At 47.5% G+C, this 72,089-nt stretch overlaps 1 protein-coding gene and 1 long non-coding RNA gene across 5 annotated transcripts; both read left to right on the top strand.

Moving 5' to 3' along the window:
* Positions 1-19,466: 19,466 nt before the first annotated feature.
* LOC137429579 (toll-like receptor 1) lies at positions 19,467-39,681 on the top strand. 4 transcript variants are annotated; one of them, XM_078779592.1, is made up of 3 exons: positions 19,489-19,554; positions 33,674-33,768; positions 36,923-39,681. In XM_078779592.1, the coding sequence occupies exon 3, from the start codon at positions 36,928-36,930 to the stop codon at positions 39,349-39,351; it is 2,424 nt and encodes an 807-aa protein (XP_078635718.1). In that variant the 5' UTR covers positions 19,489-19,554; positions 33,674-33,768; positions 36,923-36,927; the 3' UTR covers positions 39,352-39,681. The 4 variants fall into 4 exon arrangements, with proteins under 4 accessions (XP_067975699.1, XP_067975698.1, XP_078635718.1 ...); XM_078779591.1 differs by having other exon boundaries at positions 33,674-33,897; XM_068119598.2 differs by lacking the exon at positions 33,674-33,768 and having other exon boundaries at positions 19,467-19,554; positions 36,938-39,681.
* A 7,676-nt stretch (positions 39,682-47,357) lies between these two features.
* LOC137429131 (uncharacterized) lies at positions 47,358-68,366 on the top strand. The gene is made up of 4 exons (XR_010984805.2): positions 47,358-47,530; positions 59,248-59,353; positions 59,666-59,809; positions 67,434-68,366. It is a non-coding gene; the product is annotated as an uncharacterized LOC137429131 (long non-coding RNA).
* The last annotated feature ends 3,723 nt before the right edge of the window (positions 68,367-72,089 follow it).

The following is a 72,089-nucleotide window of genomic DNA, read 5'->3' as shown; positions in this document are numbered from 1 at the left end:
TAGTCCCTTCTTCCCATTGAGTACCTGTGGCACGATTAGGCCAACGCTCGGAATCGGGTTAGTCAATTGCTAACGGCTCGAATCGCGGATTGCTAAACTGCTCGGAAAATACCATCTTGTCCGTGGTTCGAGCGGTACTTGTCTCCCTGTTTTGCGGAGGGATTGGTAAAGGTATTCGGGAGAACACCTTGACCAATAACCCTGACCAATTTCACCCCGCAAAAGAGCGTTATAAGTACCAGGACCAGAGACGGCCAGCTTAACATGCCAAGGGGATTAACCCCCCCCCCCCTTGCTAAGGGGAGTGCCGTCTCTGAGATCCATAAGAATTGGTGTCGTGGAGTGGGATTTGAAGCCCGAACCAAATTTTAATCCATGGAGAAAATTTGGTCAAAATTTGGAGCGGGCGAAATTTTATTTAATATCCGAAATTTGAGTCGTGCCATGGATAGTCAAGGTGATCGGGTGCCGGTAGGGGAGATAGAGGAAGGGTTAGAGGCAACCCAGGACCCCAGGGAGGAAGTGGGAATAATGGAAGTGGAGAGCAATGAGGGTGCGGTAGCGGGGGTTGCAGGCGCACAAGATGGTGGCGCCTCGCACGAGGTTGCAGGAGCACAAGATGGCGCCTCGCACATGGTCGCGGTGGCCGAGCCCACGGCACCGACGGACTGGGGCTTATTCTTGGAGCAAATAAGGACCTTTATGGTCAAAATGGGTGAAGACATGAGAATAGAGGGGGACAAATCAACGGCAGAAATGAGAGAATTGGGGGACAAATCCACCCGGGAAATAAAGGGATTGGAAAGTAGAATGGGAAATCATATTGGGGGCCTAGGAAGCAAAATAGAGGGGTTAGACAACACATTTGAGGGGTTAGACAGCAAATTGGAGCGAATAGGTAAATTTGGGGACAGAATGGGTGAGAGCATACAAAGATGTGGGGAGAGCATGGATCGCATGTTGAGCGGGAAAGGCACACGGGTATGCGACGAGGTAACGCGAGCCGAGGAACGCGGGTTGAGCAAGGCGGAGCAGAGCATGGTTAAAATGACCGGGATAGAAATCGCGACCCGGGGTATGGGGAAGCCGGCGACCGCCGAGGTAGGAGAGAAATTTTTATTAGAGCCAGCGGCCGTCGAGGAAAAAGAAGATAAAAGAAAAGAATTAATTCAAATTGGCAAAGAAACCGAACAAATAGTCGAAATCGAAATTGAAAAGATGACGGAGGTAGCCCAGGAATTTAAGGGAGAGGTGGATAATGCACAAAGTCTGGATTCGCATTGTGATGCTGTGCTTATTAACCAAATGGAAAGTTTGCAGGTGGTGTTGGAGTGAGGAGGAAGAAGCACCCAGGTGAGTAAGGTGGTATATGGTGCTAAGAGGTTTTGCGGGAAGGTGTTTGCCGCGAAATTTTTTTTCGCGCGCTTGGGATCGAGGCGTAACCCGGGCGCTCATAAAAGGTCCGTGGTGCGCGTTATGGATGGCAATGGCGCGCGTGTGAGGAAAAGGTGGGTGAAGGTGAACGGCACGCGTGTACGAATGGCGTCGGAGCGCGAGTGTGATACCGGGTGCGAGGGAGAATGCACGACCGAGTATGGGTGTGAAGCTGAGTGCGAGCGAGAATGCACGTCGGAGTGTATGTGTGGTGAGAGTGACACGGAGAGTGAGATGGATGAGGAGCGGGTGCGAGGATGCACGCTTGGAATGGTTGAGAGTGTGCGAGAACGCACACCTGGGTTGGTTGTGGCACGTGTGCGGGAGGGCACATTGGAGCGCGTGAGTGGGTGTATGCAAGAGTGCACCCCCATGAGTGGTACGGAGTACGTACCGGGAGAGGGTGCGCAAGAAGGTGCGCGAGAGGAGTGGTGTGTAACAGGGAGTGCGGTGGTGAAATGGACGGAGTGTGTGGAATGCATGAGAGGCGCTGAGATGCCGGGTTTTGTGAGTATGAAAGGGGTCGCGGGTGGATGTGAGCATGTACGGGGAGCATCGACGTTAAACGGGATAGCGGTTAGACCGACGTTTAGCCGACGCGAGCTCTCGGTCCGTGCCGGGCTTTGGGTATTGCGGGAGCCGGCGGGGATCGGTGATGCGTCGCTCCTCTTCGGAGCGTCGTGCACGATCCGGGCTGCGCCCCACCCCACACGGTTGAGTCCGGGCTTTGCCGGGCCAGGCGACCGGCCCGGTTCGAGGGAAGGTAGGAGGGATCGGAGCGGCGCCCCTTGTGGTTGTGGCGTTCCGGCCGGACAAGATTGGCCCATCGCGCTTGGGAGCGCAAGGCCCCGCGCCGGGATTGTGCTTTAAACACCTTGGCCCAACCAAACCTCCTCCCCTGAACTGAATGCCGGACGGACCCATCCTGCAGGAGACCAAACCACCCGTATGCATTGCGCGGCTTTGCGAAGCCGAGCTTTGCAAATGTAATGACGCACCGAGGCTCGAAGTTTAATGGAGGATGGTAGGGATAGGGAATATGATGGGCAAATTGGATTGGCAAATTGGATTGGCAAATTTGATGGGCAATTTGATTGGCAAATTTTGATTGGCAAAAATTGGATGGGCAAAATTGATAGTGAGAGATGCCCGATGTGGAGGGATGGTAAATCCACCATCCCTCACATCCACCCGGGCACATGAGCAATAGTTATGGGGTTATGGCTGTGAAAACCAAGCCAGGGAGGGTTTGGATAATTGTTAGGGACTTAGAAAAATGACAATAGGTAACTGTAGATTTAAGTAGTGACATCATACCGGTAGTAGGGGATGTAGGTAGGTTGGAATGGTTGTTAACGACGTGGTATGTGCAATAGTGTAAGGGATGACTGGGCATGCACTAAGTTAGAGGGAAATCAGTCAGCTTAGATGATGCAGTGTATGCTTGAGTAATTGAGATTGTGAGTTGTATTGAACGAATGGTCCTGGAGGAGAGACGGGTGCAAGAGCCACCATGTGGGTGTGAGCACCAGGTGAGTGAGCAAGTGCAGGTGAAGCACAGATGTATGGAGAATGGTTGCAGGGAATAAATGGTATGGAATATATGGAGAATGGAATAAATGGAATAAATGGAATGGAGTGTGGAATGGATGGTGTGGAGTGAGTAGTGTGGAATATGTGGAGTGGAGTGGTTGGTGCGAAAGGAGTGAATCGGGGAAGATGGACCCCTTTCACGAATACCCGGGGAGGGTAGTTTAAAAGTAGGTAGAGGGAGTAGGTAAATTGTGGTTGGATATTGGCATCTGTGGTGCATGTGATAGAATGGTGTTTGGATGGGTGCATTAGTGACGTGGAAATGGCTGGGCATGTGGCCTGTTAGTGTGTGTATGGTTAAATGGGTACTCCGCCACTGTTAGGATGTCGGCCAGGTGAGGCCGCAGGTGGGCTCTGGGAGCCAGTAGAGTTGTTCAGTGGGGCCTGAGGATCCGGAGGACGGACCCGGCTAGCCCAGTGCCAGAGAGGGCACCGAGTGGGGAGAGCACCAGAGGGCCTTCCCCAGGTAGATAGGTTAGGGTAAGGAGCAGGTAATCTCGGAGGCAACTACAGTGGCGGAGGTGTGCAGGTGAGTAGACCTGCTGGTGAGCCACACGACCCAGCCCGGAAATTGTGCGAAGGCACAGGGAGTTGAATCGGGGGAGTGAGACCCCAAATTGATGAGCACCACAGTTTGGTCAATGGGAGTTCGGTTCTTCGAACCACATAGTGTAAGATGGCCAATGGTTTTGCAGGGAAAGACCCCGGGTAGAGTAAAAGTGTTAAAGTCATTTAGAAGGTAGTTAGGATTGAAATCTCCTCGCACCATCTACATCCACTCACCTGAGGTGATGACAGGACTCCACACCATGTGATTTTTGCAAATGTTTGGAATGGTGAGACGCATCATGACGTGGGGGTGACATTGTGCTTGGTTGTTCCATCTTTTCCTCCTTATGAGGAATTGATGAGAAATTGGAATTGATGGCAAATTTAGAAAGAGGGATTGTTGACGAATTTGGTGTTAGGGGAGATATGGGGAAGACGAGACGATAGTGACGAATTTGTAAATGTGTAGAGTTTTGTGTAAATACGGGGTAAGGGCAAGGGTGGAGTAGGTGACTGGGGGGGGGGGGGGGTGACGTACGATAGGGACGAGCTTTCTCCGCTCGTTCCCATGCGCACCTCGCCTTGCGTTACCTTGTTTGGATGTGTACCCTTGTGACCTTGCTCCTTGCGATGTGACCTTGTGATGCTTGCTGTGTCCTTTCCTTCCCCACTCACGGCTTGTCTTTTGGGTCCGTGGGGAGAGTGCGCAGGTAGCCGCACTTGTGTGCCCGAGCCGCCGCTGCACAGCCTGCCTGGATCGATACACCACCTTATGGACCGTACGACTTGCGGCCTAGCACCACCATATGGACCACAATCTTCTGTGGCCAAGCACCACACACTGATGGACCCCACGTGTTGGGGCCTGGCCCCTCTGCTGGGACCGGCCATGATGGCCAGAGAGAGTTCTTTGCTGGCGGACCACGGTGAGGTGGCGCCTTTTTGCCATACAGGTGGACCACCCATAGTTGGCCTCTGGTGGCCCTAAATAAAAATGGACGCGTTGTGTGCCTTTTTATTATTTTCAAATAGGCAGCAAGCAAAGACCAAGAAGAACGACAGGAAGAAACATCGGCCAGCAGAGCAGGAGCTGACAAGAAGAAAGGTCAACAGTTTGTGTGGTTTTTATGTGTGCAATGAGCACTGGATGGTGCTTTGTGCGTTTCATGGTGCTTATTGGTGCTGATTGGTGCTTTGGTGCTTTGTGATGCTCTTGTGCTCGGGGTGCACTGCAATATCAATTGTGCATCCCCGGGCACTTGAGTATGGTGTATCGGTGCAGTGCAGTGCATGTTCTTCCTCTTTTTTCAGAAACATCTTTTTGTCTCCCAAAATGACAGGTCCTGGGTTCACAGTGTAAATACAAATTAGTGTTTTGTAAATAATGCTCCCCACCGGTTAAATGTATAGTTTGAAAACCATTCCGCAATTTGGTTATTCTGTGGGCGTGAGTCTGTTAGGTAGGATGCAACGTAGAAGGCGGGACATACGTAGTTGTTTTAAAACTGTCGCACTCAAGGGTAAGGTTAATAGTAGAGGGCTACTACACCTGAGTGTCACATTAAGTAAAGTTAGTTCGGGTCGAGACGACCCTAGAGGAAAAATGGGTGCTGTGTTGCGGTTTTTAGAACCTTTACTAGTAAGTTTTAGTAAATGTTTCCCTTATAAATGTTCCCCTGTAAATATCCCCATCAATTGGTTTGTTAAAGATCGTACCCTAGTTAGTCCATGTACAACACGTAGCGAAACATAGGACCTCTCCGTAGTTATTTCATTATTATGTGTTCCAGTTAAGGATCTGTTCCCAGTAGTTGAATCTGCATTGCATTAATCAAATAAGATAGGCCCCTTTCAATTTCCCCAATCGCCTCACCCACGTCTCCGCAAAGTAACAGTCGGGCAGCGTTCGCTGCCCCTTGTCTTGGTTCATTTGATTGCCCCAAGCCGCCATTAGCCATGCGGTCAAGCCGAGGAAGAAGGGAGTGGAGCCGCCATATCACGGGCGTGGCACGCCGACGCACCACCCGAGGCGGGGCCAGCGAGCCCCCACCAGCCAACCAGGGCTGACGAAGGACCATCGCGGGTGTGGCTCTATGAAGCGCGGATTGATTCCAACATGGGTAATATAAGCACGAGCGTGAAGCCTTTTGGGAGAGAAGGCAGAGTTGAGTGAGAGGGTTCAAGAGTTGCAAGAGAGAGACGCGTGAGAAGGTACCGACGAGAAGGGAAGGACCTGGCGTGCATGACGAACTGGCATCTTGTTCAAGGGAGAGAGCGTTGACACGAGCCATTTGTTGTAGACAGAGCATCCCAGTCCCATCGCTATATAGTATATGCAATGTCCGCTCGTGGTGAACGATACACGCTCGCTGCCTGCCAGGGTTTTCCAGCCACGACGCGAATCGACTCCTGGAGCCGGACCTCGACGCCTCCCGTCTGCCTGCCTGCTATCCCCTTTCGTGTAAGTCTGTTTGTCTGTCTGGGGCGTTGATAACATAAGACTGCCTAAGGCTGCCATGTGTCTTCTTCTTCGTCTTCTTCTTCTTCTTCTTCCGTATATTACTTTCGTTTCTACTTTGGTTCTTTGGTTTTGTAAATAGTTAATAAATGTCTGGTATTCCTTACTTTGGTTTCTTCTTGCCCCCGATCGCTTTAGTCCCTTCTTCCCATTGAGTACCTGTTGCATGATTAGGCCAACACTCGGAATCGGGTTAGTCAATTGCTAACGGCTCAAATCGTGGATTGCTAAACCGCTCGGCAAATACCATCTTGTCCGTGGTTCGAGCGGTACTTGTCTCCCTGTTTTGCGGAGGGATTGGTAAAGGTATTCGGGAGAACACCTTGACCAATAACCCTGACCAATTTCACCCCGCAAAAGAGCGTTATAAGTACCAGGACCAGAGACGGCCAGCTTAACAGGCCAAGGGGATTAACCCCCCCTTGCTAAGGGGAGTGCCGTCTCTGAGATCCGTAACAATATATATGCATATGTGCTACAATTATAATATACTATCAGGGGTACCCGGCGTTGCCCGGTCTATTTTTTGCCGGGGCCTAAAATACTTCCCTACTCCCACTAAGGAATGTGGTCCCTACACACTTCCCTCCACCCACGATAAAGCGATTAAAAGAAGAAGAAAAAATCCTCAAAAGCACTTTTGTGCCTTTTCTAGTCTTTTATTGGTATATTTTCTTGAAATTCCATGTCTGCTTTTTACTTTTTAGATCGATGAGCAGAAGTAACGAGCATCATGTTAGCAAAGAAGAAGCGTATGCTTGTTCACAGTGGGAGTCTGCAGTCATCTACATCAACACCTGATACTATATAGAATGGACCCCATGCACCCTGTACTAAGAACATTCTACGCACCACTTCAGTGTCCTGCAAATTCTAAATGGACAGATGCTGGAACTGGTTATAAGAGTCTGGGTGACAAATTGATAAATTTCCGTGATCTCGGTGAGAAGCCAGGACCAGTAGACTGATGCGGCTTGATGAAGGTGATGGGTTTGCAGCCACCCTGTCGAGAAATCCTGCTCGATGGCACGCTTGAGGTGTTCTACGAGTCGACTGGCAAGATTACAAGGAACCTCTACATCTACAGGTGAGGCAGGAGGTGGCCCCTATATGCGCCGACAGGTGTACAGACAGACCGATCATTTGCCGCATACGTTTCTTTTGCAACCACCTGGAACCGAGTCCCGTTCTTTCCTTGAAGCTATTATATGACAAAGAAGCTAACTCGGCAAGTTAAACAATGTGCACTCAAACTACAAGATCAACAACTAATAGCACAACTTAGCTCTCGTGATCTCGTGATGGCACAGAAGGCTAAATATCATTCTCGATACCTAGTAAAAGTATACAATGCCAGAAGCCGGATGATTGAGGATGTGGAGGAGATGAATCTTGATGGATTTTCCCATGGCATGACTGGTAGAACTTGTAGGTTCCATAGAAGACATTAAATTGGCAGATAAGCCAGTTGCTCCAATTTTCAAGTTGGTTGGTATTGTAAAATTGAACACTAACCGATTGAGAGAGCTGGAGGAGATGTATCCAGTCAAATTCACTCCAACACCTGAAAAGCGCTTCCTTGCTAATGTGCCTAGTCTACGTGCGTACAAGCAGGGTCGTGATATCTTGATGACTTTTGATGGTGGTGTTGGTCCTCTGTTGAGTGAAGCAACCTTGGATGACTTTGATGATGAAGCAATTTGTTTCACAAAAGCTGCACATGTCACACGCCGAGATATGTTGGTGAAGATGAAAGATTGATAGTTCTTTTTGAAAAGCTTACAAGGAAGATGCTGTTCCCACATTGCTGGTTGTAATAGTTGGTATGCTCATGGATGGACCAGATATGAAGATCACAGATACAAAGGAAACGGCTCATGCAGATCGGCCCAATTGTTGCAGGTTAACAGTCAGGTGAGAAGATGACAGGGATCCACTTTTATAAAGAAAGCACTTCTATACACCACAGTAAGGACAAAGAGACACCACCAATATATCTTGGCCTGATGATTCATGGACATACACACGAGCGTGTACTTGTGGATACCTTATTCCATCTAGGCTTATCAATATCATATGATAAAGTTATTGATATCTCTGCAGGCTGTTTCAGCATCTCAGCGATATAAAACGGATCATGTTGTTTGTCTCAACTTGCGAAAAAAATCTGTTCTCCACAGCTGCAGTAGATAATATCGACCACAACCCAAGCTGAACAACAGCTCATACATATACAACAACAACAACAACATGCATTCTAAGGCCATTTTCCCTGCTAGAGCGGGGAAAATTTTCGCCTTGCGGTCCCCATGACAATCTTCTCCCTCTTGCCCTATTTTCTGCATCTCTCCTTGTTAACCCCCTTGCCCGCATTTCTTGTTCCACCATCTTTAGCCAAGTCTTTCTCGGTCTTCCCCGTCCTCTACTTCCTTCTACATTCATTTCCATCACTCTTCTCAACCAGTCACTTTCATCCTTCCTCAACACATGACCAATTTTAGACTCGGTGTCAGAAATAATTGAGAACATTCACGCACACACGGGAAAATGCAGAGATATATATATTTTAAATCGCGCCACGATGATACACGAAAATATACCGCCTAAAATAACAGTCGGGGAAAATGTCGACATATATTAAAATTCGCTTTGTTTTCGCTTTGTTTCGCTTTGTTTGTTATTTGTAATGAAATTTGTAAATTTTGTAATGATAAAAATTGTTAATGTAATATTAAGGGAGGGTGATGTTAAGTTAAGTAAGATGAGTTAAGGGAGGGTGATGGCAGGGTGATGGGAGGGTGATGGGAGGGTGATGGCAGGGTGATGGGAGGGTGATGGGGGAGAGTGATGGGGCAGGGTGATGGGAGGGTGATGGCAGGGTGATGGGAGGGTGATGGCAGGGTGATGGGAGGGTGATGGCAGAGGGTGATGGCAGAGGGTGGTGGGAGGGTGATGGCAGGGTGATGGGCGGGTGATGGGAGGGTGATGGCAGGGAGATGGGAGGGTGATGGGGCAGGGTGATGGGGCAGGGTGATGGGGCAGGGTGATGGGAGGGTGATGGCAGGGTGATGGGAGGGTGATGGCAGGGTGATGGGAGGGTGATGGCAGAGGGTGATGGCAGAGGGTGATGGCAGGGAATTAACATTAACGAATAAAATTTGTAATGTAATAATTTGTAGTAATAATAATAATAAAGAATTCTGCTCTGTTTCAATTCTGTTTCAATTTGGTGATATGCTTTGCAAACCTTTTTTTTTTTTTAACTATTTTTAAACTAAAACAATTCGAACATGGAATACATACTGACACTGCACTTTCAGGTCTCCTACAAATCCTACCCTGTCGCCTCACCGTGGCGTAGGAGTGGCAATGGTCAATGGCATCGAATGTCATGGCTAGCAAAGACAGGGAGGTACACTTGATTTAAATTTGGGAATTTTTTTTTTTTTTTTTTTTTTGGCAAGGAACGGGCACCCACGTACGGGCACGTCCTAGTATATTAAAATTCGCTTTTTCTTTTCCGTTAAGATATATTACTTTTACTTTTGATGACAGCCGTCACAAAAACGACATATATTTCTTCGTTCTTATTTCATTCCACTGTAGGAGTTGCGGACAACGAGAGGGCGAGACACTTCTTGGCTTGTTCAAAGCTCCTTTATTCCAACAGAACTAAACTAATACCGAACTCACGCGTCTTTTATAACACAAATCACTCTTAAGGGGGCGTGGCTCCAACAACCCATACGCCACGCCCATACCACCAATAGCCCGACTGGTCCCGTGCCTGTGGATTATGTCTCAATGGGGTAACCCCCACATGCGCCCCCCCCCCCCCCCCCCCAGAATTCACTCGCACGGGCAATGTCAGTTTTCGGGGGGCCTTAACCACCCGGCCGAAACCACCCCTGATGACCCGAGCAGGGACTGTTAGTGGCTTGGCGGTAGGCGGGCCAACCGGGGACTTACCCGAAGGGGTACGGCCCCACCGTGGGGTTTGAGCCAACTGAGGGGGCTGGTCTAGGTCCAAGTGAGCCGGCTTGAGGCGGTCCACCGAAAGGTGGTCCGGTTTGCCGCCGATGTCGACCACGAAGGACTTGTCCCCGGCCTCCAGAATGCGGAAAGGCCCGTCATAAGGCACCAGGTCCACGTTAACCTGGTCAAACCGCCGCTCGGGCACTGTGAATGGCGCCAATGGGGCCTGGGTATGGCGATGCACCTTCGAGCGTTGACACTCGACGCAGGTGTTGGCCCAGTCGCGCACATCCTTCCTGAGCCCATGCCAAACGAACTTCGCTGCCACCAACTTTTGCGACACCTTCCTGCCTGGGTGAGAAAGACCGTGGATGGCATCGAACACCAGCTGTCTCCAGCTGGTGGGTACGATGGGGCGAGGCTGTCCCAAAGATACGTCGCACAGTAGCGTGGTGCCCGTGTCCTTGAATGGCACATCAGACAGTCGAAGCCCCGTGACCGCCGCCCTGCAGGCCTGAACATCCGGGTCGGAGATCTGATCGGCCGCCATTCGGGCGTAGTCGATGCCAAGGTGAACTGCGCCAGCTATGGACCGGGAGAGACAATCGGTGACCGTATTATCCTTCCCAGCAACATGTTGGATGTCCGTCGTGAACTCGGAAACGAAGGAGAGCTGGCGTTGTTGACGGGCAGACCACGGCTCCGAGACCTTGGCCATGGCAAAAACCAGGGGCTTGTGGTCCACAAACGCCGTGAATGGGCGGGCTTCCAACAGGTAACTGAAGTGTCGGACAGCTAGGTAGAGGCCTAGGAGCTCATGATCGAAGGTACTGTAATTTCGTTCGTTAGGGCGGAGCTGCCGGCTAAAAAAGGCAAGCGGCTGCCACGTCCCGTTGACCCACTGCTCGTGCATGGCGCCAACCGCGTAGTCCGAAGCGTCCGTGGTGAGAGCAATCTGCGTCGGGCGACGGAAGCGCCAGCATGGTTGCACTGGCGAGGGCCAGTTTAGCATCGGTGAAAGCCTTCGCCATCTCCTCGGTCCAGTCAATGGTGCGTTTGGTAGGCTTGCCCTTGAGGGCCTCATAAAGGGCTGCATGAGCTGGGCCGCCCGGGGCACGAAACGATGGTAAAAGTTCACCAAGCCCAAAAACTCCTGCAGGGCTTTGATGGTGAGGGGGCGCGGAAAACCCTTAACAGCCTCCACTTTAGACGGCAGTGGGATGGCCCCCTCCCTCGTGATGCGGTGGCCAAGAATGTCAATTGAAGCCACCCCGAACAAGCACTTGGCTGGGTTAATGATAAGGCCGTGCTGACTGAGGCGTTCAAAGAGCGCTCGGAGGTGAAGCATGTGCTCCGTCCTGGAAGTGCTGGCGATGAGAATATCGTCCAGGTAGACGAACAGAAACGGCAAATCCCGCAACACGCTGTCCATCAGGCCCTGGAAAGCCTGGGCCGCGTTCTTGAGCCCAAAAGGCATATGGAGGAATTCGAAAAGTCCGAACGGTGGAATCACCGCGGTCTTAGGAACGTCCTGCGGCCGGACGGGGACCTGGTGGTAACCATGAACGAGGTCCACCTTAGAAAAAAAAACTTTACCGGCCAAGCGGGCAGAAAAATCCTGCATGTGCGGGATTGGGTAGCGGTCAGGGGTAGTGGCATCGTTAAGGCGGCGATAATCCCCGCACGGACGCCAACCGCCACCCGGCTTCAGCGCAATGTGGAGAGGCGAGGACCACGGGCTGTCGGACCGTCGCACAATGCCAAGACGCTCCAATGTGTCGAACTCCGCCTTTGCGATAGCGAGTTTCCCCAGGTCGAGGCGTCGAGCCTGGGTGTAGACCGGCGGGCCAGTGGTCGGAATGTGATGCTCCACTCTGTGTCTGACGACAACGGCCGAAAAGGTGGGCCGTGTAAGGGCTGGGAACTCGGTGAGGAGGCGGGCGAACTCATCAGAGGTTGAGAGCATGCAATCGAGCCTCGTCGAGGCGGACCCGCTCAGCGAGCATGGAAGAGAACTGATTGTCTCCGCATGAATGAGCCGCCGATTTTTAACATCCACCAAAAGGCCATTGGCGCAGAGGAAATCAGCACCCAGCAAGGGGACAGACACCCTTCCGTGACAAAATCCCATGTAAACCGCTGCCCGCCAAAGCAAAGTGCCACAGTACGTTTGCCAAAAGTCTGAATAGCACTGCCGTTGGCGGCTTCCAGTGTGGGGCCCTGACTCCCGGCCTCCCGGTCCAATGCTGATGCAGGTAGAACGCTCAACTGGGCCTCTGTGTCGCAGAGGAAACGACGTCTGGAGTCGGTGTCCAAAATGAACAACAAACTGCCCGAACGGCCGACGCTCATGGCAGTTAACGAGCGCCGGCCATCCCGTTTCCAGACTCGCTGAAGCTGCAGGGTGGCCAGCATGCCTTGGCCTTGGGCCCAAACCTTGTGTGGTAAAAGCAAAAGCTTGGGGCCTTCCGCCGCTGGGCCGTAATGGCGGCCGCGACGGTGTCCGCCAGCGGCGTAGGCTCGACGGGGCCGGGGTCCCATGCAGCCGCACTACATTGCTGTCTGGCGGAGAAAAACCTGTCTGCTTCCCTGGCCAGGGCGCGGAAATCGTTAACAGACGAGTTGGCCAGGGCTGACCGTACCTGACCTGGAAGCTGTTGCAGGAACAGTTCTTTGAAGAGGAAACATGGTCGGTGGCTGCCCAGAAGAGACAACATGTGGTCCATCAGCTCCGACGGCTTGGAGTCGCCCAGCCCGGGTAGAGAAAGTAGCTGGCGGGCGCGCTCGGCCTCAGTGAGCTCGAAGGTTTTGAGCAGCAGCGCCTTTAGCGTCTTGTACTTGCCGCCCTTCGGAGGATCCTAGAGAAGGCTCACCACTCTGGTCGCAGTGGAGCCGCTGAGTGCAGACACGACATAATAATACTTCGTGTCGTCAGCAGAAATGCTCCGAATGGCGAATTGGGCCTCAGCTTGTGCGAACCAAACGGCAGCTTGTCGTTCCCAAAACTCCGGCAGTTTAATCGAAACTGCGCTTGTCGCCATGTTCGTTTGAAGCTCCGTAAACGTTCGAGAGCAAGACGGGGTCACCAATGTATGAGTTGCGGACAAGGAGAGGGCGAGACACTTCTTGGCTTGTTCAAAGCTCCTTTATTCCAACAGAACTAAACTAATACCGGAACTCACGCATCTTTTATAACACAAATCACTCTTAAGGGGGCGTGGCTCCAACAACCGAGCGCACGCCACGCCCATACCATCAATAGCCCCACTGGTCCCGTGCCTGTGGATTATGTCTCAATGGGGTAAGCCCCACACAACATTATTATCCGGAAGTAAAATATGTTTCAGGAAATTACCGAGAGATATTTCATCGTTTTCTGTTTATTAGTTATGTGCGCATACACTTTAAATAGCTTTATTTGAAATGTTTAATTTTCACAATCTTGCCATTTGTTATTTGATTATTACGAGACACTTCCTCTTGAGGATCGTGACAATTCATGCGTTGCGTGGAAACTTCCATTTCCAAAATGAATGAGACGATCGATGAAGAACGCAGACTTGAACAGGATGCAGCAAGAAAACGAATGCGACGGGTAGTTTCGGAGAAGAGAGAAAATACCTATTTTGGGAGGTCAACACCGTGCCGCCCCATAGACCCCTTAATGAGTGCAGATTTTGATGCCATCAATACACCTTCGTTAGGCATCAGGTATGAAGCTTGTGGACAAGTTTCATCAAAATCGTGTTTGGTTCGAGAGATTATGACTGAAGTGCTTATGGACTCACTTATGGACACTGCTGATCGCATAAGCTCACCGTACTAAAGCCCAGGCGAGCTAATAATGTAAGTCTCTATATTTTCATTCCAAACAGCATCATTCATCATCACTACTGTTACATATTTATGTGAATGTATGTGAATTACCATTCAGGTCTTTGCTTATCCGTGTGTTGTATATTAAGTTGTTGTGTAGTTGTTGTGGTTGGAGGGTCAGGAGCCCTTCTGAGGGAGTGGCCGGAAACGGAAGTGACCGGAAACGGAAGAGGAAAAGACACGAGGAAAAAAAGGACGAGTATTATTCTTCCTCGCCCCGCTCCGACAAAAGGTGGGATCGACCTTGCGCTGCGTGAAAAAGCGGCGTTCCGAAGCCTGTCTGGCGAGAGGAATTACCGGGACGTGTACCTGCCCGGTGGAGACGTCAAGTTGACGTGGGGCCGTGCATCGACCCCGCATCTGGCATCGTTCGCGGCACCGTCCAAACAGACGCGTGCGGGTCGCACGTTGGGGCCTAACGCGCCTTGCAAGCGGCGTGGGGTTTGGCTTGCTCTACCGTATCCGCTTCGCGTGGCCACGAGGGGCTGCAGCCACGGTGCCTGGTACGATACCTGCCCGGTGGAAACACGTCCACCCGGGGTTCGTTCAACCGCCCGAGTGCGGCGACGGCGACCATAATCTTGGTCAGGAGGGGCCCAGAGACATTGTGCGGGACCGAGACCAAAAGGGTGTCGTGAGTACTCACCGGGACACACATGTATAAGATGGCCATCTTAATCATAGGGAATTGATTGTGAATTGGGAATTGGTGATGATTGTGTATTGTTGATTGCTCGGGGAAAATCTCCGTGGTTGTGTCATTGAAATTGTATGGTATCATTACCATTGGAAATATATCCTTGAACATCAGTTGTCTCCTGGGTGAAATTCATATGGATTGCGTGGCGAAAGCGCATATATAATACAGCTTGCTGGCGGAGTTCCTCTCACGGTCCGGGGGTCACCGAGACCAGGTATTCACCGAGGGGACCACGTAACAGAATTGGGGGCTCGTCCAAATTACGATTTGCGGTTTCGCAATTGGGTCTACGTCCGGGATTTAAAATTGTATAAAATAATAAAATAATAATTTTTTATTAATTAAAATTTATTAATTAATTATTAATTGGTAAATTTTTTTGAGAAATTGGGGTAAAGTCTTGGGTGAAGGTTAACAGGTGTTAACGATAGGCACCATGGCGTTTGTGGCACAGAACTTTGGGGTAACCCCGAGTGAGGCACAGTTCCGAGCGTTGCTAAAGTCGGACCTCTTGAAATTGGCCAAACATTTTAACTTGGAGGTCCGAACTAATTTGAGGAAGGCAGAGTTGCAGGCCACGGTGATACAATCTATGGTGGGATTAGGAACATGGGACGAGTTAGCCTGGGAGTGGCTACCCGAAGAACCAGAAGACGTTGAGCTCCGGAAACTGGAGTTGCAATTACGGAGCCAGGAACGGATTAAAGAAGAAGAAAGGAAAGCAGAAAAGGAAAGAGCAGAAGAAGAAAGGAAAGCAGAAAAGGAAAGAGCAGAAGAAGAAAGGAAAGCAGAAAAGGAAAGAGCAGAAGAAGAAAGGAAAGCAGAAAAGGAAAGAGCAGAAGAAGAAAGGAAAGCAGAAAAGGAAAGAGCAGAAGAAGAAAGGAAAGCAGAAGAGAGGAGGGAAGAGAAACAAGCGGAGGAAAGGAGAGTGGAACGAGAACTCCAGGAAAGGTTAGAAGGGAGAAAAGCAGAGGAGAGGAGAGCTGCAAGGGACCTCGAAGCAGAGGAGAGAAAAGCGGAAAGGGAATTAAAGGAACGTGACATGGAGCTTCAGCAAGAAATCAAATTCAAGGAGCTGGAGTTAATGAGAGAACGGGGAGAGGCACCACCCTTGCTGACGGGGTCGACACCTAACCAGAAAACCTGGGATGTGGGCAGACATGTGAGGCTGGTTCCACCGTTCAGTGAAAAGGAAGTCGCGAAATTTTTCCCACACTTTGAGAAAGTGGCTCGACAATTAAACTGGCCGGAGGAGGCCTGGACCATACTCGTGCAAAGTGTGCTGGTGGGGAAAGCTCAGGAAATTTATTCGGCGCTACCAATGGACCAATGTGCAGATTATGAGGTACTGAAGAAGCACATCCTCAAGGCCTATGAGTTGGTTCCGGAAGCTTACAGGCAAAAATTCAGGAATGCCAGGAAGAGGGAGAGTGAGACCCATGTGGAGTTTGCCAGAGTGAAAGAAAACATGTTTGATCGGTGGTGTGAGTCAAAAGGAGTCGGGAAAGACTTCGAAACATTGCGGGACTTGATCCTGGTGGAGGAATTCCAGCAGTGTGTCCACGAGGACATCAAAGTGTACCTGCAGGAAAAGAAGGTACCAAAGTTGTGGGACGCAGCCACCATGGCAGATGATTATGCCTTAACCCACCGAATAGGGGTCCACGAACCTAACTCCTCGCCTAGATCTCCGCAGGGGAGGTGGGGAACAGCAGGTGCGGAGAACGACAATACATGGCGGCGGCCTCGAGAGGATTATGGGGACAACGCGGGTACCCCACCTGTTCGAAGTCAGAGGGCTGTGGGCCCAAGACAAACTTATTTTTCAGGGGGCCCGAGGCAGACCACGAGTTTTTCCTCCGGGCCTACTTGCGCGTTTTGCAAGAAACCTGGACACTTGATGTCCAGTTGTTACCTCATGAAAAGGGACAACCCCGAGCGGAGTCCGACTATTACAACTCCGAATGCGATGGCTAGCGTAAGAAATCGCCATCAAAAGGGTTACCAACCATTTATTTCAGAGGGGTTTGTGTCACTGGATGGAGCCTCGACTAACCGGAGACCGGTTAGGATATTGAGGGACACAGGGGCCCATCAATCTTTAATGCTTGAAGGCATTTTGCCATGGTCCGAGGAGACGGCAACGGGGGATAGTGTTCGTTTACAGGGGATCGGAGGCGGTGTTAGTGCTCCCCTTCATGTCCTCCATTTGGAGTCCGATTTGGTGTCAGGACCGGTCACCGTCGGTTTACAAGCCACACTTCCTGTAGAGGGTGTATCTGTGGTTATCGGGAATGATTTGGCCGGGGGTCAAGTTTATGGTAACCTGAGGGTTGGTAAAGAGCCCAGCAGGGAAAATAACACCACACCAGCTCGGGATGGCGACAAAAGTGCCAAGTTATTTGTAGGGGGACTGAACTTCAAAACAGAGGAAGAAGTTCTGACCTCTGTCTTCAACAGATATGGGCCGCTGGTGGAAGTGCGGGTGGTAAGAGACTGGGAAACGCAACAGTCAAGAGGGTTCGGCTTTGTCACCTTTGCCAGCACAAAAGACGCCAGAGAGGCAGAGAAGAATTGGAATGGCAAGGATTTGGAGGGTCGGACGATAACAGTAGGGAAGGCATTTCGTAGGCGTCGAGAGGTCTACAGGAGAGGACAACTGGGCGGTAGTTTTGGTGGTGGCCGCAATCAATATTATTATGGAGGCTCCCTGAGTTACGGCAGCTCGCGAAGGAAGGATTGTCAAAGTAGTGGCCGAGAAGGAGACCGCTATTCATGGGACTACAGGGACAAGCGGTCCCACCATAATTATTAGGGAAGTTCTGAGAAGTTGAAGCACTGAATGCGGCGGAGCCGCCGAGCCAAGATTCCTACACGGATTAACCGTGAACTCCCGTTCCTCAAGGCGCCCCTGTAGAGAACTTTCCTGCACGGACTAACCGTGAACTTCACGTTCCTAAAGGCATCCATGTAGTGAATACTCGGCTTGGCCTCCCGGAAAAAGTGCTATCGAGTTGCTTAACTTTGGATCTTTGATCAACCCCTTAACCTTCATTCACAAGAAACTGACGGTCAAAGTCAGAGGGTCATGAGATGGAGTTTGATTTAGCAGGGACAATGTCGTTGCTGGTGCTTAGTCCAGAGGGAGTAATCTGGAGGGGTTGTGGGGAAATTTTGGTTGCTTTATTTTTAAGTGATAACTGTGCCCGGGGGGAACTGATAATGTGGGGGGGGGGGTTGAGTTATCTGGTTTGTTTCTCCAAATTGGCCGGCAAAGAAAGTTTTCGCTGGGTTCAAACTGTCTTTCTTGAAGGGGGGGAGTGTTACATATTTATGTGAATGTATGTGAATTACCATTCAGGTCTTTGCTTATCCGTGTGTTGTATATTAAGTTGTTGTGTAGTTGTTGTGGTTGGAGGGTCAGGAGCCCTTCTGAGGGAGTGGCCGGAAACGGAAGTGACCGGAAACGGAAGAGGAAAAGACACGAGGAAAAAAAGGACGAGTATTATTCTTCCTCGCCCTGCTCCGACAAAAGGTGGGATCGACCTTGCGCTGCGTGAAAAAGCGGCGTTCCGAAGCCTGTCTGGCGAGAGGAATTACCGGGACGTGTACCTGCCCGGTGGAGACGTCAAGTTGACGTGGGGCCGTGCATCGACCCCGCGTCTGGCATCGTTCGCGGCACCGTCCAAACAGACGCGTGCGGGTCGCACGTTGGGGCCTAACGCGCCTTGCAAGCGGCGTGGGGTTTGGCTTGCTCTACCGTATCCGCTTCGCGTGGCCACGAGGGGCTGCAGCCACGGTGCCTGGTACGATACCTGCCCGGTGGAAACACGTCCACCCGGGGTTCGTTCAACCGCCCGAGTGCGGCGACGGCGACCATCATCTTGGTCAGGAGGGGCCCAGAGACATTGTGCGGGACCGAGACCAAAAGGGTGTCGTGAGTACTCACCGGGACACACATGTATAAGATGGCCATCTTAATCATAGGGAATTGATTGTGAATTGGGAATTGGTGATGATTGTGTATTGTTGATTGCTCGGGGAAAATCTCCGTGGTTGTGTCATTGAAATTGTATGGTATCATTACCATTGGAAATATATCCTTGAACATCAGTTGTCTCCTGGGTGAAATTCATATGGATTGCGTGGCGAAAGCGCATATATAATACAGCTTGCTGGCGGAGTTCCTCTCACGGTCCGGGGGTCACCGAGACCAGGTATTCACCGAGGGGACCACGTAACAACTACTACTACTACTATTGCTATCACTACTCGTACTCCTACTACTTATTTAATGGCACCAATTAGTTTGACATTTCCGTGGATCAGCTGATTGCACAATTTGTTACAAGCCTTGTACGAACCGGTTGGCTAGGCCTCACGTTTGACTGAACACCTGCAAGTTAAAGGAAGGTTACCGAAACAGGCAGCCCAAGGTGCGTTGTCCCTCGGATGGAGGTTAAGCCAGGTGTTCAATCCAATAGCATTAGTTGGTGAACCTTCCTTAAACTCGCTGCAGGTGTTTGTTCAACTTTCCCTTTTATACAGTCGAAATGATCGAATGTCATTTCCTTTTCGCACCGATAATGCAATGAACCAGCACACCTGTCAAGTGCAAATTGGAACAGGAAGAACCAATGAAAAGGAAAACGAACAACATTACTTTAATACTTGGCTCATCAGTTGTTGAGTTTGAATGAGATGAGCGGAGATCGGAACGATTGTGATGGGAAACGCTGCTAAATGACAGATAAGCCAACCGCTTCCCTTTTTCTCCTTTTAGAACTCCCTTTATAGTTGGTCTCCAACAATAATATAAACCCCTTCTTTAAGTGAGTCAAGTACAGATTCCCATTTCAGAGACAAATATCCTGCAATAGCACGTGGAGAGAAAAAAAACCTCCAAAAGGTATGAAATGTCTGTTTTTGTTTCCCAATCATTTGCATGGGGGAATGCTGGGACATTTGCAGAGGTACCTCATTTAAACGAGACGTTTTGCATTGTCGATAAGTACCTTTCGGTCATGTGATTGGTCGTTTGTGGAAAGGTTGTGAAGAAGGAACAACTACAGGCTTAAGTTCACCTGATGAACCCTTCCAATATGATCTTTGATCGCCATTGCCACACATTTGAATACCTGATGTGAAGGTAATTTGTTAAGTGGATAAAATATGAGGTACATCAAATCCATTGCCACGTCTCCTCAATCTGACAGGTTGCGGAGTCTAAATTACAGAGTATATGATGGGATTTGTTGCCCTTTTGCATTGAAATGCTTTCACCTGTTAGTGTTACCTTTAGGATCAATTATTGCTTAAGATGCAGAAGGGCAACAAAAGCGCAAAAAGGGTCAAATCCCATTCGCCATATGTATGTGTGTTTCCTTTGCTAATGTCTTGTAATCCATGTGGAGTACATTGATGTCTACTAATGTCTTTCCCCTAAATGTGATGCACGTATGAGCTTCTCCATGATCGTTAAATCATGGTCAAGGTATAAATTATCGAAATGTTTAATAATGCGGACTCCAGTTGACTTTCATAACGTGTCCTGGAGATTATAATGCCACAATTATCCCTTTTTATTGGAAGCTTCAGGGCTGGAATCCGAGTATTGTATAATATAATGTAGATTATTTAATAGTAGGGGAAGTTGGGGTTAGTTGGAACATTTTCCACGAAAACTCTTTATTACATAATATTAATTTGGTTAGAAAAACACAACATATTCCACTACATATATATGCATATGTGCTACAATTATAACATACTATCAGGGGTACCCAGCCTTTCCGGTCGATTGTTTTTGCCGAAGCCTAAAACACTTCCCTGCACCCACTAAGGAATGGGGTCCCTACACACGTCCCTACACCCACGAAGGAATGGGGTACCTACACACTTCCCTGCACCCACTAAGGAATGGGCTCCCTACACATACGAAGGAATGGGGTCCCTACACACTTCCCTACACCCACGAAGGAATGGGGTCCCTACACACGTCCCTGCACCCACTAAGGAATGGGCTCCCTACACATACGAAGGAATGGGGTCCCTACACACTTCCCTACACCCACTAAGGAATGGGGTCCCTACACACTTCCCAACACCCACTAAGGAATGGGGTCCCTACACACTTCCCTACACCCACTAAGGAATGTGGTCCCTACACACGTCCCTACACCCACTAAGGAATGTGGTCCCTACACACGTCCCAACACTCACGATAGAACAATTAAAATATAAAAATCCCCGAAAATCCAACTTTGTTTTTCAAAAATTTCAAAAAAGATATTAGGCTCCTCTGGGTCATAAACTGCTCTGGGTCACCTCGGTCGTAGGCTACCCTGGGTCTTAGACTGCTCTGGGTCGTAGACTGCTCTGGGTCATAGGCTCCTCTGGGTCATAAACTTCTCTGGGTCGTCGGCTACACTGGGTCGTAGACTGCTCTGGGTCGTAGACTGCTCTGGGTCGTAGGCTCCTCTGGGTCATAAACTTCTCTGGGTCGTAGGCTACACTGGGTCGTAGACTGCTCTGGGTCGTAGACTGCTCTGGGTCGTAGACTGCTCTGGGTCATAAACTTCTCTGGATCGTATGCTCCTCTGGGTCGTAGACTGCTCTGGGTCATAGACTGCCCTGGGTCGTAGGCTCCTCTGGGTCCTAAACTGCTCTGGGTCGTATGCTACACTGGGTCGTAAGCTACTCTGGGTCGTAGACTGCTCTGGGTCGTATGCTACACTGGGTCGTAAGCTACTCTGGGTCGTAGACTGCTCTGGGTCGTAGGCTACACTGGGTCATAGGCTACACTGGGTCGTAGGCTACCCTGGGTCATAGGCTCCTCTGAGTCATAGGCTACACTGGGTCGTAGGCTAAACTGGGTTGTAGGCAACACTGGGTCGTAGGCGACACTGGGTCATAGGCTACCCTGGGTCATAGGCTCCTCTGAGTCGTAAGCTACTCTGGGTTGTAGGCTGCTCTGGGTCGTAGGCTACACTGGGTCGTAGACTGCTCTGGGTCGTATGCTACACTGGGGCGTAGGCTACACTGGGTCGTAGGCTTCACTGGGTCGTAGGCTACACTGGGTCGTAGGCTACCCTGGGTCGTAAGCTACTCTAGGTCATAGGCTACACTGGGTCGTAAGCTACTCTAGGTCGTAGGCTACACTGGGTAGTAAGCTACTCTGGGTTGTAGGCTGCTCTGGGTCGTAGGCTACACTGGGTCGTAGGCTACACTGGGTCGTAGACTGCTCTGGGTCGTATGCTACACTGGGTCGTAAGCTACTCTGGGTCGTAGACTGCTCTGGGTCATAGACTACACTGGGTCATAGGCTACACTGCGTCGTAGGCTACACTGGGTCGTAGGCTACCCTGGGTCATAGGCTCCTCTGAGTCGTAGGCTACACTGTGTCGTAGGCTACACTGGGTCATAAGCTACTCTAGGTCGTAGTCTGCTCTGGGTCGTAGGCTACACTGGGTCGTAGGTTACACTGGGTGGTAGGCTACACTGGGTCGTAGGCTACACTGGGTCGTCGGCTACACTGGGTCATAGGCAGCCAAATCTACTGGAAAGACAAGTTTTGGTGAGCACCGCTTTGAACCACCTCGTTTGTATGGGGCTGGCAGTTTCATTACAATGTCTTGTGTTCATTACAACACTCGTCAATTTCATCAGGGTCAGGAAATGAAAATGTAGGATGCTCACTCAGCCTTTGCCTTAGTATGGCTGCATCATCTGAGAAACTACAATAGGGCATAATATAGGATGTGGGATTCGTTACAACATGTTTCAACTAGACTGCTCTGGGTTCTGTTCCAACTAACCCCATGTTTTCTGTTCCAACTAACCCCATGTTTTCTGTTCCAACTAACCCCATGTTCTTCTGTTCCAACTGACCCCCGAGACTCATTTAAGCTCACACCTGCATATTTAGTACAATGTAATGGTGATGCATCACCATATTAGATGTGCATACGTACACCTGCAGTTTCATCTGTATGTATTAATGATATTATTTCATGCACATTTTAATTGGAATATAAAACATGCACGGACCAGAGTACTTCAACACATGATTTCCACATTACAATTATTAAAATAAAAGAAATATGGAATGTCAGGATGGAATCCTCCCAAAGAAAACAACCAAACAGAGGAGGAATGACACCACAATCCTTTCAAGGATTGTCATCACGACATCTTTTGACTTTTTTTCCGTCTCAATCCCACAACAAAAATAAACAATTAAATCCCACAACAAAAGTAAAAGATTACAACAACCCACACCACAAATATACAACTACCTCCACCATAGACATCTTCAATACACAATTGTTACTATTGTCACCAACAAGAAAAATGTCAAAATACGTCGTGATGACATCCGGAAAAGGATTGTTCTGTTGCATTGTTGTGTCATTCCTACCTTGTTTGGTTGTTTTTTAAAATTCCATCGTGACATGTTTTTTCATTTAATAAATATGTTTTTCTGACTAGTACTTGTGCATATATAGATAAGACGTTTTTCTTACTGGAGGATTGTTTCTATCAATTTGAAGCAATAAAGCGCACATTGCTTTTTCTGCACCTTTAGCCAAACTCAAAAGGAATTTTTACTTGGTAAATACCACGAATACCACGTTTCTTGATTCTAGCTTGATTATCTATTAATTATATTAATGAATTAATGGAACAATTATATTAATCTAACATTCGATTAATGCAACATTCTATTAATGTAACAATTCTAGCTTGATTATCTATTAATTCAATTAATGAATTAATGTAACAATTCTATTAATGTAACATTGTATTAATGCAACATTTCTGGCTTGATTATCTATTAATTATATTAATGAATTAATGGAACAATTATATTAGTCTAACATTCTATTAATGCAACATTCTATTAATGCAACATTCTATTAATGCAACATTCTATTAATGCAACATTCTATTAATGCAACATTCTATTAATGCAACATTCTATTAATGCAACATTCTATTAATGCAAGATTCTATTAATGTAACATTCTATTAATGTAACATTCTATTAATGTAACATTATATTAATGTAAAAATTATATTAATGTAACATTCTATTAATGCAACATTCTATTAATGCAACAATTCTAGCTTGATTATATTGTTACGGTTCTCTCGCCGGCCTTCTTCCCCTTATCAAGGGGGGATTAATCCCCTTGTCTTTACTGGCCCTGGCGGAACCGGGGCTTGCAACGTCCCTTCCGGACAGCGCCAAATAGGGTTTCGGGGCCAAATTCTCGCTCGTACCGAAGTACGCGCGCTGCCCTGGAAGTGAGGAAACAAGACTCACACGAAACATGTGTGGTTGGAACACGCTGAGCGATGTGTTCACGTGATCCGCGCTGTTATAATTATTGGACCCCGATTTAAGCGATCTTATTTATGCCACGCTTAGTCAATGATGAAACCACAAAGACGATCGAATCAAGAAGAAAGAACAGATTGGTTTAATTATTATTACACGTATTTACAGTTCAAGGATGCAGGGACACAGAGCAAGCTTATACAGTCTTAACTTATCCCAGGACAATGGGCCCGTCTCACACGCTCATACAGGGGATTGCAGATGGGCAGGTGTTCCCCAACGCGTCCAGGGATGGTCCTCGTCCAGCTCTCCACGGCCCACGTGCATCCCGCGAAGATGGTGATCGGCGAAGACAGGGGCTCGTAGCGCGTCTCTCGAACAAAGGCGATATATCGCGCGGAACGGCAAGGGGCGGACTTTTACGGCAAAGGGCAGTTACTCAGCCGTGCTCATGCAAGTGCGGCAGGGCGCATCAAGCTCATCCATCACCGCGCGTTCCGGTTGTAAGTTCTCTTGAATCTCTTTCTCTCTCCCCGCAAGTCCTTTTATCGCAAGCTCCCCGATGCAAGTCCTTTACAATGCTGCAGTCCTGTGACGCAAGTCCTTTGTTCCTTTCCCTCACGCAGCAAGTCCTGTGACGCAAGTCCTGTCGAGGGCTTTTGCGCAGCGGGCTTTATAGATACACCCCTCGAACCCTCTGGAACTCACCAGACCTTTTCACCACGCCCTCTGACGCAACGTGGACGCCACCACCCTCGAGCTCTGATTGGCGGCTTGCGCTTACCGTCAGCTCCTGACGCCGCTCCACCCTCAACGCCGCCCCCACCTTCTTAGGCCTACCTCGTGTTAACTCGCCTAATGAACAACCAATGGGTAGCAAAATTGATTGTGCCTACAGAGGTAGAATGGTTTGCAGAAGTAGGGCCTATTCTCCTGTCTTTACACAATGCAGAACTAACAGAGGAAATGGCCTATTCTCACATATACTAAGACATAACTATACTACAAATGGGCCTGCATGTTGCTTGTGTGACTAACTATGGGGGGCAAACCTTTAACATTTATTGACCTTACTGTACACATCTCAAAACTGTAACATTGTCCCCCTCCCTCGTCAGACTCGTCCCCGAGACGAACCTACACAAGTGGGAAGGACCGGTTTTGAGAAAGACTTGGGACTAATTTTTAATTACGTGTAGCATATAGGTGTGGGTCCCCCTAGTGTTTAATCTAACCCCGTGTATGTGACAGTTTTACAACACTAGATATGTCCCACCTACTGCATTGTGTAACTAACTCGAACAGACTCGCACCCACAACTAACTGAATTGCGGAATTATTTTCAAACTACACATAAAGCCGGTGGGTAGCATCTTATTTACAACCACAGAACCTAATTATTTACATTTCTATAACCCAGGACCTGTTCTTTGTGGAAAGAAGATTGGAGGGGAGAGAAAGCACATCATAGCACCAATACACAAAACACATTTCAAAAAGTTCACATTTGCTGCTGGTGGCTGGCATCTTCTGTCTTCCTGCATGTTGCATCTTCTGTGTGCAATAAAGCTTACCGTTCTTCTTTCCTGGCACACCAAGAATAAAATGTACAAAAACCCGTGTTCGTTTTTATTTGTCAGCAGGGCCAACCCTATGTGGTCCGTCTGCGTGACATTGACGCCACTCAAAATACGTGGTCCGAAGATGCAAGGTAAGTTTGCAGCAAAGTGTAAAGCCACAAAACGTGTGGTCCATAATGTGCAATGGGATGATGTGCAGCAAAGTGTCTGTGGCAACAAGTGCTGTACATGTGCAGCAAAGTTATAATTAAGAATACGGCAGCAAAGTGCCATGCAGTTCATCTGCACAGGTGTAGCAACATGCAGCAGGCGGGCTGCACAGGTGCAGCAAGGTGCAGCTGCACATGTGTAGCAAGGTGCAGCTGCACAGTTCCATGTTGCTGCACAAATCCTCCTCCAAAGTGGGTCCATGGGTGGGGAGGAGAGACAAACACAGTCAGCAAACGGAAAGGGCGCAAAGGTACACCAAAACACAAGGTAATGCAGCATGAGGGGCGCGGGAGAACGAGCAGAGCAAGCTCATCCCTAACCGTCCATGCCCCCCAACATCAGCTTACACTACCCTTGCCCTTCCCCGTATTTACTGTATTTACAAATTCGTCACTACGTCCTGTCTCCCATATCCCCCTCTAAGCCAAATTCGTCTTCCAATCCCTCCCTGGAAGGAAGAGATGGAACAAACACATTGTCTCTTCACGTTGAGATGCGTCTCACTTACTCAAATCAGTCACTTGGTGTTGGTGCGGAGCTTTGTCCTTCTTGGTGAATGGATGTGGATGGCGCGAAGGGACTTCCTCAAATCCTAACTACTCTAGTTACATTAACTCATTTCAACTACCCGGGGTCTTGCCCTGCCAATTGGCATCTTTAAACTATGTGGTTCTAAAAACCAATTCCCATTGACCACTCTGCGGCGCCCGACGAATTTGGGTCTCACTCCCCAATTTTTCAATCTGTGCCCTTGCACAATTTTGGGGCTGGGTCCTGTGGCTCCACTAGCAAGTCCAACTACCTGCGCACCTCCACCACTGAAGTCGCCACCCGAGCTTACCTTGCTCCTTGTGACTACCTAAATTGGGGAAGGCCCCTCCTGGCTCTCTCACCCCCTGATGCCCTCCTCGGCATTGGACTACCCGGGTGCTCTCCTGGGATCCTCGGGCCCCACTCAACAACTACTCTAACGGGCTCCCAGAGCCTACCTGCGGCCTCCCCTGGCCGACAGACTACCAGTTGTGGAGTGCCCCAATAACCATATGCACCAACAAAGCCCACACGCCCAGCCATTTCATAGACTCATGCACCCAACCAAGCACTTCTTGCTACTTCCCGCACCACAGGTGTCAATATCCAAACAATTTACCTAAGTCCTCGACCTGGCTTTAAACTACCCACCCCGGGTATTCGTGAAGGGGTTCATTCTGTGTGCAATTCTGTGTCCCCCCATTCACTCCTCCGCACCATGCATTCCACACCATTTATTCCCACACCAAGCATTCCACACCATTTATTCGCACACCACTTTTCTCGCACACCAAATTCGCACACCTTTTGTGCTCTCACACCTTTTCCATGCACACCTTTTGTGCTCTCACACCTTTCCCACGCACACCTTTTGTGCTCACTCTTCAGACACAACTCCATTAATTTTCCACACACAATTCCTGATTATCCTCAACCAATTCCTCATTTGCTCAATACCATCCTCACACACACAGTGATTCTCGACCAATTCCTCATTGCTCAATACCATTCTCACACACCTTTCTCAACCAATTCCTCATTTGCTCAATACCATCCTCACACACACAGCATCATCTAGTTGACTACTTCCCCTAAAACTCGTGCTTCCCCGTCTTCCCTTACACTAAGCACACCCCTCGTCATTAACATCCATGTAATCTCTCTACGTCCCATCTACCTGTACAAATGTCTCGACTTAAATCTTGTCCCTACTATCTGCTAAATCCCTAACAATTAACCTAGCCCGCCCTCGGCTAGCTTTCACTGCCATCCCCATAATCTAATGCTCATGAGCCCAAAATGTGAGGAATGGTAAAACCAACATTCCCCCACGCAGGGTACCATTCGCCAACACTATCGCCATTCGTCCACTCCACTTGAGCCTCTCGGTGCAGAAATACATTTTCACCGCTCGGCTTCGAAAAGCCGAGCGATGCATGCGGGTGGTTGGTCGCCTGTAGGTTGGGTCCGTCCGGCATTTTCGATTCAGGGGAGGAGGCATGCTTGGGCCAAGGTTCAAGGCGCCATCTCTGCGCAGAGCCTTGCGGTCCCATGCACGATGGCCCAACCGCCCACGGTCGGAGCACCGCAGCCACCAGGGAGCACGGCTCCGAACTCTCCTTCCTCCCCTTGAACCATGCCGATCGCCTTTCCCGCCAAGGTGCGGCACCGACCATACAGGGCGGGGCCCGGCGCGAACCGTGCACGGCGCTCCTTGTGAGAACGCCGCGGCAACGATCCCCGCCGATCCCCGCAGCACACAAAGCACACAGCACACCGAGGGCTCGCGTCGGCTATATGTCGCGGTAAACGCTACCCCAGTCTGCGTCAATGCTCGGGCCGCGTTCTCAACCCACGCGACCTGTTCCACTCTCGTACACCACGGCGCTCCAGCGCCACCCATACACTCCATTACACACTTTTCCTTCACACACTCCCTTACCGCACACTTCTCTGTTACACACTCTGTAACACAATCGGCCATCGCACACAGTCGCGTACCCCCCTCCGTTATGTACACCGTAACGTCTACGGATGTGCACTCTCTGGGTACACACCCAATCACGCGCTCTGGTGTGCACTCCTGCACACTCTCTACAGCACAGAACTGTCAACGCTCGACTCTGATCCTGCAGCTGGACCTGACAGCATCAGCCCACGGGTCCTAAAATCCTGTTCTTCTGCTCTTTCACGCCCTCTCCCTGTTCTCTTCACCCTCTCTTTTGCTCAAGGTCAACTGCCATCTGCTTGGAAATCAGCCAACATCACCGCTTTGCACAAAAAGGTGCAAAAACAGATCCTAGCAACTACAGACCAATCAGCCTTCTCCCAATTATCAGCAAAGTCATGGAATCCATCATTGCTTCGGATATGAAATCTTTCCTCTTGTCCAATGGCTTGATCTCTGATCATCAATTTGGTTTCAGACCAGGTCACTCTACTCTGGACATGCTGCTTCTGCTGTCTCAACAATGGATGGAGGTCCTCAATGCCAAACAGCAAATTAGAGCTGTCTCCCTCGACATATCATGTGCCTTCGATACGGTCTGGCACCCCGCTCTGCTCACCAAACACTCCTCCTTTGGTATCCATGGAAATCTCCACGCATGGCTGGCGGACTTCCTCTCTAGTCGTAGACAACGTGTGGCCCTGAATGCATTTCTCTCATCTCCTCTTCCTGTTCAGGCTGGAGTTCCCCAAGGCAGTGTTCTGGGCCCTGTGCTTTTTCTGGTCTTCATCAATGATCTCTCTGACTCTCTTGAAAATCCTCTCTATCTCTTTGCTGATGACTCCACTCTCTGCCGCTCCATTCCTCATCCCTCAGATCAGCAGTCTGCAGCCTCCTCACTCTCTGCAGACCTGGACAAAATCACAGACTGGGCAAACAAGTGGAACATGTCTTTCAATCCTGACAAATCTCACACTCTTACGATGTCTCTCCAAAAAGACCAACTGGACAACCCTCCCATCTACTTTCTGAATAATCCTCTCCAAGAAGTTCTGTCACTCAAGCTTTTGGGTCTCACTATCTGCTATGATCTTTCCTGGGAAAACCACATTTCCAAGCTGGCCTCCAAAGCCAGTTGCCGACTGGGCATCCTCTATCGTGCGAAGTCCTTCCTTGGCACACCTGATCTCCTCACCACATACAAGGCTTTCATCGACAGCTCAATGGAGTACTGCTCTCCCCTCTGGGCTGGTGCTCCTGCCTCACACGTAGCTCGTCTTCATGCTGTTGAAACCAAAGCATTCAGAATCATTGGAATCTCCCGCGATGACGCTATCTCTGAGGGCCTTTCACTTACTCACCGCAGGCAGGTTGGTGGTCTTTCCGTCTTCTACTGACTCCTCTCCGGCCTTGCTCCCCAAATCTCTGGGCCCTGTCCCCCAAATATTCCTACAGGTCGCACAAGATCTGCCTGCAACCCTCTTATGGTTAAACTGCCAAAATCAAGACTCTCTGCTCACCTTCACTCCTTCATTCCTCTTTTCTCCCACCTCTGGAACAAACTCCCTCACTCTCTTCAATCCCACTCCTCCCTTCAGGTCTTTAAAACGGCTGTTCACCACCATCTCCTTTCTTCCCCAATCCAAAACCTTGATCTTTTCTACCCCCGCTAATTTCACCCCAAATCCACTTTTTGAGGTGCCGACTTCCTCCTGGAAGTCCTTGGTGTCCTTGCGTTTTATACCTATCCCCAGGCCCTCTCCCTCCCACACATCTCCCCAATGTCCCTGCTCTCAAATGTTGTGTTTGTGTGCTTCCTCCCCTTCTCTCCCCATCTTGTCGGTCGCTCCCCTTTTATATAATTTGTTTGCTTGTTTGTTTGATTTGTTTGTTTGATAAATGTTAGCTCTTTCACGAGCCTATACAAAAAAACAAAACAAAAAAAAACACACGCTCTGGTGTGCATTCATCTTCACTCTCCTCGGCCATCACACACTCTGTTTCACACTCGTCTCCGACACACTCTTCCCACTCACATTCCATCATAGACTCGCGCTCCAGTGCACACTTCTTTCGCACACGCGCGCCATTCGCTCGCGTACACCGCACAAAGGACCTTCCACGAGTGCCCGGGTTGCGTCTCGATCCCAAGCGCACCAAAAACCTTTTCCCGCCATACACATTCCTGCTCACACCCTCTTCCGTGGCAGCACCACCTGCAAACCTTCATTGGGGTTAGCACAAGCCCGTTATCACGGTGCAAATACAAACTTTGCGCACATTCCATTTCTTCACTCGATTCATTTCCCGACTCTATCTCTGCCGTCTCTTCGGCCCCAATTTCAACTCGAATCATTTCTTTTTCCTCGACAACCGCCGGCGCGCATGAATTTGCCCTGTCCAATTCGGCGGCCGTCGGCTCTTTTACACCCCGAGTCGCGATTTCTATTCCCTCGGTCCATGTAGCCGCGCTCTGCTCTACCTCTCTCTCCCTGCGTTCCTCGCACCGCATTACCCCATTGCGTCCCTTTGCAACCTCCTCGCTCAGCTTGCGCCTTATGTCCTCCCCTGCCTCTTTTATTTCCTTCTTAGACGCCACCCTCATTTTTCCCAATTGATTCTTTTGGATGTCCATTTTGTTTTTCAGCCCATTTTTTCACTCAAACAATTCCCGGGTGGATTTGTCCCCCAATTCTTTCATTTCATTACTTTGAGCATCCATCTTTGCAGTCAGTCGATCCCCCATTTGGTTCATTTCCCATTTCGACTCTGTTATGCACGATCTGATTTGTGCCATAAGAAGGTCCATATCTATTGGCGCTGCAGGCTCGGCTCTCGCCGCCACATGCGAGGCGCCGCCATTACCAGTTGCCACACCCTTTTTGGCTTCCTCCACTTATACCAACTGTCCCTCTCGGTGCTGGGTCATCTATTTTTCAGTTTCTACCCCCACCAGCATTCGACCACTTTGGCTAGCCATGGCACGAATTTAAATTTGGTTCTTAAAAACTAAATTTCGGTCGCTCGTAATTTTGGAGTGCATTAAGTGCACTTCGGGTCCTATCCCAAACTCCTGACACCAATTGTTACTGCCAATATGTAAAATTGGTGTCCAAAATTTTGTCTAAAAATTTTGTCCAAGGTTCCAAATCCCCACTCCTCGACACCAATTGTTATGGTTCTCTCGCCGGCCTTCTTCCCCTTATCAAGGGGGGGATTAATCCCCTTGTCTTTACTGGCCCTGGCGGAACCGGGGCTTGCAACGTCCCTTCCGGACAGCGCCAAATAGGGTTTCGGGACCAAATTCTCGCTCGTACCTAAGTACTCACGCTGCCTTGGAAGTGAGGAAACAAGCCTCGCATGAACCACGTGTGGTTGGAACACGCCGAGTGGTTTGCGTTCTCATGATCCGGGCAGTTATAATTAATGGACCCCGATTTAAGCGATCTTATTCGTGCCACGCTTAGTCAATGATGAAACCACAAAGACGATCGAATCAAGAAGAATGAACAGATTGGTTTAATTATTATTACACGTATTTACAGTTCAAGGACGCAAGGACACAGAGCAAGCTTATACAGTCTTAACTTATCCCAGGACAACGGGCCCGTCTCACACACTCACACAGGGGATTGCAGATGGGCAGGTGTTCCCCATTGCGTCCAGGGATGGTCCTCGTCCAGCTCTCCATGGCCCACGTGCGTCCCGCAAAGATGGTGATCGGCGAAGACAGGGGCTCGTAGCGCGTCTCACGAACAAAGGCGATATATCGGGCGGAATGACAAGGGCGGACTTTTACGGCAAAGGGCGGTTACTCAGCCGTGCTCATGCAAGTGCGGCATGGCGCATCAAGCTCATCCAGCACCGCACGTTCCGGTTGTAAGTTCTCTTGAATCTCTTTCTCTCTCCCCGCAAGTCCTTTTATCGCAAGCTCCCTGATGCAAGTCCTTTACAACGCTGCAGTCCTGTGACGCAAGTCCTTTGTTCCTTTCCCTCACGCAGCAAGTCCTGTGACGCAAGTCCTGTCGAGGGCTTTCGCGCAGCGGGCTTTATAGATACGCCCCTCAAACCCTCTGGAACTCACCAGATTTTTTCACCACGCCCTCTGACGCAACGCGGACGCCACCACCCTCGAGCTCTGATTGGCGGCTTGCGCTTACCGTCAGCTCCTGACGCCGCTCCACCCTCAACACCGCCCCCACCTTCTTAGGCCTACCTCGTGTTAACTCGCCTAATGAACAACCAATGGGTAGCAAAATGGATTGTGCCGACAGAGGTAGAATGGTTTGCAGAAGTAGGGCCTATTCTCCTGTCTTTACACAATGCAGAACTAACAGAGGAAATGGCCTATTCTCACATATACTAAGACATAACTATACTACAAATGGGCCTACATGTTGCTCGTGTGACTAACTATGGGGGCCAAACCTTTAACATTTATTGACCTTACTGTACACATCTCAAAACTGTAACAATATATTAATTCTATTAATGAATTAATTAACAATTATATTAATGTAACATTCTGTTAATGCAACATTCTATTAATGCAACAATTCTAGCTTGATTATCTATTCATTATATTCATGAATTTATGTAACAATTCTCGCTTGATTATCTATTAATTATATTAATGAATTAATGGAACAATTCTATTAATCTAACATTCTATTAATGTAACAATTCTAGCTTGATTATCTATTAATTATATTCATGAATTAATGTAACAATTCTAGCTTGATTATCTATTAATTCTGTTAATGAATTAATGTAACAATTCTATTAATGTAACATTCTATTTATGTAACAATTCTAGCTTGATTATATCTATTAATTATATTAATGAATTAATGTAACAATTCTATTAATGTAACATTCTATTAATGCAACATTCTATTAATGTAACAATTTTAGCTTGATTATCTATTAATTCTATTAATGAATTAATGTAACAATTCTATTAATGTAACATTCTATTAATGTAACAATTCTAGCTTGATTTTCTATTCATTATATTAATGAATTAATGTAATAATCTTACTATAATTCACGACATGTCCGTCTGTCTGTTCGAAGGTACCGTAAAAACTGCTGAACGGATCGCAAAGAAATTTTGGGTGGGTAATCCTGGGATCTTCAGGAGTAAAATAGGCTATTTAGTTTTCCAAATTTCAGCTTTGGTCTCCAGCATTCTCAGGTTTGGACTCCCGCATAACATTCGCGTTCGCATAACGTTCATTGTGACGATGTTCTCATTGGGACGATGTTGTGATGATGTATGTGTTCACGGCAGTGTTTGATTTGACGGTGTGAACGTAATTTCGTAATGTTTTTCGTTTCGTAATCCTTTAATGAACGTTTAATGTTTAATGAACATTTAATGTTTAATGAACGTTTAATGCCCTTCGATGTCCAGGGCCGCAAGCGCGCTACACTGGACGGGCCAGTGTGTACCTAGCAACAGTACCCGCCGTACGGGCGGGGCTTCAATTTGGAAGCCCAAATGAAAAGGTAAAATATCAGAACTTGACTTGACTGTCTCGAGGAAGTAAAAGTCATAACAAGGTTTCCGTCGGTGAACCTGCGAGAGGATCATTTATCGGGACAACATGAGAGCGAGCGAGACGCGAGACGTACGTGGTACGTGATCGTCCATGTACTGTTTAGCCATGTACTGTTTAGATTTTGATGATTTGCGTGTGAAATGATTCAACGGATGTTTATATGAATCGTTTAAAATAAATAAGCCTTCAATTTCTGATATTTTACCTTTTCATTTGGGCTTCCCAATTGAAGCCCCGCCCGTAAGGCGGGTACTGTTGCTAGTTCTATTAATGTAACATTCTATTAATGTAACAATTCTAGCTTGATTATCTATTAATTCTATTAATGAATTAATGTAACAATTCTATTAATGTAACATTGTATTAATGCAACAATTCTAGCTTGATTATATATTAATTATATTAATGAATTAATGTAACAATTCTATTAATGTAACATTCTATTAATGCAACAATTCTATTAATGTAACATTCTATTAATGTAACATTCTATCAATGTAACATTATATTAATGTAACAATTCTATTAATGTAACATTATATTAATGTAACAATTATATTAATGTAACATTCTATTAATGCAACAATTCTAGTAATGTAACATTCTATTAATGTAACATTCTATTAATGTAACATTATATTAATGTAGCAATTCTATTAATGTAACATTATATTAATGCAACAATTCTAGCTTGATTATCTATTAATTATATTAATGAATTAATGTAACAATTCTATTCATGTAACATTCTAGTTATGTAACAATTCTAGATTGATTATCTATTAATTATATTAATGAATTAATATAACAATTATATTCATGTAACATTCTAGTTATGTAACAATTCTAGCTTGATTATAACTATTAATTATATTCATGAATTAATGTAACAATTCTAGCTTGATTATCTATTAATTATATTAATGAATTAATGTAACAATTCTATTCATGTAACATTCTAGTTATGTAACAATTCTAGCTTGATTATATCTATTAATTATATTAATGAATTAATGTAACAATTATATTAATGGAACATTCTATTAATGTTAAAATTTTAGCTTGATTATCTATTAATTATATTAATGAATTAATGTAACAATTCTATTAATGTAACATTCTATTTAGGTAACAATTCTAGCTTGATTATATCTATTAATTATATTAATGAATTAATGTAACAATTCTATAAATGTAACATTCTATTAATGTAAAAATTCTAGCTTGATTATCTATTAATTCTATTAATGAATTAATGTAACAATTCTATTAATGTAACATCTTACTATTATAATTCACCAAATGTCCATCCGTTTGTTCGAAGGTACCGTAAAAACTGCTGAACCGATCGCAAATATATTTTGGGTGGGTAATCCTGGGACCCCTTTGAGTAAAATAGGCTATTTAGTTTTCCCAATTTCAGCTTTGGTCTCCAGCATTCTCAGGTTTGGACTCCCGCATAACATTCGCGTTCGCCTAACGTCCATTGTTCTCATTGTGACGACGCACAAACGGCTGCACCCGGGAAAGCAACATGTCTCCATCAATCGCTAACAGATCGCTGTCTCCATCGATCTTGCCAAGGCCGTAACAGCTATCGGCTCAAAATCCTTTTAACTGTTGATTTGGTACAGTCACACGTATCGGGAATTTGGTACACGTATCGGGAGTACATTCGACATAGCGATTGTGAACACGATTATCGATCACGATTCACGATCACGATCATCACGATCATAGTGTATCGATTATGATTTGAAACATGATGGAATAATATTTACCGATATGAACAGTGATGCGGCTTTTATTGAAATTCTCAAGATACTGTTCGGATTTTGATGATTTGCGTGTGATATGATTCAACGGATGTTTATATGAATCGTTTAAAATAAAATACAAACCTTCAATTTCTGATATTTTGCCATCGCCATATGCAGATTCGCCACGGTCCCACGATCGATGTTTCTATACGTGCACGTACCCGTTTGTTTGCGAACGGGTACGTTTTTCATGGAAGTCCTTCACGAACTTGCTGTCCAGTCTGACGTGCGACTGAAGGTGCTACAGGAATGTGGAATTTATTGGTTTCATGCTTTAACATTCGCCGTATCTACATAGTCTGTTTGCTTCTGGCCTCCCACCCGTGCATAGCACGGGTATCTCTATTGTTCTATTAATGTAACATTCTATTAGTGTAAAAATTCTAGCTTGATTATCTATTAATTCCATTAATGAATTAATGTAACAATTCTATTAATGTAACATTCTATTAATGCAACAATTCTAGCTTGATTATATATTAATTATATTAATGAATTAATGTAACAATTCTATTAATGTAACATTCTATTAATGCAACAATTCTATTAATGTAACATTCTATTAATGTAACATTCTATTAATGTAACATTATATTAATGTAACAATTCTATTAATGTAACATTATATTAATGTAACAATTATATTAATGTAACATTCTATTAATGCAACAATTCTATTAATGTAACATTCTATTAATGTAACATTCTATTAATGTAACATTATATTAATGTAACAATTATATTAATGTAACATTCTATTAATGTAACAATTCTATTAATGTAACAATTATATTATTGTAACATTCTATTAATGCAACAATTCTATTAATGTAACATTCTATTAATGTAACATTCTATTAATGTAACATTATATTAATGTAACAATTATATGAATGTAACATTCTATTAATGTAACAATTCTATTAATGTAACAATTCTATTAATGTAACAATTATATTATTGTAACATTCTATTAATGCAACAATTCTATTAATGTAACATTCTATTAATGTAACATTCTATTAATGTAACATTATATTAATGTAACAATTATATGAATGTAACATTCTATTAATGTAACAATTCTATTAATGTAACAATTCTAGCTTGATTATCTGCAAAGGTAAAACTTTGCATGGCCACGAGAATTCACCCAAAGAGTTCATTGTTTCAACAAATTGTTTTGTACCACACAGGAAATAAAATGAACAAATTGTTATTAAAACATTTTTTTTTAACTATTATAAAATATTTCCGAATAACTTTGTTTCATTTTGTTAGCCGTGATGTCTGCAGATCTGCTGCTCAGAATTGTATTCCTTGTGCTGCTGATGTGGAGAACATCCGGAAAGACGAGCAAGGCTAACTGTCACATCAGCCATGATGACCTGACTGCTGATTGCTCAAAATTGAGGTTGTCTTCTGTACCTGAAGGACTACCCACTGGATTACAAAGGCTTGATCTCTCACACAACCTCCTCGAAGAAATACCAGCTGGGAGCTTCAGAGCATATGGACGGTTGCGTGTCCTCCTGTTAGCTTCCAACAAAATCAAGTACTTCCACCCAAAAGTCTTCATTGATACACCACACCTACAAGAACTGGATGTTCATGATAACAAATTGTCTGCAATTCCTGATAAGGCCCTCAAACCACTCGTGCACCTGCTTCACCTTGACATCTCCAGAAATGTTTACAACTCTTTTTACCTTGGACGAGGCATGAGGGCTTTAACACAGTTACGGTATCTGGAGATTGGTTCTCCAAATTCTGTGACCCTGCAATCCCAAGATCTCTTAAACATCGCAAAAGCTCCTCTACAGGAACTCCGGCTGAACTCAGGTGGACCTCTCAGAAAGTACTCTTCAGGAGCACTCGCACCTTTCCATGGATTGCAACGCTTTGCTTCAAGCTTCTTTGTAGATCACCGACCACAGATGCTTCCGAATATCCTTAACGATTTAGCGAATACCCCCATGAAGGAACTGAGAATGTCCAATTTGTTCCACTTTATGCAGCGGAACATATCTATTGACTATTTTAAAGGGTTAGCCTCCTGCAAATACCTGCGTAACTTCACAATTGTTCACTTTATGTTAACAGAAGTGTTGGTTGAAAATATTATTAAGAACGTTTACTTGTCATCAATAACACATTTTAATATAATCAAGAGCAGCTACAGTAACGATCGTCCAGTCATATTCCAAGGTGTTCCTGGAGTAAATCGAACGTCCCCCCTTCGACAATTCACCTTGGACACAATCCTTCACATAAAGTTCAGCAATCCCAAATTTCTGGTCAACTTCACTCTTTTCCCAGATTTCTCACACGTGAAGATTTCAGGAACAACAATGAATTCCCTCATGTGCTATCTGTTGCTCGTGCGCAGATTAAAAATTGTTGATTTTTCTGGAAATCTCTTGAATGGAAAAGGCTTTTGGAGGAAAGAGTGCAACTTCTCCGTCATATTCCCAGACACGACGCATCTCATCCTCAGCCACAACAAATTTTCCGATTTAGATCTCGTATCCAGACGTCTTCATCTTTTACCCAGCCTTCATTATGTGGATCTGAGTTACAACGCGATCAGCGAATTCTCTTTTTGCAAATGGCCGACGATCCTTCACTCTCTTATCCTGAGCCACAATGATGCCTCCTTGAGTGGGCCCATTTGCCTCTCACCTCATCTCCGGATTCTTGACATGTCTTATACTCTCCTGAAAACCCTTGATAATTCATTTCTATCACGTGTGCCAGCCATCCAGGAGCTATACCTTCAAGGCAATAACATCAAATTAATCTCACCTGAACTGACTTCATCGTCACTCTCGAAACTAAACATCCAAAATAACAGTGTCAGTGTGGTATTTGAAGGTTCATTTAGGGGCATAAAGAACCTCTGCTCCTTAGAATTAGGCCACAACCCATATTTCTGCAATTGTGACCTCTATTGGTTTCGGACTACATTTAAGAAAAACGTGTTGGTTGATTGGCCAGATATGTACCGATGTAGTTATCCAGATTATCTGGCAGGTGGTAAGGTTGAAGCGTTCCACCCACACCTTGTGCAATGTGACACTCGCGTCCTCATCGCAGTCACGACACTGGTAACGGGCATTACAGGTGCCCTGATCGTGGGCCTAGGGTACTATTTCGATGCCATATGGTTCATACGGATGGGCTGGTTGTGGATTTGGGCAAAACGTCGGGGGTACAAGAAGCTCGAATCCAATGGGACATTCCGCTACCACGCCTTCATCTCGTACAGTGAAAATGATTCATCCTGGGTCAATGACTGCCTCGTGCCCACATTGGAGTCGTTGGAGTCAGGACTTCGTTTATGCATCCATGACAGGGACTTCACACCAGGGGAGTGGATTGTCGACAACATCATTCAGTGCATCGAGCAAAGTTCCAAGACCATCTTCGTGCTCTCACGTAACTTTGTCAACAGCGAGTGGTGCAATTACGAGTTGTACTTTGCACATCATCGTACGATGAGTGAGCGAGAGGACTCCTTGGTTCTCCTGTTGCTTGAACCGCTACCCACATCATCTGTACCACATAAGTTCTGCAAGCTCCGCAGCCTCCTCGGGAAGAAAACCTACTTGGCCTGGCCCAGTGAGGAGTCCAAGCGTGCCATCTTTTGGCGCAACCTCGTCGCTCTACTCAATGCTAATATGGGAAGTGCCATGGAGAATGCAGCGTGACCTTTCGACTTTTTTTTACTCTCTTTATGGTTTCATGGAAAAGTTGACCTCTGCTGTAGTGCCAACATAGGGAATTACAGTATAGATTGAGGTGAAGGGATGTTACTGTGGATGTCCCATCTGCAATGTGAACCTTAAGGATCCCACACAATTTATGATGTTGAGGTTGTATGTGTTGAGTTCAGGTCAACCAGGTTGTCATAGTGCTCCATCGGAGCCGGCCAATGGCGGTTTAGATCTAATCTCCTGAGCAGGACAACACGAGCTTATTTTGCTCGAGTTCCTCAATAAATATCATAGAAGTTGAAATAAACATTGATTTTACCTTTAGTGTGTCTGAAAACGGTGGTTGATAGACTTCACGAGGTCCGTTTAAGTTTGCTTGAAACTTTCCTCACAATCCATCAAACTGGTCCTTGCATCCTGTGAAAATGAAAATGTGATTTTCTCACTTTGCTAATGATCACATGATGTGTGCATGTTCTTATAATGAATGGCCTGCTGATTGCACAACCCACCCAGACTTTACTACATGTACCTTCCTCCCCCTCTTTACCCGTCAAACAAGTTTATCCCAAGCATTAGTCCTGAATAAAATACCTCGAAAATAACAACAAACTCGAGATTTCATAGAACACCTTACCCCGCACATTCTGGACAAATATGGACATGGGTGGGGTCTACGAGCGGCAAATTTGATTGGTCGAGAATGAGGTCAAATGTTTTGTCCAAGTACTGCTAAACAGAAGGGGGTTGAAAGTGTAAACTAGTACAACACTCTTCGACATCATGATGTCGACCGATATGCCTCCGCCCACATTATTACATCATTAATTATAATACCTGTACCAAGTTTGATTTAAATCCATTCAGCTGTTCTCAAGTTATAGACTTTTTACAGACTTTGACCTTTGACCTTTTGACCCCCAAAATCTAATCTTCATCTTTACATCATTCTACATAATTGTACCAAAATTTTGTCAGAATCCCATCAGTGGTTCACAAGTTATCGTGGTAACAGGATTTTTTAAATCTAACATGACCTCTGACCTTTGGCCTTTGACCTTGTGACGTGAAAATCTAAGCAGTTCATCTTTACATCATTATACATAACTGTACCAGATTTGAAATCGATCACTTCAGTCGTTCTCAAGTTATAGACATATTACAGACTTTGGGCTTTGACCTTTGACCTCTTGACCCCAAAATCTAATCAGTTCATCTTTACCTCATTATACATACCTGCACCAAGTTTGAGTAAGATCCCTCTAGCTGTTCTCAAGTTATTGCGGTAACGAAAACCTATCATGGACGGACGGACGGACAGACAACCTAAAAACATGCCTCCGGTGACTTCGTCGGCGGATGAATAAAAAGGTAATTTGTGTTTTACAGGGTTCAAGTATATAATTCAATTTAAATAATAAAAAAATTTCAAAAGGAAAAAAAAAATTGGGAGTTTCCCACAGTCGATCCTATACAGTGTACACATCACCTTATTTAACACGTTACATTAGTTATTCGTGCTTGTTGTTTGTGTCCTTTATGACATTCCCAAAAACAGTAAGTTTCCTGTTTGGAATGCTTTTCAATGTTGTTTGATGCCGGACAGGTAGACAGATTCAAATAATTATCTCATTCCTCTCTGCTCATGTGTGATCGGGACGAATTCAAATCCAACGTACCTGTTAAACTCTACAGGTTCGTTTTCTGATTCATGTGCAAAATATAACATTTGATTTAAATAAGTTATTCCTCGATCATAACCTGACATTTTCAGACAGACAGACAGACAGACAAAAAGTAAACCAATTGCTTCTCCCCACCTTTTGGGATAAACTAAAAACGAATTGAAGGAATTATTTTGTGTGAGATCATTTCAGAAATCATCGTCCGGCCTGAAAGTGAATGCAGGATACCTTTATGCTACGTCTCGGAGATACATAGGTGAACGCAATGGTGTACAGGTGTCCCGTCTGCTGGCATTACTTGGTGGACGTTAAACATCCCATGTTGTCCTTCGCAAAGAGTCAGCGAGTTATCGCCGGCATCATGAACAAATTACAAATTCCTGCTCTAACCTACAGGGGACTGCATCAGCAGCACAGACACTCCCAGCAATGATGCAACCAGCAGCCACAGGCTCCATATGAAATGAATGATGTAAAATGGACACCACCCGAACCGAACACCTGGGGTCTTAAAACCAGAGTTTCAAATATAATGACTATTGATGATGCGCGGGAACTGAGCATGACCACAGGTGGCGCTCCCGCAAGGTCCAAGTTCAGCCAGCGAGGGCAGCGATGCTCGAGGGTTTTTGTAGCGCACCGCCATCTACAGTCCGGTCCTTGCGCTGGTTCATGTCGTCAGGGGTCTGCAGGACGGGCAGCTATAAGATATTAGTCCTGTTGGCAAGCTGAGGAAGTTCTCCAACTCTTTCGTTGTGCGGAGGAACACAAATTTGGCCCAGATACTTTTCCAAGTATTTTCAACTTCTTTCAAAAGCTCTATGGGCCGTTTTAGCTAACAATCCTGTCTTGCACCCACAAGATGCCCCAATGGCCGTTGTTGCTTTGGGCTTCTGAGCACGCGCACAAAGCATTCTGGGGGAGGATCGTGTCATTTAGGAACTTCCGTATTCCTCACATCCCACCAGCGAGCTACCACTGTGGCCATAATTCCAGAACTCATCGTTACCTGTAGCATGCCACTGTTGCTCCTAGAAAATGTGAATTATCACCACTTTGTAGGTGTTCTCGACAGACCGGTCGCAGGTATGCAGGTCCACCATATAATCGAGAATTAGCAACATGGTTACAGACAAGCAAGAGAACATCCTGGGATAACTCCGACAGGTTAGCTGGCGTTTCCATCACTGTGGATATCAGGTCGGACCGACAGATGAGAGATTTTATAGGTGTGACTGCCCACACAATTGATGTGAGGAAGTCAGCAATCACCTCAGGTCACATATTTTGTGTTGTAACTGATTCAAGGGATCTCCCACAGGTGAAATAATCATTCAATCCTTCAAAGCTGTTTGTGATGACCATTTCATGAATGATCAATGACCCTCTTGAATCGGATAGTATCTGGGAAGAACTCCAAGAATACGAGCAACTCGACATCGACACATTTGTGACTGCAGAATTACGTTTTGTGACTCCTGAAACTGACATTTTGTGACTCTCGCAATGACATTTTGTGACTCATGTAATGACGTTTTGTGACTCCTGCAATGACTTTTTGTGACCCCTGCAATGACGTTTTGTGAATTCTGCAATGACGTTTTGTGACTCCTGTAATGACGTTTTGTGACTCCTGCAACGAGGTTTTGCGATTCCTGCAATAACGTTTTGTGACCCTTGCAATGACGTTTTGTGACTCCTGTAATGACGTTTTGTGACCCCTGAAACGACGTTTTGTGACCACTGCAATGACTTTTTGTGACCCCTGAAAAGACGTTTTGCGATTCCTGCAATGACGTTTTGTGACTCCTGCAACGACGTTTTGCGATTCCTGCAACGAGGTTTTGCGATTCCTGCAATGACGTTTTGTGACTCCTGTAATGACGTTTTGTGACTCCTGAAACGACGTTTTGCAATTCCTGCAATGATGTTTTGCGACTCCTGCAATGACGTTTTGTGACTCCTGAAATGACATTTTGTGACCCCTGCAATGACTTTTTGTGACCCCTGCAATGACGTTTTGTGAATTCTGCAATGACGTTTTGTGACTCCTGTAATGACGTTTTGTGACTCCACAATGACCTTTTGTGACTCCTGCAACGACGTTTTGCGATTCCTGCAACGACGTTTTGCGATTCCTGCAATGACGTTTTGTGACTCTTGCAATGACGTTTTGTGAATTCTGCAATGACGTTTTGTGAATTCTGCAATGACGTTTTGTGACTCCTGTAATGACGTTTTGCGACTCCTGCAACGACGTTTTGTGACCCCTGTAATGACGTTTTGTGACACCTGCAATGACGTTTTGTGACTCCTGCAATGACGTTTTGTGACTCCTGCAATGACGTTTTGTGACTCCTGAAACAACGTTTTGTGACTCCACAATGACTTTTTGTGACTCCTGCAATGACGTTTTGTGACTCTCGCAATTATGTTTTGTGACTCCTGCAATGACGTTTTGTGACTCCTGCAATGACGTTTTGTGACTCCTGCAATGACGTTTTGTGACTCCTGTAAAGACGTTTTGTTACTCCTGCAGACGTTTTGTGACCCCTGAATGACGTTTTGTGACCCCTGCAATGACGTTTTGTGACTCCAATGACGTTTTGAGACTCGCTCAACGACCTTTTTTGACTCCTGCAATGACGTTTTGTGACTCCTGCAACGAAGTTTTGTGACTCCTGCAACGAAGTTTTGTGACTCCTGCAATGCTTCTCACACACTTTGCAATCTGTGGCGCCCGACGGGCTTAAAGGAAACAAAATCAGACCAGAAACGGCTGTTGTACCAACGTTTATTGCTGCCATTTAAAAAATCGGGGTCTAAGGTGGTCTTTAGGGGCCAGGGGGGGTTGCCCCACAAAATAGGTATTTGCTTTCTACTCAGAAACTACACACGCAATTTCGATGAAAGTTGACCACAACCTTAATCACCCATGATGTACCAATGTTTGTTCAAGGCATTAGAAAAATTGGGGTCTTAGGAGGTATATGGGGTTGGGGGAGGGGGGTTGCCCCCCAAAATATTTTTTGTTTGTTTGTTTGTTTAAAGTCTTATGATTATGTTAGTATGATTCTGCTTGCTGCCCTGTCTTCTAGCAACCATTGACATTGGTTTGAAATACCCTTAGTCGGTGCAGTATACTGTTTGTTCTAGCAGGTGAGCATCAGGTGTATTGCCGCTATGTTTATTAAGCTGCTCCATACACCTTTAAATGGCGCACGTTTAGACTATGGGAATTCTTCCGGATTCATCTATCTATAAAGCCCCTGTCACACATAGGCGGATATTTTGGCGACTGCCGGCGATCAAGATTTTTCGGCGACTACTGGCGATTTTGGGCGGTCAAATATGGTCAGGCGGCAGTATGGCGACTGCAGGCGGCCACATTGCGACAGCATTGCGATGAAGCACTGACCTCGCCCCGAGTGGGATGGCGACTGTTGAAGCTCGACGACGACTGCATTGCGGATGCACGGCGGCAGCGTGGCGATAGTCTGGCGGCTAGATTATGACTGATGGCGGATCGCGGCGACTGCATTGGGCCCGGATGGCGGTTTACTCCGACGTCCGCAAGACTGCAATAAGACCGCCGGCGATTGGAGACGATTCACACAACGCTCTTTGCTCGTAGACAGGGTACAGTTTTGTGTATTTGAAGCTGTAGTCATCATGCCTGCTAAACGTGGAAAGATGGGGAGGCCTGCCAAGGCTCCACAGAGGGATGAGGACCCTGAGCTCTACCAATGCCTACCATGAGCTGCTCATACTGCCCTAGAGCTGGTCGTCGCAGGAGCCACGGCCTCACCCAATGTCTTCTCTCCCTCCGTTGTCCTCTTTCTTGATGCTGCTCCTCAGCGTGAGCCAGCAGTAGGTCATTCGCAGCAATATCTTGGTCCAGTGCTGCCAAGTCATTCAGAAGGACCAGCTTCATCCTATGTTCATCATCCATGATAGATGTTGGTAGAGAGACCCTTGGTAGACCTTGACCATAGAACATACTGCAGTGAGCTGAAATGTCCACCCCTATTTATACCTGGCCAGAAAATCGTGGTATGTCGTAATGCAGTCGCCAGGCAGTCGTATCTCTGTCGCCACTAGTCCCACTGCTGTCGTCGTCAGTCTCCCATAGCCGCAGGGGAGACGTGACAGTTCTTCTGTACTCGATATGCAGCTGCAACAGTGTCGGCTCGTAGTCGGGAAGATGCCGCAGGAAGGCCGTATGGCATTCGCATCTCTGCCGTGCTAGCTGGTGGGGCGATGCTGGGGCGATTGCAGAAGACTATGAGCGACTGGGTTGCGGCCGCTTTACGGTCTTATTACGGATACCGACGACAGCATGGCGGTTCCATCACGACAGCATGGCGGATTTTTTTCGAGTGCGACTGAGCGCGCCGTTTTTAAACATAAAAAAAAAAATTTGGCCCCTTTGCGGCTCTTGCCGACTGCAGCAGACCTGGGGAGGATAACCACGACTACAGAAGACCGTCCATTACGGTTTCATTACGATTGTCGGCGGTTGGTGGCGATTTTTTCAGTCGCCAGTAGTCGCCGACAAATCCGCCTATGTGTGACAGGGGCTTAATGCAAGCAATCTCTGTGTGTTTGTGTGTCTGTCTGTGTGTATGTCTGTGACCGCTGTTTCTCGACAACCACTGGTCCGATCTAAGTGAAACTTGCCAGGTATATTGCTGGGGACCTGAGGATGTGCCTTTTCAAGGTTTGCTATTAATCGGACAAGTGGTTACCAGGTTATGGCCATTTATTTAGCAAACACATACGTTTTGCACGTGAACGAAGAAACAGCGAAGGACGAGAGCGAAGACCGAAGGAACGATGAAAGTTTTAATTTTACTTTGCACGTACGGTCAAGCTACAGCGAAGGCACCGCGTGTGTGTTTGTTGTTCTCTTCTCTTTGTGCTTTTCCTTGCGATGAAATTGCAAAATGGCAAAATATGTTGGCGCTAATTGAAGAATTGGCCATTTAAACTAATTTGCGATTAATCGTAACTGCGATATGCGAACTTCCGGACAGTGAGGCCTTATTTTTGCTACGTACGTATGTCCACGTACTTACCTCCCCGCACGTACGGGCACGCACTAGTTGTAGTTAATTAGCTTAATCAACTCAGCAGATCATGACGATGATTTTGGTATATCACATTCCACATCAGACAGCTCCAGTAGAACTCCACAAAAAACATGACACACACTCACACTCACTCACTCACCCACCAACACTCACTCACCAACACTCACTCACCAAAACACACACACACACTCACTCACCAACACTCACTCTCCAAAACACACACACACACACACACACACACACACACACACAAACACACACACACACACACACACACACACACACACACACACACACACACACACACACACACACACACACACACTATTCAAAGTCGAAGCCACACACTACCTTATTATGGCCGAATCAAAATAGTACTCCAAGAATCCCAGATGAGATTTCAAGGAATCTTTGCTGATATGAACACGAAGACTTATTTGGAAGCAGACGCCTTCCTGTTTTGTGATTCCCTGTACAAGATGGAAGTTTTCTGGATGTAACACATCTGGGATGCACAGATGTCGTTTCCTTGTACAAGACCATGTGTCTCGCTCCACGTTACTGCAAAGCGATGAATTGCGCGCAACTTTGCACTTAGCGGTATAGTGCGTGGTAGGTTCTTATAAAGTGAAGAAATGCGAGGCACCGGTGCTTTATTTGTATAAAGCGAAGTGGGCGCCGTTGGGTTCTCTACAGCGGTATCAATGGCAGTAGTTTTTATTCAATCATTGAACTGTATTTTTTATATGGTGTTGGACCCCACGGTAGGTTTGTGTAGCTGCAGAGCGTGCTTTTCTATTATAAAACGGTGTAGCAGGTAGTGGGATCTAAAAAGCGGTTCAGCAGGTAGTGGGATATTAAAGGCGGTGTCATAAGTTTGGATACTAAAGGCGGTGTAGCATGTGGCGGGATATTAAAGGCGGTGTAGCATGTGGCGGGATGTCATAGGCGGTGTAGCAGGTGGTGGGATATTAAAGGCGGTGTAGCAGGTGCTGGGATATTAAAGGCGGTGTAGCAGGTGGTGGGATATTAAAGGCGGTGTAGCAGGTGGTGGGATATTAAATGCGGTGTAGTCCACGGTAGTTTTTCAAATAGTGGTGTTTTTCACTGTATGACCTCTTTGCGTCTCTTCTCTCACTACCTTGCACACTCTAAATCCTCTTTAAATCGGCTTCTTGCGATTCGGAATAATTACCCCCCTCTCTGTCACTTCCGCTAACACAAAACAGGAACACAACAGCCGTTTCTGGTCAAACAGGAGACAGACTTTTTGGTGACAGAAGGTGGCAGCACTTGTCCGTACCTGTGATTCATAATATTATGAGGTGCAGGGAGCGTGGGAAGGAGTGAATTGGGGAGAGTTTAATCACAGGAAGAGAAAGAGGAGCATCACGTGTGAGTTTCCTGGATCTCTTATTGAATGTACGATCAAGTGTATTTATACATGCATACATGGTATTGTTATGTTAGCACATCCATGGTATTCAACCTACTGGGACTTTTCCCAGTTTAGTTTCATTATTGATGGAAAGTAAGTCTCACCCTGACCCACCTTATCTCACTCTCACCTCAGGCAGATAAGGATAACAAGACATCACAGGTTACCATATTTGAACTTTTAAAAAGAGGAATCTCCAGCGAGGTGGGTCAGGTGTTGCTGTATCACTCAGTATCTACCATTTTGAAGGAACTGCGCTCCAACGCGAGTCGAAAGAATTGACGCGACCAAAGACGGAATTCGTCCGAGTTGCTTTATTGAAACAAAACAGCTCAGGTATTCTGACAAGCCCGTTTATCGGGCAGCAATATATATACACATTTATGTCGGGAAGTTTGCCCGGCAAAAGCTATACCGGGCATGCCCGGGTGTCAAAGGCGAGCCTTGGAAAGGCGAGTCTGGACCTGCCCGGGCGTGTTTGGCTACGGCCTGGCAAGTCGAGGCTGGGCGTGCCCGGGCGCTCTGGACGAGCACTGGAAAGGCGAGAGCGGGCATGCCCGGACGCTCTGGGCGAGCCCTGGAAAGGCGATAGCGGGCATGCCCGGACGCTCTGGGCGAGCCCTGGAAAGGCGATAGCGGGCATGCCCGGACGCTCTGGGCGAGCCCTGAAAAGGCGATAGCGGGCATGCCCGGACGCTCTGGGCGAGCCCTGGAAAGGCGAGAGCGGGCATGCCCGGGAAAGACGAGACCGGGCGTGCCCGGGAGGTTCGGGCGTGCCCGGGAACAGTGAGTCCGGGCGTGCCCGGGAGGTTCGGGCGTGCCCGGGAACAGTGAGTACGGGCATGCCCGGGAGAGGCGCGTCTGGCCGTGTTCTGGCCGGTGCAAGGCGATTGTGTGCATCCAGCGGTAACCGCTACACACGCCCCTCCAGAATCGACCTGCACCGGCAGGGTCAATTTAAGGGGGGTCCGGATGACCCGGCCGAAGCGACCCCTGGAGGGTCGTGGGGAGGGGTCTGACGTGGTGGTGGGTGGTCGAGCGGGGGGAACTGTGGACGGGGGGCGGCCTCACCACGGAGGAAGGGCCAACCGTGGTGGTCGGTCGACGTCCATGTGCGCCGGTTTGAGGCGGTCCACAGAAATCCGGTCCCGCCGGCCGCCGAAGTCGACGATGAAAGACTTGTCGCCCCGTCGCAGGACCCGGAAGGGCCCGTCGTACGGCGGCCGGAGTGGCCCCCGGTGCGCGTCATGACGCATAAAGACGTACTCCGCTGTGCGAAGCGCCGGGGGACGTAGGACTGGGGGCCACCGTGGCGGGACGTCGGCACGGGGGCAAATCGTCGGGCAGCCTCCTGGAGGTCCGAGCGCTGGCGAGCGGCGGACCAGGGACTGGTAGCGTCGGGCACGAATTCGCCCGGGACGCGGAGCGGCTGGCCGTAGACGAGCTCGGCGGCGGACGCCTGGAGGTCTTCCTTGGGGGCCGTGCGAAGGCCCAAAATGACCCACGGCAGCCGGTCGGCCCAACCATCGTCCTGAAGGCCGGCCATGAGTGCGGCCTTCATGGAGCGGTGAAACCGCTCGCACAACCCGTTGGCTTGGGGATGGTAGGCCGTGGTGCGGTGCAGCGTGACCCCCAACGAACGGGCGACCGCGCCCCAAAGCTCAGACGTGAACTGTGGGCCGCGGTCGGACGAGATGTCCGCTGGTGCGCCGAAGCACGCGACCCAGGTGGCGATGAACGCCTGCGCCACGTCGGCGGTGGTGGTGGAGGTGAGGGGCACGGCCTCCAGCCACCTGGTGGTCCTGTCCACCATGGTGAGCAGGTGGGTGAACCCCCACGAGGGGGGCAGGGGACCCACCAGGTCCACGTGGACGTGGTCGAAACGCCGTTCAGGCACGGCGAAAGGTGCCAGCGGGGCCTGGGTGTGGCGGTGGACCTTGACCCGCTGGCAGGCCGTGCAGGCGTTGGCCCAGTCGCGGATGTTTCGTCGAAGGCCGTGCCAGACGAAACGCGCCGACACCAGCTTCTGAGAAGCTTTCCGGCCCGGGTGAGAAAGGCCGTGGATGGAGGCGAAGATGCGGCGCTGCCAGGAAACAGGCACGATGGGGCGAGGCTGGCCCTGGGAGACGTCGCAGAGCAGGACGGTGCCAGCGAAGGGAATTTCGGCCAGGCGGAGGCCCGTGTCCGCCGCACGGAGTGCCTGCACCGAGGCGTCGGTGGTCTGGTCGGCCGCCATGAGCGCGAAGTCCACGCCGAGGTGGACCGCGTTCGCGCTGGCCCGAGAAAGACAGTCGGCCACGGCGTTGTCTTTGCCGGCGACGTGCCGGATGTCCGTGGTGAACTCCGACACGGCGGAGAGGTGGCGCTGCTGGCGGGCCGACCACGGCTCCGTGACCTTAGCCATTGCGTAGACCAACGGCTTGTGGTTGACGAAAGCCGTGAACGGGCGGCCCTCCAGGAGGTGTCGGAAATGGCGAACGGCCAGGAATAGCCCGAGCAGCTCGCGGTCGAACGTGCTGTAGTTTAACTCGTTCGGCCGGAGTTGCCGGCTGAAAAAAGCGAGTGGCTGCCAAACCCCGTCCACCCATTGCTCATGGACGGCGCCCACCGCGTAGTTGGAGGCGTCCGTAGTGAGGGCGATGGGCGCGTTGAGCACCGGGTGAGCCAGCAGCGTTGCGTCGGCGAGGGCCCGTTTGGTGCTGGCGAAGGCCGCGTCCATGGCCACGGACCAAACAGTCATGCTTGGCCGGCTTGCCCCGGAGGGCCTCGTAAAGGGGCCGCATGAGCTGAGCAGCGCGGGGCACGAATCGGTGATAAAAATTCACCATGCCGAGGAACTCTTGGAGGGCCTTGATGGAACGGGGACGCGGGAACGTGGTGATGGCCTCGACCTTGGTCGGCAGCGGCACGGCCCCGGTCTTGGTGATGCGGTGGCCCAAAAAGTCAACGGTCGTCGCGCCGAAGTGGCATTTGACCGGGTTGACAATTAAGCCGTGCTCGCTGAGGCGACCGAACAGTGTTCGGAGGTGGAGGAGGTGCTCGACGTGGGACGTGCTGGCGACGAGGATATCGTCCAGATAGACGAAAAGAAACGGCAGGTCGCGCAGCACGCCGTCCATCAAGCGCTGGAACGCCTGGGCCGCGTTCTTGAGGCCAAACGGCATCCGCAAAAATTCGAACAGGCCGAACGGCGTGATGACGGCCGTCTTCGGGATGTCGGCCGCCCGGACAGGTACCTGGTGGTAGCCCCGTATCAGGTCAATTTTCGAAAAGATGACCCGTCCCGCCAAACGGGCGGAAAAGTCCTGAATATGCGGGATCGGGTACCTGTCGGGGGTGGTAGCGTCGTTGAGACGGCGGTAGTCGCCACACGGGCGCCATCCACCCCCCGGCTTTGGCACGATGTGCAGTGGCGAGGCCCACGTGCTATCGGAGCGCCGCATGATGCCGAGGTGCTCCAACGCGTCAAACTCGGCCTTCGCCACGGCGAGCTTGGCCGGGTCGAGGCGGCGGGCCCTGGCATAGACCGGCGGGCCTGTAGTGGGTATGTGGTGCTCGATCCCGTGCCGCACCGCGACAGCCGAAAACGTCGGCCGCGTGAGGGCCGGGAATTCCGCGAGCAGGCGAGCAAACTCGTTCGCTGCCGGGAGGGCGCACGCCAGTTCGGTCGGCGCGGAGCTGCTCATTGTGCACGCCAGGGAGCTGAAGGTCTCGGCGTGGACAAGGCGACGTCGTTTGACGTCGACCAGCAGCCCGTGCGCGCAGAGGAAGTCGGCGCCCAGCAAAACCACGGGGACGCTGGCAGTAACAAAAGTCCATTGAAAACGCTGGCTGCCGAAGCAGAGGGTGACGACGCGTGGGCCGAAAGTGCATATGGCCGAGCCATTAGCAGTGACCAAAGAGGGGCCGCAAACGGCGTCCCGCCTGTCCTGCTCGGAGGCGGGTATGACGCTCAGTTGGGCGCCGGTGTCACACAGGAAACGCCGCCCAGACGCTTTGTCCCGAATAAACAGCAAGTTGCCCGAGTGGCCGGCGCTCATGGCTGGGAATGAACGCCGGCCCGGCCGTTTCCCGACCTGCCGAAAGTGCACGGGGGCCAGCACGTCCGAGCCTTGTGTCCGAACCTGGCGTGGTAATAACACCACGCCCGGTCAGGTGGAGGCCTCGGCCGTCGTGTCGGAAGTGGGCGGTGCGGCGTGGCGGCCGCCAGTTGCACCGGCAGTTCGGCCTCCAACCGCACAGGGCGCTCGGGCGTCGTGGGCATCACCTCGGACGGCGGCGGGCTCCAGGTAACCGCGCCGATGTGCTGGCCCGCCGAGGAGATCTTATCGGCTTCCCTGGCGAGGGCGCGGGAATCCGTGATCAACGTGCCAGCCAGGGCGAGGCGTACCGGGTGAGGCAGCTGGCGAAGGAACAACTCGCGGAACAGAAAATCCGGAGAGTGCTCACCGAGCAACGAGAGCATATAGTCCATGCGCTCGGACGGGCGCGTGTCGCCGAGCTCGGGCAGAGCGAGCAGGCGCCGTGCGCGTGTTGCCGGTGAGAGGGCGAAAGCGTCGAGGAGGAGTGTCTTCAGCGCGTCGTATTTGTCAGCAGCCGGCGGGTGCTCAAGGAGGCTCAAGGCGCGGGCCGCGGTGGCGGAACCGAGCGCCGCCACAACATGGTGGAAGCGGGTGTCGTCCGCGGTGATGCCTCGCAGGGCGAACTGAGAGTCCGCCTGAGCGAACCAAACAGCCGCGTGAGCCTCCCAGAAGGTAGGCAGTTTAAGCGTCACTGCCGTATCCATGTCGGTAGGTCACCAATGAAGGAACTGCGCTCCAATGCGAGTCGAAAGAATTGACGCGACCAAAGACGGAATTTGTCCGAGTTGCTTTATTGAAACAAAACAGCTCAGGTATTCTGACAAGCCCGTTTATCGGGCAGCAATATATATACACATTTATGTCGGGGAGTTTGCCCGGCAAAAGCTATACCGGGCATGCCCGGGTGTCAAGGGCGAGCCTTGGAAAGGCGAGTCTGGACCTGCCCGGGCGTGTTTGGCTGCGGCCTGGCAAGTCGAGGCTGGGCGTGCCCGGGCGCTCTGGACGAGCACTGGAAAGGCGAGAGCGGGCATGCCCGTACGCTCTGGGCGAGCCCTGGAAAGGCGATAGCGGGCATGCCCGGACGCTCTGGGCGAGCCCTGGAAAGGCGATAGCGGGCATGCCCGGACGCTCTGGGCAAGCCCTGAAAAGGCGATAGCGGGCATGCCCGGACGCTCTGGGCGAGCCCTGGAAAGGCGAGAGCGGGCATGCCCGGGAAAGACGAGACCGGGCGTGCCCGGGAGGTTCGGGCGTGCCCGGGAACAGTGAGTCCGGGCATGCCCGGGAGAGGCGCGTCTGGCCGTGTTCTGGCCGGTGCAAGGCGATTGTGTGCATCCAGCGGTAACCGCTACAATCTCATATATTCATCTGTTAGTGTTATATATATATATATGTGTAGCGTCTGTCTTGTCTTGTCTTGTGTTTTCACTGAACTACTCCCTCAAACGTTTGAGAAATCGTACCAAACTTCTGGAATGCACATATCTCTCCCGTCGGTATGTCCTAAGGGTATTGTTTTTGAAAAATTTTCCAATTATTATTTTTTTTTTTTTGGAATGTTTTTGGGATTTTTTTTTTTCAACTTCAATTGTTTATAAAATGTGATATCACGTATATTACAAATACATTTGTGCAAAATAATTGTTTGAATTATGATTGGTTTAAACTATAGGTTCTCAAAGTGGTCCCTACCGCCCCCCAGTGGGCGCTGGGACCTTTCAGGGGGGCGCTCGAGAGTCCACGGGCAGTAGGGGGGCGCTGGCAATGATTTGGGGGGCACTGGCGATATAGAGGAGCAGCGGCGATTTGGAGCGCTCATTGGGCTTCCTGCAGTCTGAACAGGTTACCCGGCGCCATTTGGCAAATTGGCCATCCAATCAACGACCACATTCTTTCCCCCTTCGCATGGTTTTTATGATCACATATTTGCTGATGTCGTGTAGGTATTAGGTTTGACCCGTTTCCATGCCCTCTTCTCAACAGTGGTCGAGTTTCTGTCGGAAATTGATCCGGAGCTATCGGAGAAAGTGAATGCGATTGAGCATGATGTGGCTTACCTCACGGACATATTCAGTATACTGAATGATGTCAACAAACAACTCCAGGGTGACCATATGACGCTGATTAAAGCAAAGAAAGTGATCGGCGCGTTCGTAACCAAGGCGATTCTGCACAGGGAAACCCTCGGCCGCAGAGATATGTACCACTTTCCCGGTTGGCAAAGGAAACTGCTGTTTCTGATGAAGAGCTGCTCGTTTATTGCAATCACCTTGAGAAGATTCGTGGAGATATGGAGCAGCGTTTCAGAGACATGCTAGAACTGTCGGTGCCAGCATGGGTGATCGACCCATTCAAATGTGACATTCAAGATGTGAAGCGCGAATTACAGGACGAAATTATCAACCTCCACAATGATGAGGCGAAGGCAAGATTCTCGCAGCATGAATACGGCAAATTCTGGATTCTGGAGCGGGGCGGATACCCCGCAATATGGACAGAGGCAGAACTGCTGCTGATGGCGTTCCCCACATCATACCTCGTTGAGAGAGGGTTCAGCGCCGTGATGGTGCTGCTGACCAAGTATCGAAACCGCCTTGACATTACCAAGAGGGGCGACCTGCGTCTCTACCTCACTGAGATGGAGCCAGACGTTCGTAATCTCGCAGCGAGTCACCAGGCCCACCCTTCACACTAACGGTATTTGGGCCTGTGATAACAGATTCCCAGTTTGCCTCACCTGGACCTGTTCTGCTGAGACATTGTTGGTCGTGCAAAATAAAATAAAAAGTAAAGTAAAATATTATTCAAAAAATATTTGGCTTCTGTTATTTTTGCTTCCTCTCTACATAAATTCTGGGTGCCCGACCACGAACGATAGGACAAGGGAGGCATTGGGCCGGTCCAAAAGGGCAGAAGGGGGCGGTAGTCCAAAAAAGTTTGAGAACCACTGGTTTAAACCCTGACAAAACAGCAACTTATCATTATCTTGTCATCAAATTGTCATTTATCTATATATCTACACATCTGGGCAGTGTCTGTTGTCACTTAACGACTCCCTCAAACTTTTGTTTCCGTGGTTGTGAAGTGTTTTTAATAACGTGGTGGTGGTTTTGAATCACGTGGTGGTGGTTTTGAATCATGTGGTGGTGAGGTATTTTGAATTGTGTGGTGGTGAGGTGTTTTTAAATGACGTGGTGGTGAGGTGTTTTTAAATCGCATGGTGGTGAGGTGTTTTGAATTACGTGGTGGTGAGGTGTTTTGAATTATGTGGTGGTGAGGTGTTTTTAAATGACGTGGTGGTGAGGTGTTTTTAAATCATGTGGTGGTGCGGTGTTTTGAATTACGTGGTGGTGAGGTGTTTTGAATTACATGGTGGTGAGGTGTTTTGAATTGTGTGGTGGTGAGGTGTTTTGAATCACATGGTGGTGAGGTATTTTGAATTATGTGGTGGTGAGGTGTTTTTAAATGATGTGGTGGTGAGTTGTTTTTAAATCACATGGTGGTGAGGTGTTTTGAATTACGTGGTGGTGAGGTGTTTTGAATTACGTGGTGGTCAGGTATTTATAATTACGTGGTGGTGAGGTGTTTTGAATTAGTTGGTGATGAGGTGTTTTGAATAATTACTTGGTGGTGAGGTGTTTTTAAATGAAGTGTTGGTGAGGTGTTTTTAATTTCGTGGCTGTGGGGTGTTTTTATTACGTGTTTTATGGCTGTGAGGTGTTTTTATTACGTGTTTTATGGCTGTGACGTGTTTTTATTACGTGTTTTATGGCTGTGATGTGTTTTTATTACGTGTTTTATAGCTGTGAGGTGTTTTTATTACGTGTTTTATGGCTGTGAGGTGTTTTTATTACGTGTTTTATGGCTGTGAGGTGTTTTTATTACGTGTTTTATGGCTGTGAGGTGTTTTCAATTTCGTGGTGGTGAGGTGTTTTTATTGCGTGTTTTATGGCTGTGAGGTGTTTTAAATTACTTGGTGGTGAGGTGTTTTGAATTACGTGGTGGTGAGGTGTAATCGTCCCAACCTTCCAGTCTGCACCTACCCCTCCCCTATGTGTGTGCTGAGGGGTTCTTTCTTGAAAAAGAAAAACATTCAACCTAAATCTTCAATCTAAATTGCCTATAAAAATGTAATATCACAAACACTACAAATACATTTGTGCAAAATAATTGTTTGTATTATGATTGGTGTAAATCATAACAAAACAGCAACTCATGTACAGTCATTATTCACAGCTAAAATAAGCCCGTTCCTCAGTAACGACGCTTGGTGAGGCGAGCGCAGCGAGCCGAGCTAAGCCAAGCTCACAGCCTGTACATATACATATATATACAGGGTGACCCCAAAAAAACTCCCACATTTCGAAAGGCTGTAGCACTGGCAGTAGTGAGGCGGGAGGGGCGGGGCTAGGGTCTGTTGGTAGCCCAACCCCAACCGTCCTCAGTCGCCAACATGGCGTGGTCGGGAGCACACCGTGCGTTCGCTGTCGAAGCGTTCTTCACAAACAACGTTCCGTGATCACCATGCAGAGGGCCTTTCGAAGACGTTTCAGTATTCCACGGAACCAAAACGTTCCAGATCGGAAAACCATCTTGCAGTGGGTTGAGAATTTCAGGGCAACAGGCTCAGCTTTAAAAATAAAATCACCTGGTCGACCTAGGAGCGCTCGTACGCCTGAGAATATTGAAGCATTGAGGGGATCTGTTGTGCAGTCTCCGAGACGTTCTGCGCGGAAGCATGCTTTAGCTGAAGGGATATCCTGGGAAACTGCAAGGAGAATTTACACAAAGACCTCCACTTCCATCCATACAAAATGACGGTTGTGCAAGAACTCAATGCGAGAGACTGGATAAGCCGCAGGGAGTTATGCGAGAACATTCTGCAACGTGTTCCGGAAGATGCTGTTCTCTTGTGCAGTGACGAAGCTCATTTTAATTTGAGTGGCTCTGTAAACAAACAAAATTTTCGCTATTGGTCTGAAGACAACCCTCGCATGCTACACGAAAGACTGTTGCACTCCGATCGAGTGACTGTGTGGTGTGCTGTTGCCGATGTTGGCATCGTGGGTCCTCATTTCTTTGAAGAGGGTGGTGTAACTGTTACCGTAACTTCTGACCGTTACATTGATATGCTCGAAAACTTTCTAAGGCCACAACTCGAACACCTTGAGCTTGAAGAACTCGATGTGTGGTTTCGGCAAGATGGAGCTACGGCACACACAGCTCGAAGATCATTGCAAGTGCTGAGGGAAATGTTTCCAGATCAGGTGATCTCGTTGGGTGGCCGGCCCGTTCCCCTGACCTCGCCCCTTGTGATTTTTTTCTGTGGGGCTACCTTAAATCACGAGTGTATACTCATCGACCCCAAACTCTTAAAGCCCTTAAGGTTGCTATTCAGCAGGAGATAGCCGCTGTTCCACCAGACATGACCCGTCGAGCCATGGCAGCCTTCAGAAATCGCCTCCAAGCGTGTATAGACAATGACGGCCACCATTTGGAGGATGTCATCTTTAAAACATGATGAATAAAAACTGTATTGAATGAAGTTTCATGTGTGCAAATAATATCTTGATTATCTTTAACCATTTTTTTTTCATTTACCTTTGAAATGTGGGAGTTTTTTTTGGGTCACCCTGTATATGTATATCATATGGCATCAAAAATCAATGTTATAATTATTCAAATTTCAATGTATCTTTTTACATGTCGTGAGTCCTTTCCTTTCATCAGTCCTTCAGTCCTTGTCCTCCTGATGCATACTTCTCTGTAGATCGCATCTTTCTCAGCAGTGGTTGATTTCTCTTCAAGAAGGCATGAAAGTCTTTGTAAGTAGTTTGGCTGAGCTTGTGCTGTACATACATGTGGAATCTCTTTCAGCAACTCAACAGTCAAGCTGTTCCTTTCCTTTGTCCACTGGCTTTGAATCAGTGAGAAAACTCACTCTACATTTGCATTGTGAGAGAGAATAGCAAAGAATAACTGTGCAATCTCTAACTGTTCTGAGTGACACTCAATGTTTTTGGACTTCTCAAAATATTTGGTCCACTTCTGGTGTGCTAGAAAATTATGGAACTCTTTGTCACTGAACTGCAACTTTCCGTGACTTCAGATTGTTGTAGTGATCAAAACACTTCACGCCATCAATTGCCACCTCCTTATCTATTAGGGATTTGACGCAAAATTCCACATCTTTCAAATTCGGTGTCTCACTCAGGGCAATCCACAGGAAACAAGAAAAGCCTTCCAGAGGTTTCATCCACGTCTCCAAATATTCTAAGCATTTGCTGTACAGAAAATCTACTTCAGCACAGAATTTGTCACACGTTCCATCAATTCCATCCTTGTGCTTTTGTGCCAGTAGTTCCATAACTTTCAGGGACATGAAGCTGTGAGTCTTACGTTCAAAAAGGATGGTGTGAATCGAGTTCAAACTTTTCAGCACTTCCACGACAGAGTTGTTTTTCCCTTTCAATTTGTTGGATGTGTGCTTGGAATACACTCATGAGTGAATGCATGTGCCAGAGGTAAATCTCACTGAGTTAATGTTTGAAAAATGTCTTGATCACAGTGGATAGTTCATCCTGTGACAAAAAGAACGACTTCATCTGTATCACCTGCATCAGCCTAGAAATAACAACAGCCATCGTGTCTTGCTGTGAGAAAGCAGCTTTCTGTATTCAATATCAACAAACTCACATGACTCCTTCAGCTGCTCAGTTCGGACAGTGTGGATATCGAAGTATTGGTAATTTTTAAAAATAATGTCCTCAATGTCAACATCTAGTCTTTCTGCCGCATGATGAACACAGTTGTTCAAAATATGTGCTGTGCAACCCACACCGATTAAGGGCCTCTTCTGCAACAACTTCTTTAAGTTTGCAAACACATTCTTTCCATATTCTTTATGCCGGAATCCTCTGAACATTGTATTGCAGTTGTCACCGGTAAACGTGATGCACTTCTTGAACAAACCATTCTTTTGAAGAGTTTCCCTTGTGTATTGAGCAATCATATCGGCAGTCTCACTCTCATTATGTATGTTCCAGACCTCGATTAGTTTTGACTGCAAACAGCTCTTCTTCCAGTCGAAATACTGTATTATTACTGGAAATATTTTCACTGAACAGTGATTGCTTCCATTTGTCGCATCTTCGCAGTAAGCAACGCCATTTTCTTCAAACACTTTCAGAGCAGCATCAACAGAATGCAGTGCAATTGCAGAGTCAACAATCGTTCTGTCTTGATTCGAGCACTTGAAAATTTCCGGGCTACCTCAGAATCAGAAAATTTATTCTTCACTGTTTAAGCCTTTCAGGTAGAAGACAGGTGTGCAATCCATTGACTTTAAACTATTGTGATGCCTTTGCTTTTGTGAGAAGGTGGTAAAACACTAATCTCAGCACCAGTATCCACTAAAAACCTGGTACCTGTTGCCTTGTCTGTTACGTAGAATACGGACCAGATGTATCACTGCCAGGCTGACTTGTCGCTGCTAGTCACTGGCATTGAAGTTTCCCTGTTGTGGATAGTGGCACTGGTATGAGCATGGGCTGATGCATTTACAAGCCTTTTCTCCATGTTTCCAATCATACCAGCATATCTGTTCAGTGTGTTGGAGGGCACTTGGGCTAGAGCGGCGACCGCTTGATCGATCTCCAGATGGACCACACCCACGGCTTCTACCACAGAAGTGGCATAACGGTATGGAATGCAAAATCACCTTTTGCTGCAGTAACAGCATCCTCTGATTTGCTGCCTGGTTTTACAAAATAATCTGTCAATTTTGCTGATGAGAATGATGAGCTGTCTCCTCGAACTGCTTTCTTCTTGTCCAAGTCCACATGAGATTGTAAATCAATTGCACCTTTATTTGCCATAGACACATACGTACCAGTTCTGCGTACCAAGCACTGGGCTTACCATTTTTTTTCGACCACTTCAAAAATACAGGAATTTTGTCTTTAGTTATGCAGTGAATTTACACTTTCATTTTGGCATTGTCTTTGTGCGTAGTAAAACATCAAATAAAGAACTCTTGAAGAAAATCAACCAGGTGTGCAGCGTGTATGGTACGGACGCATAAAAGACACTGAATCGTGGAGTGAGCACGCCACTGGACTCTCTTTTTCAGTGCGGGGTTGGACAGGAAGTGTACACGTGAGTGTCGATGTTTGAACACATCCATTATACCATGACAGAGTAGTACAAACTTGTACCAAACTGTCCTGGTCCAAAACATTATATAACCACATTGTATCACCATAAGAAAATGTCCAAAAATGGTTCTACAATTTAGGTCATGCCTGAGGAGGTCATGCCTGAGAAAATCCGGACGTGTGATAGTCAGTTTAGCCTGAGACATAACATCGAGGATACCCATTGGAATTGTACCTTATTATGAGTGTGAAGATGGACACAGGTCTATAAAACTACATGCAATACAAACAATTAATACCGTACTAGAGATAATGCATAGAAGTAATAAACGTAGACGACAACAATGAACACAATTACAATGCTTAACAACTTTGTGGTGAGGGAAGAGGATATAGAGCAGAGAAATTGGGATGGAAAACAAGCAGGAAACTATTCTAGCATCCAGTCTCTTCTGGAAATACCTGAGGCCTCAGATAGTCAGCTGGTGGTCTTGGCTTTGAAAGAAGACTCGCATCAAGCCAGCGGGTAGTCTTGGTTTTGTAAGAGGACTCACAGCAAGCCAGCCGGGAGTTTTGTCTTTGTAAGAGGACTCACATCAAGCCAGCCGGGAGTCTTCGCTTTGTAAGAGGACTCGCAGCAAGCCAGCCGGGAGTCTTGGCTTTGTAAGAGGACTCGCAGCAAGCCAGCCGGTAGTTTTGGCTTTGGAAGAGGACTCGCATCAAGCCAGCCGGGAGTCTTGGCTTTGTAAGAGGAATCACATCAAGCCAGCCGGGAGTCTTGGCTTTGCAAGATGACTCGCATCAAGCCAGCCGGTAGTTTTGGCTTTGGAAGAGGACTCGCATCAAGCCAGCTGGTAGTCTTGGCTTTGGAAGAGGACTCACATCAAGCCAGCCGGTAGTCTTGACTTTGTAAGAGGACTCGCAACAAGTCAGCCGGGAGTCTTGGCTTTGGAAGAGGACTCACAGCAAGCCAGCCGGGAGTCTTGGCTTTGTAAGAGGACTCCCATCAAGCCAGCCGGTAGTCTTGGCTTTGGAAGAGGACTCACAACAAGCCAGCCAGGAGTCTTGGCTTTGTAAGAGGACTCAGATCAAGCCAGCCGGTAGTCTTGGCTTTGGAAAAGGACTCACATCAAGCCAGCGGGTAGTCTTGGCTTTGTAAGAGGATTCGCATCAAGCCAGCCGGTAGTCTTGGCTTTGGAAGAGGACTCACATCAAGCCAGCTGGTAGCCTTGGCTTTGTAAGAGGACTCACATCAAGCCAGCCGGTAGTCTTGGCTTTGTAAGAGGACTCACATCAAGCCAGCCAGTAGTCTTGGCTTTGGAAGAGGACTCACAGCAAGCCAGCTGGGAGTCTTGGCTTTGTAAGAGGACTCACATCAAGCCAGCCGGTAGTCTTGGGTTGGGAAGAGGACTCACAGCAAGCCAGCCGGTAGTCTTGGCTTTGTAAGAGGACTCACATCAAGCCAGCTGGTAGTCTTGGCTTTGTAAGAGGACTCACATCAAGCCAGCCGGGAGTCTTGGCTTTGGAAGATGACTCGCATCAAGCCAGCTGGTCGTCTTGGCTTTGTAAGAGGACTCGCATCAAGCCAGCCGGTAGTCGTGGCTTTGGAAGAGGACTCGCATCAATCCAGCCGGTAGTCTTGGCTTTGTAAGAGGACTCACAGCAAGCCAGCTGGGAGTCTTGGCTTTGTAAGAGGACTCGCATCAAGCCAGCCGGTAGTCTTGGGTTGGGAAGAGGACTCGCAGCAAGCCAGCCGGTAGTCTTGGCTTTGTAAGAGGACTCGCATCAAGCCAGCTGGTAGTCTTGGCTTTGTAAGAGGACTCGCATCAAGCCAGCCGGGAGTCTTGGCTTTGTAAGATGACTCACATCAAGCCAGCTGGTAGTCTTGGCTTTGTAAGAGGACTCACATCAAGCCAGCCGGTAGTCGTGGCTTTGGAACAGGACTCGCATCAAGCCAGCCGGTACTCTTGGCTTTGGAAGAGGACTCGCATCAAGCCAGCCGATGGTCTTGGCTTTGTAAGAGGACTCGCACCAAGCCAGCCGGTAGTCTTGGCTTTGTAAGAGGACTCACACCAAGCCAGCCTGTAGTCTTGGCTTTGTAAGAGGACTCACATCAAGCCAGCCGATGGTCTTGGCTTTGTAAGAGGACTCGCATCAAGCCAGCCGATGGTCTTGGCTTTGTAAGAGGACTCGCATCAAGCCAGCCGGTCGTCTTTGCTTTGTAAGAGGACTCGCATCAAGCCAGCCGGTCGTCTTTGCTTTGTAAGAGGACTCACATCAAGCCAGCCGGTCGTCTAGGCTTTGTAAGAGGACTCACATCAAGCCATCCGGTAGTCTAGGCTTTGTAAGAGGACTCACATCAAGCCAGCCAATGGTCTTGGCTTTGTAAGAGGACTCGCATCAAGCCAGCCAGTAGTCTTTGCTTTGTAAGAGGACTCACATCAACCCAGCCGGTAGTCTTGGCTTTGTAAGAGGACTCACATCAAGCCAGCCGGTAGTCTTTGCTTTGTAAGGGGACTCACATCAAGCCAGCGGGTAGTCTTGGCTTTGTAAGAGGACTCACATCAAGCCAGCGGGTAGTCTTGGCTTTGGAAGAGGACTCACATCAAGCCAGCCGGTGGTCTTGGCTTTGTAAGAGGACTCGCATCAAGCCAGCCGGTCATCATGGTTTTGTAAGAGGACTCGCATCAAGCCAGCCGGTGGTCTTGGCTTTGTAAGAGGACTCGCACCAAGCCAGCGGGTAGTCTTGGCTTTGTAAGAGGTCTCGCATCAAGCCAGCGGGTAGTCTTGGCTTTGTAAGAAGACTCACATCAAGCCAGCCGGTGGTCTTGGCTTTGTAAGAGGACTCACAGCAAGCCAGCCGGTGGTCTTGGCTTTGTAAGAGGACTCACATCAAGCCAGCGGGTAGTCTTGGCTTTGGAAGAGGACTCACATCAAGCCAGCCGGTGGTCTTGGCTTTGTAAGAGGACTCACATCAAGCCAGCCGGTTGTCATGGTTTTGTAAGATGACTCACATCAAGCCAGCCGGTCGTCATGGTTTTGTAAGAGGACTCACATCAAGCTAGCCGGTGGTCTTGGCTTTGTAAGAGGACTCGCACCAAGCCAGCCGGTGGTCTTAGCTTTGGAAGAGGACTCCCATCAAGCCAGCCGGTAGTCTTGGCTTTGTAAGAAGACTCACATCAAGCCAGCCGGTAGTCTTGGCTTTGTAAGAAGACTCGCATCAAGCCAGCCGGTGGTCTTGACTTTGTAAGAGGACTCACAGCAAGCCAGCCGGTGGTCTTGGCTTTGTAAGAGGACTCACATCAAGCCAGCGGGTAGTCTTGGCTTTGTAAGAGGACTCGCATCAAGCCAGCCGATGGTCTTGGCTTTGTAAGAGGACTCGCATCAAGCCAGCCGATGGTCTTGGCTTTGTAAGAGGACTCGCATCAAGCCAGCCGATGGTCTTGGCTTTGTAAGAGGACTCGCATCAAGCCAGCCGGTATTCTTTGCTTTGTAAGAGGACTCACATCAAGCCAAGCCGGTGGTCTTGGCTTTGTAAGAGGACTCACATCATGCCAGCCGGTAGTCTTGGCTTTGAAAGAGGACTCGCATCAAGCCAAGCCGGTGGTCTTGGCTTTGAAAGAGGACTCGCATCAAGCCAGCGGGTAGTCTTGGCTTTGTAAGAAGACTCACATCAAGTCAGCCGGTGGTCTTGGCTTTGAAAGAGGACTCGCATCAAGCCAAGCCAGCCGGTGGTCTTGGCTTTGTAAGAAGACTCACATCAAGCCAAGCCAGCGGGTAGTCTTGGCTTTGAAAGAGGACTCGCATCAAGCCAGCGGGTAGTCTTGGTTTTGTAAGAGGACTCACATCAAGCTAGCCGGTGGTCTTGGCTTTGTAAGAGGACTCGCATCAAGCCAGCGGGTAGTCTTGGCTTTGTAAGAGGACTCGCATCAAGCCAGCCGGTAGTCTTGGCTTTGGAAGAGGACTCGCATCAAGCCAGCCGGTAGTCTTGGCTTTGAAATAGGACTCGCATCAAGCCAAGCCAGCCGGTAGTCATGGTTTTGTAAGAACTAGATAGTACATGCTGTGTGTTGAACCCAAAACTTTCAAATAGGTTTTTATGAAAATCTTGAAAATGTTTTGGTGTCTTGCCTACTTTATAAAGAAGGGTTGAAATATGTGGATGTTAAACGCTTTAGAGAAAAGAGTGTGCTGTAATCAAACTAAATTTGAAGTCGGAACAGCAAGATCATAAAACTGTGACATCCATCGCAGCAAAGATTGTGTTTCATAATGCATCAGCGGCCTAGATCATTTCTGTTGTCCTACTATTTGGAAAAAGGCCCCAGCAGAAAATACTTTATTCTCATTTTCATGGAATTGTAGTCGAAGCTGGAACACCACAGGACATCCTTTATTCTTTTACATGGAAATGGAATGCGTTTTTGGAAGGTGGGGTTTATTCAAGGTTTGGGGAGGAGATCAGAATAGCATAGAATGGATCAGGATGTAACAGAACAAAAATAAGAGCAGAAAGAGAGGAGGAAGGTCCAACAGCAGGTTAAGGGACAAACTAGAGGGGGGCATGGACAAATAAGATATGTGGGGAAGAATGAGGGGTAGGGGAAGATGTATGGGATGGACAGATACAGAAGGAAACGCTCAGGAAGGAAAAACTGGACATTTGGGAAAGGGTGGGCTTGGGAAGGATTAATGAGGGTAGAAAAGATTATGGTTTTGGATTGGGGATGATCTGAGGCGGTGGAGAACAGCTGTCTTGAAGACCTAGAGGGAAGAATGATATTGAAGACAATGTGGAAGTTGATTCCATAGGTGGGAATAAAGACGAACAAATGCGTGGAGGTGTGCAGTGATCCTGGATTTAGGTAGTTTCACCAGAATCGGATTACTGGCGGACCGCATGCATGGAAAGAGCAGAGGGTGCAAGACCAGAAAGGAGGCGGCCGAAGACAGAGAGACCACCGACCTGCCTACGGTTTGAAAGCGATAGGCCCATATAATCAGTCTTGAGATCGTGCCAGATTCTGATGATCTTGAAAGCCTTGGTTTCCATGGTGACAAGCTGAACAATCTGTGAGGCAGGGACCAGCTCAGAGGGGAGAGCAGTACTCTATCAAGGTGTGGATGAAGGCCTTGTAGGTGGATAGGAGTTCAGGTGTGCCAAGGAAGGACTTTTTATGACGGAGGATGACCAATCGGCGTCTGGATTTCGAGGCCAACTTAAAAATCTTTTGTCCAATAAAAATCATGGCTGATCATGTGACCCAGGAGCTTGAGTGATTGAACTTCTTCAGTCAAAACTGATCGTCGAACTGACGAAAACTGACAGTTACTCCAAACTTACGTCGGCGACTTGGTGGTTTTGCTGTGGATAATCCATCACAAATCGGTTGAAATACATATTTCTGGATATTCAAAGCAAGGTATTGATGGAATTTTGCTTTGTTAGACATGTCATGCAACAAGCTCGAGTGGTTTGATGTTAGGATGTTAGGTTGTGGTTATGCTCCACCCTATTCTTGACCTTTGCTACCACGATTAACGCCACACACACCCAATCCTCTGGGGTTGGCAGGATGGTCTCTGTGTGTGCACACTCACCTTGAGCTGTCTAGCCTGGGATGGAATGTCCAGACAGCTATAAACTGCCATCCTGGTATCTCACAGACAGGATGATTCATCAATGTGTGCCGTCCATCGGATGGACGTGTTAAACTGAGCCTCCCTTAGGCCTTAACCATCTTACATATTTGGCAACCATCCCTGGTTTACTTCTATTGCACAGGAAATTGGCGGTTCCGTGCATCAAATGCCGTGGACCAGCCAGCTTTACGCACAATCACATATTCAGCGTGGGTGCTTCAAGCTATTTGTACAGGGCAGGGGCAGGGCAGGGTGCCACCCATCAAACAGATCGTATACACAATCTGAACTTTGAACCCGTCCCCGCATACACCTGTGTGCTAGACTTATGCAGGCTTTGAGTGCTGTGGGTAGATGCATATAGACTATTGTATGTAGACTTATGTAGATGTATGTAGATTACTGTATGTACATTATCGCATGTACAGTGCATTCAGAAAGTATTCAGACCCCTTCACTTTTTTCACATTTTGTTATGTTGTAGCCTGATGCTGAAATCGTTTAAATTCATTTTTTCCCTCATCAATCTACACTCGATACCCCATAATGACAAAGAGAAAACAGGATTTTAGAAAGTTTTGCAAATTTATTTTAAAAAACTGAAATATCACATTGACATAAGTATTCAGACCCTTTGCTATGACACTCGAAATTTAGCTCAGGTGCCTCCCATTTCTCTTGATCATCTTTGAGATGTTTCTACACCTTGATTGGAGTCCACCTGCGGTAAATTCAATTGATTGGACATGATTTGGAAAGGCACACACCTGTCTATATCAGGTCTCACAGCTGACAATGCGTATCAGAGCAAAAACCAAGCCATGAGGTCGAAGGAACTGCCTGCAGAGCTCAGAGACAGGATTGTGTCGAGGTACAGATCTGGGGAAGCCTACAAAAAAATCCCTGCTGCATTGAAGGTTCCCAAGAGCACAGTGGCCTCCATAATTCTTAAATGGAAGAAGTTTGGAACAACCAGGACTCTTCCTCGAGCTGGGGCCGCCCGGCCAAACTGAGCAATCGGGGGAGAAGGGCCTTGGGAAGAGAGGTGACCAAGAACCCGATGGTCACTCTGGCTGAGCTCCAGAGATCCTGTGTGGAGATGGGAGAAACTTCCAGAAGGACAACCATCACTGCAACACTCCACCGATCTGGTCTTTATGGCAGAGTGGCCAGACGGAAGCCTCTCCTCAGTGAAAGACACATGAAAGCCCACACAATCTTGTTTCTCACAGTCTGAGAGTCCTTTAGGTGCTTTTTTGCAAACTCCAAGCGGCTTTCATGTGTCTTTCACTGAGGAGAGGCTTCCGTCTGGCCACTCTGCCATAAAGCCCAGATCAGTGCCTCGACACAATCCTGCCTCTGAGCTCTGCAGGCAGTTCCTTCGACCTCCTGGCTTGGTTTTTGCTCTGATATGCATTGTCAGCTGTGAGACCTTATATAGACAGGTGTGTGCCTTTCCAAATCATGTCCAATCAATTGAATTTACCACAGGTGGACTCCAATCAAGGTGTAGAAACATCTCAAAGATGATCAAGAGAAATGGGAGGCACCTGAGCTAAATTTCAAGTGTCATAGCAAAGGGTATGAATACTTATGTCAATGTGATATTTCAGTTTTTTCTTTTTAATAAATCTGCAAAACTTTGTAAAATCCTGTTTTCTCTCTGTCCTTATGGGGTATTGAGTGCAGATTGATGAGGGAAAAATGAATTTAAACGATTTCAGCATAAGGCTGCAACATCACAAAATGTGAAAAAAGTGAAGGCGTCTGAATACTTTCTGAATGCACTGTATGTGTACTATGTAGATTACTGTATGTAGATGTATGTAGATTATTGTGTGTAGCTATATGTATATTACTATATGTACGTGTACTATCTAGATTACTGTAGATTACTGTATGTATATGCTTGAGTGCTGCCTGCTGGGCGATGCGTGTTCAGAACCACTATGAATAAAGCAGGTTGTATGCTTGTGCCTCAGGCCTTGTCTCTTCTCTCTTCCTCGGGCCTTGTCTCTCGTATTGTCGGTGAACATCACAGTATCTACCGGTGTGCTACGTTTATGCAGGTTGCGAGTACTGTAAGCAAACATACAACACACATGACGGATCACACAATGTCATTGCTAGGCTACCCATGTGCCTGCAGGTGTGAACATCAACAAATTGGGTTCACACTGTTCACATATGCTTTGTGCGTCACTCCTGGGTGGTGCAAGAATGTTGAAGATCGCAGGTAATGCACCTCGCTTGTTCGGAACTCCTCCATAAGTGTCCTCCAAGAGTTTGTTCGTTTTGATGTGAAAATAATTGTTATGTAACACCAAGTCAGGTGGGGGCATTCCAAAACATGTCCAACCATGGAAAATGAAACTCCATGGAAAATGACTACTCGGTTCACTCATAGCACTATGAAGGTTTGAAAAGTATCCTCTTACCTGTGCATCACCTATTTCTCTTCCCCGAGGTGAGATTTGGAATAAAAAAAAGTCAATATATTAATGGTTTATGCAATAATAACCTTTTACAAACCTATTTTCCAACAATATTATCAAGTTTTAAAATGTCCTTGTGCTTGTTATGGTTTTTTGTTTTTTTAAAGAATCCTTTCGTCTTTACCTGACATTGAAATTGTACCTATTAGGAAGATAGATACACAAAAACGAACTTTGTTGTCCCAGATCAAATGCGAGAGAGAGAGAGAGCGTGGGCGATGCCACACGGGCCAATTATATCAGATGTGAACTACATTTTGTACCTGTTTCAGTTTTTCTTATCCTAGCAGGTTTTTGTTTTCAATATATTGATGGCTTTTACAATTGATCTTCTAGGGTGTGTGTAGTACATGCGGAAAGTACGAGTTCTATGATTTCCAGACAATGTGTGAATAAAGTATCATCAGCTGGTGCCCCTTCAGTGTCTGTGCCAGTGTGTGTCCTTTGGAAGAATTGATTTGTGGATTTTTTTTGTTAAAGATTGTCCCCTTTAGGGTTTCATGTTGGAGTATTGATATTTTTACAGGGGGTCCCTCACGAAGCCTTTGTCAGTGGAAATGGAAAGTGGAGTCAGAGACCAAATTCCCATCTGAACCAGGACTATTGAAACCTCAACAGAACATTCATGTTAATTTTGATAACATAGAACTGGAAAAACAGTGCAATTTTTACAAAGACAACCAACATAGGGGAAGCATGCAAGATGGGGCTTGAAGGATGGACAAAACTCCAGCACCACAGGGGAACCTTGAAATCGGGACTACGTGGCGCTATTGAGAGCACAAAAACTCCACCACGTCCAGGGAACCCTGAAATGAGACCGGGTGGCCCTAATGAGCACAAAATCTCCACCACCACAAGGGAACCTTGAAATCTGGATGGGGTAGCCCAACTGAGGGCACAAAAACTCCACCATTACACGGCAACCTTGAAATCTGGACGGGGTAGCCCTAATGAGGGCACAAAAACTCCACCATTACACGGCAACCTTGAAATCGGGGACGGGGTAGCCCTAATGAGGGCACAAAAACTCCACCATTACACGGCAACCTTGAAATCGGGACGGGGTAGCCCTAATGAGGGCACAAAAACTCCACCATTACACGGCAACCTTGAAATCGGGGACGGGGTAGCCCTAATGAGGGCACAAAAACTCCACCATTACACGGCAACCTTTAAATCGGGACGGGGTAGCCCTAATGAGGGCACAAAAACTCCACCATCACACAGCAACCTTGAAATCTGGATGGGGTAGCCCAACTGAGGGCACAAAAACTCCACCATTACACGGCAACCTTTAAATCGGGACGGGGTAGCCCTAATGAGGGCACAAAAACTCCACCATCACAAGGCAACCTTGAAGTTGGGACTGGATGGCCCCAATGAGAGCACAAAAACTCCACCATCACAAGGCAACCTTGAAGTTGGGACTGGATGGCCCCAATGAGAGCACAAAAACTCCACCATCACAAGGCAACCTTGAAATTGGGATGGGGTAGCCCAAATGAGGGCACAAAAACTCCACCATCACATGGCAACCTTGAAATCGGGATGGGGTAGCCCAACTGAGAGCACAAAAACTCCACCATCACAAGGCAACCTTGAAGTTGGGACTGGATGGCCCCAATGAGAGCACAAAAACTCCACCATCACAAGGCAACCTTGAAGTTGGGACTGGATGGCCCCAATGAGAGCACAAAAACTCCACCATCACAAGGCAATCTTGAAATCGGGATGGGGTAGCCCAACTGAGGGCACAAAAACTCCACCATCACAAGGCAATCTTGAAGTTGGGACTGGATGGCCCCAATGAGAGCACAAAAACTCCACCATCACAAGGCAATCTTGAAATCGGGATGGGGTAGCCCAATTGAGAGCACAAAAACTCCACCATCACAAGGCAACCTTGAAGTTGGGACTAGATGGCCCCAATGAGAGCACAAAAACTCCACCATCACAAGGAAACCTTGAAGTTGGGACTGGATGGCCCCAATGAGAGCACAAAAACTCCACCATCACATGGCAACCTTGAAATTGGGATGGGGTAGTCCTAATGAGGGCACAAAAACTCCACCACCACAAGGGAAACCTGAAATGGGACCGGGTTGCCCTAATGAGCACAAAAACTCCACCACCACAAGGGAATCTTGAAATCCAGACCGGGTGGCCCTTCTGAGAGCACACCATAGTGATTTAAGTATCATTGGGTATGCAGGACAAACACTCAAAAGGATCATGTCGACATCGTATGTATGAACATTAGTTGATTGCATCTAGTAATAGGCGTCCACAACCATCTCTGACCATGTTGTGGAATGTTGACCGAGGCCCTCACCTTTTATTTCTTCCGTCCTCACTTTTCCGCCTTTATTCACTTTTAAAATGGTTTTCTCCACAACTGCTTTAGCATTGACACAAAACCTTCAACACAGGAGTGCCTTCTATCCAGGGAGATTTTTCTTAACCAAAGTTACATAATGATTGGATGGAAAATGCAACCAGAGTTCCAAAAAGTCTGTTTTTCTGTCGACATGGGTTGCAGGGTGTTTCACGTAACAGGAATAAACGGACTCTGCCTCTGTCGAATAAAAAAGGACTATTTATAGTGTGCCTTGTATGGGATAGTGTTGCAATCACAACCAAGGGTCGTATTATGCATCCTGGTGTACAGGTAAGCACAGGAATGTTAGTAGGTGATAAATGTTGCTTCTGGGACACCTCCGTTTAACATGGGAAATCCCTATCTAATGTCATTTACCCCCTTGTCTTTTTCAAAAATCATAAACACCTCTATTTCTCCCTCTATGAACCTATAATCCTTCTCACCTTATGAACCTATAATCCTTCTCGCCTTATGAACCTATAATCCTTCTCACCTTATGAACCTATAATCCTTCTTGCCTTATGAACCTATGATTTTTCTTCCTTTATGAATCTATAATCCTTCTAGCCTTATGAACCTATGATCCTTCTCACTTACATGTAATTTTTACCCTATTCCCCCCACTAGCCCCTTAATGTAGTTCCTTAGACCACTCTACTAATGAGCCTATAAATATATTATCTCTTTCTAACTTTTTAAAGAGTTCCATTCTCCTATAGAACTCATCCCCATCAAGTATATTTATAAAGTATACAGGTTCCTTAACCTTTTGTTGTGAAAGTATAAAGTGGTATGTTTCACGGAGGGTTCTTGTTTGACCTCCTCCTCTCCCACATACCATTTTAAAATTATAATATTTATTATCCGATTGATAACCATTAAAGTTCTCACTCCACTCTAATATATTTTTCTTCCCACCCTCCATTACCCCACTTAACAAATGAATACGTTTATCCGTCTTGAGAACCTTCTGACCAGTGATTCTCTCAACCTCTTGAATCTGAAATTTTTCACATTCGTTATGTTTTCCATTTATATACCAAGGTTGATTACACCTCCACTCTTTAGTCTGGTTGATACTTGGTTCTATCATTTATATAATAGTAAAAAAGGTGGCGGTAGCCCGTTAAAATCCCTAACCCCCCTTTTTAACTTATCACTTATATATATATCTTATCACTTATATATATATCTTATCACTTATATATCTTATCACATATATCTTATCACTTATATCTTATCACTTATATATCTTATCACTTATATATCTTATCACTTATATACTTATATAACCATAAGGGAGACTATCAATTACATTTTCTAAAATAAACCTCTTATCATCAAAAGCCCCCAATGCTTTCTTATTCACCTCTTCTGAATATAATTGATGTTTATAACTTCTTATTCCATTAATCTTTCTAAACTCTTCTTTCTTTGTTGTTAAACAGTTATAATAATCCTTAAAGTTTATTGTTTCTTTAATGACATTTTTCTTTACACCTTTTAACTTCTTATCAGTCTTTTCAACGTTATTCACAATGTATTTATAAGCATAAGCCTTTGACCTCAATCCCACAAATTCACTCATAACATTTCCTCCCAATTCATCCTTGAACTTTCCAATCACCTTTTTATTTTTAGAAGAGAACAACTCACTCTCTGGACTGTAATTACTTGTATCATAGATATTAATGTCCTTTTTCATGTCTGAATAAACATCATCAGTATTAATTTTCAAAATAAAACTATCAGTATCCATA

The sequence above is a fragment of the Myxine glutinosa genome, chromosome 6 (genome assembly GCF_964187855.1).
Source record: "Myxine glutinosa chromosome 6, kmMyxGlut1.1, whole genome shotgun sequence".
Lineage (NCBI taxonomy): Eukaryota > Metazoa > Chordata > Myxini > Myxiniformes > Myxinidae > Myxine > Myxine glutinosa.
Note: the sequence above shows the minus strand (reverse complement) of the source record. Positions and strands in the feature narration are given on the sequence as shown.

Coding starts and splice junctions, on each gene's coding strand:
- LOC137429579 (XM_078779591.1), top strand. CDS start 33,867: ATGAGAGCGAGCGAGACGCGAGACGTACGTG. Junction 33,898..36,922: donor CGAGACGCGAGACGTACGTG/GTACGTGATCGT, acceptor TCATTTTGTTAG/CCGTGATGTCTGCAGATCTG.